The following is a 72,089-nucleotide window of genomic DNA, read 5'->3' on the forward strand; positions in this document are numbered from 1 at the left end:
GGTCATATAACCTCCTTCATGATGTAGAGACCCATAATTGGGAATATACATCATCCAGGGCTTGCCAAGCCCTGTATCTTACTTCAGCGCTGGAGAAAGGCACTGCAGACAGGGACAGAGTGCTGTAGGCAGACGGCTGCGCAGCTAATGTAAAAAGGTTAGTTTCGTTTTTCTCTCCCCAGCAGATGGCCCATTAAGCTGAAGATTACCGCTGTGGGGTCCCATTCAGACGCATGGACCCCCCACAGCATTAATCCTCCTGGGTCGCAAAAACGCAAGTCTCGCCACGTCTTTAAATTAAATGGATTGCATTAAAAAATATATATATTCAAATTCCACGATTTGTTAAATATATCTGGTATCACAACATGGAAAACAAATAGACAACCCTCCCAAATTGGCTTGCAATTTATAAGTGAATTTCTATATTTTGATAATAACTATGCCCAGGACATAAATTGAGAGTTGCCTCTCGTTTTCAAGTATTACTTCCTGGTAAAGCATTTTATAATTAAATAGTAATTTAGTTCTTATCGTTTATTTGTAAAGCGTCAATATATTCTGCAGCGTGGTACAGAGTGACATCTATTGCACCAATTGAATGACATACAAGTAAGGATACAGAAGGTACAGATGGCCCTGCCCCTGAGAGCTCACAATCTAGAGGGAATAAGGGACAATGTTGAAACAAAGGTAAAGTGGCTGCTCATTGTGTGATGGAGTATGTCTCAGGATGGGGTATGATCCAGCTGCACAGCTGGTCCTATAGGGGGTGTGGGTGTTAGATAGTATGGAGTTTGGTCCAGTCGCACTGCTGGTATCAATAAGGTTGGTGGGTTAGGAGTAAGCCAGATTGGCTTCCTTAAAAAGATGAGTTTGAGTGTTTAGAAATGTCTGAAAGCTGGGGGGATGGGAAGAGTCTAATGGTGCGTTGTAGGGAATTAAAGAGAGAGGGGGAAGCACGAGCGAGATGAGGTAATAAGGGAGGAAAGGCGGATGTTGTGGGAAGAATGGAGGGGGGCGTTTAGGGATATATTTGTGGACGAGGGCTGAGATGTAAGAGGAAACAGTGTTGTTGAGAGTTTTGCAAGTCAGAGCTAGGGTTTTAAATTACATATTAGAAGATATGGAAAGCCAATGTAGTGATGTGTAGTAAAGCAGCAGAAGTGGAGCAGTGAGAGGTAGAGGAGTCTGGCAGCAGCGTTTTGGATGGAGTAAAGTTGGGAAAGGCGGACAAGAGGAATGCGAACTGGGAGAAGATTGCTGTAGTCAAGGCGGACAGGATGAGAGTATGACACTATTAGTTCAGTCACGAGTGAGAAAAGGGCGTATCCTAGCAATATTGCGGAGGTGGAGGCGCCAGGATTTAGTGAGGGCTTCAACGCGAGAAATGCAGGATAGGGCAGAGTCAAAGATAACCCCTAGCAGCGGGTTTGGTATGATGAGATTGTGGTATTATTTACAGAGTGAGAGTTTGGCTGTAGGCAGGGCCAGCTGCGAGTATGGCGGGGCCCTTTACCTTATACGGAGCCTGCATCTCCTCCTGCTACGTCCTGCATCCTGCGACGTTACGTCGCCATGTAATAGCAGGAGGAGATACCGGCATTTAGGGGCCCCACGCTCTGCCCTGGTAAGCAGAGTTCAAATGTTGGGGGGGAGGGGAGGTTGAAGAGCACAGGGCCTCCAAGCACGGGCCTAGGTGCTGTCACACCAATGGTACCAAGCCGATCCTGTGGTAGGGGTGAAAATGGAAGGAGGAAAAGATTAAATTCTGTTTGGGGCCTGTCAAGTTTCAGGTAACAGTGGGACATCCAGGAGATTGCGGAGACACAGTTGCATCTTTTGATAAAAAAAAAAAAAAAAAAAAGAGTCAAGATTGCTAGCCCCATCAAGTTAAACTTCATATCAGCAGGTACCTACCCAAAATGTATATTATTTCTTATTGTCCTGTGGACTAAACTTCGCGAAATGTGAATGTGCTTAAAGGGTTAAATATGTTATTGGAGAAATACGACTTACCTCAAGTTTTGCTGTGCTTGTTCAAAATACACAGTCTGGCTAAAAACAAAATGAAAAAACAAGTGTCACTACAGACAAGTAATCCATTAACTATGGTAAGCGTAGGTGTGAAGTGATTTGAGAACTGGGTTTGTTCAATCTTTAAAAGAGAGTTCAGTAACAGGTACTGTGGTGCTTCAGAATCACGTGTGACTGATCATGTGTATTATCAAATCCAATAAGCGTCAGAATGTTGGTACAGTGTCCATATTAGATGAAGCCATAGACTGTAGATTGAAAAATGGGATTTTGTGCCTAGTGGTATCCACGTGATAACCACAGAGTATGGCACACTAATAAACCCAAGTATTCTTGCATATATGCAGCAATATTCAATTGTCACAGGAGCAATAAAATGGCCCTAAGGCACATCACCTGTATCCTTGAAGTAGCATAGACAATGTCCAGACATCCACAGCATGCAATCTGTAAGTGAAGGTAGTCCTATGTAGTAAACAGGAACCAGAGCACAGCCAGTGACTTGATGTAGAAATTACCCCAGGCAGACTACAGCATAAAAAAAATCAACTATTTATTGCAGACACTACATGAATGCACCACCTACGCGTTTCATGCCAGAGCACTTTATCAAAGTGTTGATAAAGTGCTCTGACGTGAAACGCGTAGGTGGTGCGTTCATGTAGTTTCTGCACATGGAAGTCTGCAATAAATAGCTGATTTTTTATGCTGTAGTCTGCCTGGGGTAAATTCTACGTCAGGTCACTGGCTGTGCTCTGGTTCCTGTTTACTACATTGGACTACCTTTAAGAGAGCCTGGTTCAACTCCCAGTGTCCGCTCCTTGTGACCTCGAGCGAGTCCCCATCTCCCTGTGCCTCAGGCACCAAATCAGATTGTAAATTGATCCGAGCAGGGAGTACATCTCTCCGTGCTGCGTACCGTGCACTCAGTGGCCCATTTCCCATCAGGCCCGGGCCCAAGGCGGCAGAATTTGGGGCCAGCAAACATTGATAGTGCATGTGTGGCTGGCAATGTGAAGGCACACGGCATCACGTTGCCATGGTAACGTGACGGCGCAGCGCTGGAGGCATCAGGTGCCTAAGGGCGTTGTATTTTTATTTATTTTTTAAATCCGACACTGCGTGCACTATACTGTAATTGAGAAGCGTGGAGTCCCATTGGAAGAAAAGCGCTATGTGAAACAGCTATTAATGGTACTCCCTACTGGGGCCTAAATATACCAAAAATATTAGGCAAAAAAAAAAAAAGGCAAGAGAAAATTTATTCTGTATGGTCTATCAAGGAAAAAAACAAAACATTTTCTACTTTTTTTCCTTTTAAATTTACAAACTGGAAGGGATCGCACCTTTAATTCACATATCTCCTTACTTGGTTTAAAAAGTTCAAAACCGGTTTCACACGAGTTCCACAGCAAGTGCACTAGGGTACTGTTCATTTGTTTTTTTTAAAACAATTACATTGCACAACATGCATTAGAAAGATGCTGCACACAATTAAATTAGCTTTGGGACTTAACTGGTGAACTCCATTTGTACAGCTTAAGCTTTGTGAGGAATGATATACATAATATTGCTAGCTCCGTACTGTTGCAGTGCTGTGTGTGTGGGGGTCTACATTCTCAGGGGTTACATGGCTGGGATGTCAACAAATGCCAGTCAAAGTCAATGTAGGCAACTGACTTTTGTCATGGCTGTTATAAACAAGCCAACCGTGTCATCCTAATTAATCACAATGGAGTGATTAATTGTCATGATACTGCATAGTTAGAATGAAGTGCTGTATAAAGTAGCATTTTTATAGATCAACGTTTTTAAACAAATGGAAGTCAGCAGTATAAACAAAACAAAAAAACACACGCTGATGCTTAAGGCAGGGTTGGTGTTTCCTTGCAAGACAATAGGTACCCAGGCGTTAGATGGCATAACATGGGACATCAGGTTTTGATAACTCAGTATCTCAGAATAAAAATGCACCACGGGCTTCACAAAGAAACTCAAAGCAATGAACTCCGCAAATCAACACATCGCAGACCCCCTACCATCAAAGGGGCTAATGCAGGCAAACAAAGACCTGATACAGGGTGGTGGTAAAACGTACTTTATTTGTTTGCAGACCCCGGTACAGTAACTACTTTTTTTATTATTATTAAAAGCTTACATACCCACTTTCTTTGGGAGCCAACATATTTTATAACTAAACAATGACCTTTCCCTAACGGGTAACAGATTTAGAACTTGTATTAACCAGGCCCAGTGCCACCAATTCTAAGCTATTTAGACCGATGGGAGAGGGATGCGTTTGTGAGATCAATGTGTTCCCGGACACGCTGCGCACCAACAAACTGCGTCATAAAGGGCCCTGCAGTGCCAGCAGCGTGAAGCCGCCACGTGATAGAACGGGGCAGCCCCGCTCTCACTGTCACTTAGAACGCGGGCGGCTGGAACATTCGGAGTTGGAACACGGAGGATCACAAAGTTCTACTTAAAAACAACAGCAGATCACTGCGGCCTGGAGCGCACAGCTGCCCGGAGCGGCCCCCAATCTGTCCCCCACACCCGGACACTCACCCGAGAGAGAGCGCCTTCTACAGAGAGATTTTAGACTGCTAGATCCGCCTCACTTCTCAGCTACGATCTAAAACTTTCTCACCAGTCCCACCATTGAAGTTTACACACGTGTCCACGCCCCCCGTTTTAGCCAGACGCTCTGGACGGAAGCTCGCAGGAGACAAACTAGTGAGAGAAGGCGTAGCTTCTTTGCAGCCTGTGTGTTGGTTCAGATTTAAACGATAGACAGAGAGAGGCGCTGTGGTCTATTTACAAGGGACAACCAGACCTGCCAAGCAGTCTCACATATTCGATGTCCTACTTTTATATGTGCTCACATAGACTTTGATATAGTCTCATTCTTTGAAATAATTTGATTGAAATGTCATTGTAATCCTTTATAAGATGTGACAAATATGCCCATCATCTGAATCACTAGTGAACTGAACCAGTTCCCCCCTCATCAATCCTGCACTGTATGCAGCTAGGAAAAGAATTAGCTCACCTCCCAAATTGCATGCAATTTATTAGTGAGATTCAGGGCCGCCAACAGGGGGGGACAGCCGGTGTTGGCATCCCGGACCCGGTGACTCAGGGGGCCCTGCTGCCTGTGACCTCCGCCGGGCCCGTGTCAAAAAAAAAAAAGTGTGAAGAAAAATAGCCGTCATTTTTGCTCCCCCCTGCAGTAGGGGCCCGAGCAGCCAGGCCATAACCCGCACTCTCCCCAAGTCCCCAGCCACACTCCTCAGCCCATCCCACCATCATTTCCTCGGCTCCCCCTGCAGTAGGGGCCCGAGCCTTAACCTGCACTCTCCCCAGCCATGCTCCTCAGCCCCTCCCCACTGTCCCCAGGCACCTACCGGCATCCCCTCGTCTCCCCCATCCAGGCCCTACCGCCCAGCATCCTTCCCCACCCCTCAGTCCCAGGCCCTACTAGGATCCTTCCCCCCAGCGCCCTCCCCAGCCAGGCGGCCCCTCAGATCCCCCACCGGCCGCGGAGGAGGGGAGTGTGGGGGAGTCGGATGGGGGGAGTGTGGGGGAGTCGGAGGGGGGTAGTGTGGGGGAGTCAGAGGGGAGAGTGTGTGTGAGAGGAAGTGAGTGTGTGTGTGTGTGTGTGTGTATAGAAGAGAGTGGGGGAGAGTGAGTGTGAGGGGGGAGTGAGGAGGCGAGAGACAGGTGCGAGGGTTGGGGTTCCCCAGAATTTCACAATTGAATTCTGTTGTTCCCTAACCAAAAAAAGGTTGAAAACTACTGAACTAGAAGTTTACAAGTAGAACATGATGGGCATTATTGACGCACTTCCTACTTTTTTTTTTAGCACATACCATTAATAACTGTCCGCCAAGCACTGTCGAATTCTTTGCGCCCCCCCAAAAAGAAAAAGTTATTCTTGATGCTTCCGGCACATACTGAGAATTTGCAGGCTCTTTCATAAGTGCACACTAACAATTAAACTTTCCATGCGCCACTTTTTCACCAAAAAACGCCATTCGCAACGCTTAGTATATAGGCCCCTAGATGTTGAAACCAAATGTGGGAAGAAGTTTAAATAGCACAAGGCTATTACTTCTCCATGGCTGAAGATAATAGCCAGGTTTGATATTAGGCAGAGGATTTATGTTAATTAAGGAGGGTTGGCACTGGTTTAATGAAGGATTGAGGACAGACCTATTGATTAAACATTTTGGGTCAGAGAAAGAACTAAGTTCATAGAAGGTTGAGGTAAAAGTGGAGATCAATGAGTCTCAATGTAAAATACAGAGAATATAGATGAACAAACTATCGGAAAGTCATCAAAACCTAATTTTGGAATAACCTATCTTTGGACAAAAAATAACTGTTGATTTTCTTGGAAAGACACGGGTATTTATTTCGGACTTGACCTCCTAATTCCTAACAGAAATTGAAGCATACTAGAAATTCAAGAATATAGCTCATACTCGCGCGGCTGCAACATCCTTGCTTATTGTGTTACTATTCGTGGACCCCTACAATTGTGGCCCTCCGTGTGGGCCCTTCATGCCCAATACATATATATTAATATATAGGCATATATTATGTTCGTGGTCTAAAATTTCAGAGTTATGGTCACAAAGTATGTTGTTTTTCTAGCAAGTTTATTACAAAAGATTAATTAAATCTGTAAATTCCATTCTGTAATTTTGTGGTTTTCAACTTTTGCTCCTCAGAAGGCTATCAGGGGTAATGTAAGAAAAAATTGTAGTGAGTAACATTTTACTGTTCAAGACCCAATAATTTTATTATGCAATATTTTTACTAGAATAATTAATAATGTGTAATGCACAATTTAATATATACACTGTAATATAGAAAGTTGTTAGTTTATTATTTTTTAAAATATATATATATTTATATGCCCTATGACAGCAACAGCAAAAGTTACACAATTTACATAACTTCCATCTGGGAACAAGGACTCTAACTTCTTACTGAGTCCCTCCTGACAATTATAGTATATAGAGTTAATGTAGCGTTACGGTTGTGCTAGAGTTGTGGCTATGCTAGCATTAAACCTAACCCTAGCCCAACTGTGATACTACATTAATAGTATACTGTAAAATGTTGTTTTAAATGTAACATAATACATAACATAAACGGATGGAGTGAATGTGATCTCCTCCTAGAAAATTACCATTATTTGCATGACATACCCAGAACGTCTACAGGGCCCCTGGTATGCCAGGCCTCATTATGCAACGGGCATGAAGACATAAAAATAAAAAAATTAAAAGTTTATCTAACGTCTCAGATGGATAGGTTGCATAATTTAGACGGCAATAAAATGGTAAATTACTACACCTGTTGGAATGATTACCTTCATTTTTTTGTCTTAACATATACAAATAATTTTACATGTATATGCTTTTATCCCCCCCCCCCCTAAGTGAGATGGGGGGGGGAGGGGTACTGTCCTTCTCTGGTTACTTCAGGTGTAATGGTGCTGCAACCTGCTGGTAACAGGAGGGCTTAGGGCTCTGTGGTGGTGTGGGAAGAACAAGGACAGGAACAGGGGGACAGATTACCATGATCTCTGATTCTTCTCAGGGTGCAGTGCCTCCAGCCAGTGAGGATGCTCTGGGGTCTTCAGAGGAAGGACCCCCACTGACACTCCTTCATTCCCAGAGACATAAAGCCACACAGCAATGTCTTTCTGTAGTTTATTGCAGCATATAATTCCAGCACATAGAACAGTATGTCATGATCATTCCTTTCTCTTTCTCTAGCTCAGAGCCCTGACTAGCAGCATGATCTTCTGTGCCCCCCTCCCTCCAACCCAGGCATGGGTGGAGGGAGAGAGAGTTCCTGGAACCACTCACTCTCCAACTCAGTAATCACAGACTAACTGACTGAACTAACTGAATAACTGACAACCTAATTTAGGAGGTATGTCCCAATTTGAACATCTCAGGGGAGTGTCTCTAACTTTGACTCATTACAAGCCAAAGCCGGATACAGATTGGCCCACACACAGCAGGGGGCGTTCCAACCAATATCCACCCCTTTGATTGACAACCTCAGAGTTGCAAGGCCCGCCCTTGAATATTGCTACAACATTCAAGGCTGAAATACACATACAGACCTCTTGAAGGAATTAACCTTTCCACTGCCTGCTCGAACAGTACTGACAGAGGAAAAGCCCAGAAACAGAAGTAACTGCCGGGAGGCTATGTTGCATGTATATATAATAACTTAATTGGGCAATGTATATTTATTTTTTGTTTGTTCCCCAAAACAGTTTTTATTTTTTGTTCAGTTTTTTTTGTTATGTTTTATTTGTACTTGTGTATGTATTAACTTGCTCTTTTCGTGTAAAAGTTAATAATATGTTGTCACGGTAGAACAGGACTTTTAACACCATTTATATTTAAGAGATCAGTCACAGGGCAAAACACACTAATGAAATAAAATGAGGTTTATTTTGGATAAATCCTTGGAAACACACAAATACAAATACAAAAATATACACACTTACAGGGGTCTGGGAGATGAAATCTACCTTTCCTAGGTGCAAGGACCCATTTCAAATGAGTTTCCCCTGTCCGCTTCTCTGCTCCAGGATATTATTGTGCTGCACACAACAGCCTCTCTGATCTGTATCTCCACACTCCTTCCCAGAGATGGACTTCAGCAAACTTCACACTCCTTCCCAGAGGTGGACTTCTGAGGGAATCTTCACACTCCCTCCCAGAGTGTCTCTCCCTCTGAGATTAACTCATGCTCTGTCCAGCAGCACCCCTTATATAACCCTTGGTGGCTATATTTTAACAGTGAGCAAAGCAGCCAACTAAGAGAAACAGTGCCTGGGGCTCATACCTGGTAACTGATTCATTTAACTAACCCCCTACCTTTGTTCTCAGCTACTTCTATGGAGAGCTTCTACTGAGTGGATTTACAGAAACTCCCTCCATACAAATGACAGGCACATAACTTAATTTATATTTGCAGTGTTAACATGTTAATTCCATCACCATACAATACTAACCTACTGTATCTAGCTGGGGGGTGGGTGGGCGAGGGCAATTGCTAACACAGGCATAAATACAGACATAAGGTAATTATGTAAAAGACAGGACATATAATTACACACAGCTAGCCCAAATCACATCACAGAACAATGTTGATTGGGGAAAGGATTGTCACAGGGAAGACAGAATACATGCTTTGAAATGCATTCTTACAGACATGGTGCATTATACATTCCCTGTTCTTCCCTAGATATTAAAGACATTTGGCTGGAGGAAATATTACTAGGACAGCCAAGTTTCACGGTTTTATAGGGGTAAATAGCTGGGATTTCTCCCCACTAGGTCAGCCAGCTACCCCCCTACCGTCACATATGTTAACTCTGAAAGAATATAAAATAGAAAGCCGCTACAATCAGATGCAGAAGGACTCAGACTTACAAGACACGGCATGTGCATGAAAGAGCCTAATGTAGAGATGAGTCAGACTGAGATAGTCGTTACACTCGAAGCTACGTGGTGAACAGGTTGGATGCATTGACTTGGAGAGGAAAGTATTAGGCAGGATTAAGTACAAGTAGAGGTGGAAGGGCAGGGAAGAGTCAAGATTTTAGAGGATATAAACCACCACAAAAGAAAAATGAGTAAATGAGTAAATATGATGCACATTTGTAGCTGGTTTGGGGTAATATGCCAGTTTGCGACACTTGATACATATCTCCCTAAATCTCTACTGTTTATATTGACGGGTGTGCACCCTGGTTCCAGCAAATATATTCTGGCGTGCAGAAGTCATTTCAGTGGTAGCGATGCAAAGTGAGATATTGGGGAAATGCATAGGGAGAGTTTGCAAAGAACAATTGTCTGTATCATGTATTATTAGGGAGATGAGGTTATCTTTATGTGCAATGAAGGTATCACAACACAACTAGGTAAGACCACTATCTACATTCTATTTATCAGGGAGATTCCCTAGATTTGTAGATGATCATTTTTTCTACTTTCTTCTTCCTGATAAAAGTTTCCATAATCCAATACATTCTGATAGAAGACAAAGAGATCTCCCTCGTTCCCCCTCATATCTCTATTTAAGAGCTGTCACATTTTGGCCACTTTCCTTTAGAAACATTCAATATTAACTATATCTGCAAAAACAATACCCCAGCGAGCTCTTTTTGGGAACCCCTGAGCGCTCACAAAATATATGTATGTATTTAAGTGTCAAAATGGAGTGCTATTGAGCGTGTTATATGTATACAACAGACGACAGAGAAGCCCAATGCTACATCCAACATGACAGAAATACACAGTAAAATACTTATATATTCTCTTGAAAAAGGGTCATTTAGTTTAACCCTTTGGCCAAAGCGTTGTAAGCTTGCGAGCCACGAAAGGGCAGACACCCGTTCGCAAGTCCTAACACTACCAGATAAAATACTAATATACCTCTATTAGGATTAAAATTCTCATTTACCTCTATTTGGAGGGAGAAAGACCACATTGGGTCTATATCCAGTAGAATGAAAGGACCCACTAACTTGGGAAGTGGGGAGGGGTGAGCTTAAAACCTGGGAAGGAGGAGCCACTAACCCCCAACAGCTGAAACAGCTGAGAATAGGTTAACAAAACACAAAACCCCAGCGAGCTCTTTTTGGAAACCCCTGAGCCCCCTCAAAATATATGTATGTATTTAAGTGTCAAAATGGAGTGCTATTGAGCGTGGCATATGTATTTTACTGTGTATTTCTGTCATGTTGGATGTAACATTGGGCTTCTCTGTCTTCTGTTGTATTAACTATATCTGCAACAGATTGCAGAACAAGGCCTCGCGTGGTGCGATTTACTAGAAATACCCAATGCAAACTAAAGGCAAATACGGCAATTATGTTTTTGACACATTAAAGCAGAAAATGCAGAGGTGCTACATGCAGCATATTTCACGTACTAATGAATCAGAAGTATCATTACCACAACCTCTCATGGGGTTGTTTGCTTTTGCAGTTTGATGGCTTCCTCTGTCTGCCAATCATTTTTGATATTTTCACAAAAGACTACAAAGCTGAGTAATTTCTGTAAAACATATTTGTTAGCACTTCGGGACCTGCTGGCCTCAGAACCCCGAGTGGTGGAAATGAAATCATAAGAACAAAGAAAACCAAACCAAACAGATATATGTCACATGTACTGTAATATCATTCAAGGTTTCAACAGGAGATGAATGTGACACGTAAACATAAAGCTAAATGATTTCAAGTATAAATACAATATTTTTTGAAGGTTAGTCAACAACACCATTATTTTTATAAAGCTTTTGTACAATAGATTCAAGGTCACCTTGATATAGTGGTAGCTGACAAACAAGTGCATTCTCCCATGTTTTTCTTTCCCAGAAATGAAATGTGTGAAGCTGTGTTTGAATGTTTACAGAAGCAGCAAAAAATAGATGGACAAACATCAAGAAATGAGTTCAAAAGATTTGATAATGACACTGACTCTTCTGGAACCAGGGTCACATGTGGGATGTAAGTGAGTCCAGTGGTTTAACTCATCCCCTTTTGAGAGCACACAGAGTCCTTTTATTTTCTTCAACTTTAATGGGGGAGTCAAAAACAAATATAAAGGGTACTTGCAGATGGTAATGTGTGGTGAGAGAGTGCTTCTCTATGTGAAGGTGCTCTGTTATGGAGGGATGGTAAAAAAGGATGGCCTTGCAGGGGTGAAATGGAGGAAGCATGTACTCACTAAGCCAGCTAGTTAGATCTCAAAGCACATGTTCCTGTGGCTGGCAGGAATGGGCAGGGGAACAACATGGCTAAACCTCTCTCATGGCAATGAGAAATGGGAGGTTGCCAGGGCAACCAGCTAGTGGCTGTGTAAAGAGGGAATGTGTCAATAATGTATCAGTTTACACAGCCCTGGCTGCATCAGACAGGAAAAAAACATGAAACTTCCCTGGAGAGAGCTGGCAGTGTGAGAACAGAGAAAATATATAATCCTGTTCCAGGACACTGACTTTATGCCGCAGTTGGAGGGATGAGAAATTAAAAAATAAATGATGAGAAGTATACCTAACCAAAAAAAAAGAGGAAGAAAGGTGTGTTAGAGAACTGGAAATAGACATGTTTGTGTAGGTTATTCTAAGGTGTCTTTAAGATGTCTCTCCAGGGCTGGGCACCGCCAATTAGATGAACTTACTCCAGAACACCTGGGCATGGCTGAATTGTGCTATCAATAGGAAGATCATTAGTAATCAGTACAAGACTAATTAAGGTGAGAGGTAACAGGGTCAGTAGGAGAGAGAAGGCTAAGGCGTGGGACATAGTGCTTTGATCCGGGCTGAGGCGCGCTGAGGCTCAGGGAAAGCGGATGCTTTCCCTGGCCTTACACAGCGCGCCGTCTGGGGGCGGGCCAGTGACATCACAGAGCTGGTTCGCCCTCATTGGGCGAACCGCTTACGTGACCGGCCCTGCGCTCCGGCGAGCGCCAAATTTCAAACCTCCGTCAGACACACGCTTCCCCAAGCGTGCGGCCGCGTGCGCGAGCCCCTGCTAAAGCCGCTCTCATTGTGGCTGCAGGGGCTCAGTGCCGAGCAGCAGCGCGCCTCAGCACGGGTCAGCGCATAAGCACTGACCATGCCCGAGGCCTAAAGCCTATTATGGTACAGGATGAGTCTGCCATGTTTTTACATGCTGGGACTTTCTGGGGGTGGGCTAGAATATTTTACATAAATTGCTCCAAAATAAATCCAACACGGGCTCAATGGAGGCCAAAAAGTATATCTGGGTACCTCTCATGTCCATAGATAATTACTGTAGTAGTTGCCAGTGCCAGGCTTTTGCCTTGGGAAACTATATGGCTGTTCAAATCCTTTGGGATCTGTGGGCCAACAGGAAGCCACAACGTCATCAGTTACGACTTCCTATTGGTCAACATCGGGGGCGATGTTGGATTCTCCAGTGTGTGCACCAACAACTACCATGGTTGTTCTCAGTAACCAAGATCCCGGTGCTGAAAATGAGCTTGGTCAAACATCAGAGGACCATCTTGTTCCAATTACGTAGAAAAAAAAGTTCTGGGATTGCTGCTTTATTTTTCCAAAGGTACTGTACAGCTTTTGTAGTTGTCGCAGACAATATAAATGTCCTTTCTCAAGTTGTGAGTTCTGCACAATAGAGAGGACGATACAGATCAATTCACAAGGCAACTCTTGTTAAAGGGCAATACTTGAAAAAAGTATATTTTAAAATGTAGTGGCTGCTGCTTTATAATACACTATCATATTAGAGTATACTTTTACTAACATAAAACACTGGCATTGAACCAAAGAAAATTGAAAGGTATACTTAATAACCTAATAAGCAACATAGCAAATGATGATATATGTCTATCTCTAGGCATGTGTGTGTCTGTCAGCTGGTACAGTATGTGTATTAGTAACTCTGTGAGCAGATGTTTGTCTTACAGTGGCTATGCATGTTTGCCCATATGTATCAGGTATGTAATTTACTATCTGTGTGCTTTTGAGATATATTACATTTTTCTTTTCCTTTAGTAGTAAAATAATGACAGCTATTGCCTTCAATATGTTATATTTGTCTAGTGACAAATGAGTATAATGCTGCATCTGTGCCTTTCAGTCACAGTTTGTTTAAAATAATAATAATAATAAAATAATACAGGTATATATATATATATATATATAATTAAGGTTATGGTGGGTAAAAAAAACCAACACAGTAAAGCATATAGCAAATGGAAATATTACTGTATGCTCATTTGCATGTCTTAGACAGGTCTGCTACCCTGCCTTTCACCATTATCACCCAGCACACAGCACTTCCACTGCAGCAAGGGATTCTGGGAAATGACATGAGCTTGCCGGGCCTGCATCTCATCTCGCTGGGCCTATCGCTCAGCTTGCTGGGCCTGCTAGCGTAGAAACTGAGAAAACATTTCCTCCATTTTTTTTTTTTTGTGTGTATGTGGCCCTTTGGATACCGGGGCTGTCCGATCCCACTTCTGACACCACCAGTGGCAGGACGGCCTGTAGCCGAGGTCAGGCAACAGTCCACACGTGTATATCTCATCATGCCGGTTGTCTGGTGTCTACTTACTTTCTGATTGCCCAGCTTTTTCTCCTGGGTTAACCTTCTGAGTGCTAGATGCAGGACTCGGATATATGTTTGCCAGGCATAATAATCAGTACCTGACTTCACCCTGTGACAACCCCCTTTAGGCATCCCGACTACCCGCCTCAGGTCTACTTAGAACAGCAATAGCCGTCTTGTCTGCAGACCATTCACCCGATAGGGCAGTCTAGGTTGTTCTTTGCGAGGTCTCTATCCCCCTGACTACACCTAACCTCCCTCCTTCTTTAGCACTTGCTCTGGAAGCGTACCTTGTTACTTCAAGCTTTGTTTCGCTGAAAGCCTGTCCTGTTACAAATCTCAGCAGTACATCCAAATGTAACAGTGTTTCCCCCACCCAATCGCAGATAGGGGCCCATTACAGGGTGTATGGTGCATATACCTGCTGGCAACAGGAGGGCTGAGTCGTCCGCCGATGGCAGTGGGGACACAGAAACAGGCTTCTGGGTTTCATAACCTACATATCTCTTTATCAGTGCAGCGCCTCCATCTGCCATAGGCTCCAGGAACTGAAGGTGATCTCCCACGGTAGAACTTATTACCTCTCCCCCCAGTAATGTTACGCACCAGGCAGGAGGTATATTGCAAACAAGAACGGGTTTATTACTACACTATGCAGTAACAGTTACACGGCAGTCTTCTGCCGGATACAGTGTGTCAGTATTCACTGGATGATGGTCCCTGGACCATCACTACAGGCCAAGGGCACCCGCAGCCGTCCTTGCTCTTCCCCACCTCCCTAGTAGAGGCAGAGGTATGGACCACCCTCACTCTCCCCCGGAGGAAGAGCACATGGGAATGCCCCAATCTCAGGCTTCCAATGTGTGACCTGCCTTTCTCAGAGGGAAGGAACAATGACTAACTTTAGGGCGGTCCTGTCCTTAAGTACAGCCAGGAGGCGGGCACCCTGTTGTCCCAGCTACAACAGCATGTACCACCCTCTGCTGTCACTCTAGTGCAGTACCAAAGGTGAGGGGGAAAACCCCATACGAACTACTGGCAACCTGATAATACCAGGGTTTACTGCTAGTCCAAGGGCAGAATAGTAGTCAGGGGAAACCCTGCTACATATATATTTGTTTGTTTCCTTTTTTTTGGCTCATGTATCACATTGATGGCAACAAGTGTCCCTTCTGCCTGTGCATCATATATAATGTATGTATGTGTGTGTTTATGTGTGAGTAATATGTGTCCGCACATGTGGCTCTCATAGTATATAATGTTGCCAATCACTGATGTATCACAATACATCTTTTTACTGATATGCACAATATACAGAGAACATATCTAATATCAAGTGCAATACATCTATATCTGTTCTGACAGCCGACTGTAATTATTCCAATTAATATGAATCTTTCAAACAAAATTGTGAAATCCGGATTAGATAATCATTTGAGAAGCAGTGAACCTAGTTTTTTTAATAATAATATCACAAAATGCAATAAGCAAACATTTTTAAAACAGACATCACAGTGATATACTAGCAGTAGCATACAAATTCATTTTATTTTGCTTACATCTTGCGCCTTTTGTCCAAAGGGGGTGTACAAATTAAACCAATCATATAAACCGTTTAACAAACAGGCTAAACTGAAAAACACAAAGTGACTGCATATAAAATGTTAAAAATGAAAAATAAATTGGATGTTAGCTTCTCAATTATGTTGAGGATGAAAAAGTAGTATATAACAAAAATGTAAGTGTAGCAGGGTCCCTTCCCCTGCTTCCCCTGCTTACCTCCGCTGCAGCAGGCGGTGTGTGCGTGCGTCAGAGGGGTGCGAGATAGAGCTGTGGCAGGGCGACTGGATCGCCGGAGACTCCGGCAGCTCCCTTTGCAGGGCGCCGCCATCTTGTGCACGATCGCACATGCGCAAGACCCGGAACATGCAAAGAGGCCTCTAAGCCCAGTGGCCAATAGCGGAACAGATCTGCAGGGGACTACACTAGATAATATATGCAAATGAGCACTGAAATTGCACATTTTGCATGCAGGGCACTCTTGAGTGTCACGATAGATACTTGAAGACAAGACGTGGCACGGAGTGATCCAGTATATACTGCGGGTGCCTGGAATCAGCAATAAAGATACCAATCAGTGTCTATTCCCTACAGTCTTGCTGTAAGTAGCTAGTGGCTGGGGAGAGGTGTATTCGTCACTCTCAAGATACTGCGCAATGGTTTTTGTTTTTGTGCTTTTTCCTTGCAGAACACAGTGACAAAAGAATAGGAACAAGACAATATTCCACATAAAGAAAAGAACGGTGGAAACAGGACTGTCCTTGACTCCATTCTTCTACTCTCCCCATTTCTTTGGAAGGACTGGTATTCTCCATGATATTTGCGCCAGGACTTTATTTTATTTTTTCGTATATTTTATTTAGTACTTGAAGAGAGTGATGTATTACTTTCCCCATATCAATCACTGGCAAAATTATCTTTTTTTCAATGTTAATACAATTCTTACTTTTTGTAGCTTTTTTGCATCAAACGTATTACCTGTGAATTGAATTCCCCGTCCTAGCTAACCTTATTAATATACTGCAAAGCTGTCACAATCAATTTCTGAAGACATTTGCCCAGACTTTCCAATTCTAGGGAATATAGAAACTATTTTACTGGTAACATCTTTCATAAAAATGTGTTTTGTGAATATGAGTTAAAAATGTTGCTTATACTACTTGTCTATTAAGAAAGCATTAAGCATCATCAATTCACTTGATTGTATTTGCTGGTTTGACTGAGCTGTTTGCTAGAACATTACTACTAATGATACATTGCTGTGGGATTCTTTTTAGGAGCGTGCTTTATACACTTGGGAAAATGCTCAGCAAGTGTGATATTCTGCTGGGATTTCACATGAAATATGACACTGATTACAGAACTGAAATAGAATAATTGAAGTATATTGATATATACTGTATACATAACACACAGGGAGTCATAAGATCGTACACCAAGGGGTGCCTGAACATTTGAACCATTTTTGATTGATTTATACAATTCTTGCATAACCTTGTCAATGGATTATCTTAGTGATTCCAAACTACATGTGTGGGTGGTATTTTAAATTAATTTTTTATTTATAAAATGTTTTACCAGGAAGTAATACATTGAGAGTTACCTCTCGTATTCTAGTATGCATTGTTTAATCATTTTCAGTGCTGATAATGCGTACGAGTCCCAACCTCCAGTGTTGAATGGATGCTGGCATGTTTCTCCTGAATGTTAAATAAAGTCAGGTGAATATGAATAGATCATTTTTTTTCCTGTGGGGATAACTACTGTATGTAACTGTAGTACTTCTTTTGGTTTGTTATGAATATAAGTTATAGCCCCGGTAAGAAATGGGGGCTATATGTCTTTCTCCTACTGGTGTAAGTCCTGCTAAGGGCAGGCCACCAGTAGTTATCATGGGTTTCCCCCGCTTCAAGCCCTGCCTTGATTGGTGGAGGTAGGCCCCCTGACTCTGTGTGGAAGGCAAGAGACATGGGAGGGGCCTGCTGACATCATGAGGGGTGAGGCTGTCTAAATTTAGTTGCCTGATCCTGTCAGTGGCAGTAGTTGTTAGAGTGAGACCTGTTTTGGGAGTGAGAGGAGCGAGACCTGTCCTGGGATCAGAGACAGGAGAATGCAGTCTTAGAGTAGGAGGAGAAGCTCAGGCCAGACTGAGTAGAGTTGATAGAACTATAGTGTGGTGGACCAATGCCCCTCACCCTGCTCAGAGTCAGGAGAGAGGGGGGGGGAGCAGGACCCTGAGTATAACACACATACACACTGACTGACACACACACTGACTCACACGCTGACTGACACATACACACACATACACATACACACACTGATACACACACACCCTGGCTAATACTATACGCATGATACATAAAGCTTGGCCCTCTGCAAACACACTTACCAGAATGCCCTCCCTGTATGTTCTTCCCACCTACCAATTAGATTGTAAGCTCCTCAGACCAGGGACTCCTCTTCCTAAATGTTACTTTTATGTCTGAGGAAATTCCTGGCAGGTACTTCCTTGAACCAGCAGCACCGGTAAACTGTATGTATTTATTCATATATTGTGGTGTGCAGCCTTAAACCCCTCTACATTGGTACTTTTATGTCTGAAGCACTTATTCCCATGACCTGTTATTTATATTATTTGTTATGTATATGATAGTCGCGTATTACATTAATGGCACTTTATAAATAAATACAATACACAAACACACACACACACTGACTGACACACACACACACACACGGAATTCAGTTATTATAAATATAGAAGTGCAAATAGCTAAAACACGTGTTTTAAGTCAAAGTTCATTACGTTTTGGCACTGATATTGTGTTTTGATTTTTAATTAAAAACATCACCATTACAATTTCTGTGACAAAACAGTGACAAAAGACAAAGAAGTTTCACTTAAAATTCACTTTTAGTTCACTTTTCACTTAAAATGTGCGTGCTCGGCACACACACTTTTTTTTATATTTTAATTGTAGTGGGCACTGTACATTTTTATATTTTTATACTACAGTATGGGTGTTTTCCAGAAATTAAAACATTGTAACCGCAAAACATTGCAAATGCAAAGTGACTAATTTCTTCTGCAATATGTACAGGTACAGTATTTAGTGTTCACAATAGTGCTGTGGGATTTGGCCACACTATAAACTGGATGGATGCACGGAAATGACAAAACAGCCCCCCTCCCCCACTTCAATTCTACCATCCGGAACACTCCCCCCCCTCCTCCCCCTGCCGCACGGTTCCTGTCGGGAACACCTTCAGGATGGAGGCGCTTCACCGAAGAAGCACCGTTACGTCCCGTTGCTATTCCCACTAACACCGCAGAGACTCAGGCTTCCTGGCCTACAGCAGGTGAACAACACACACCAGAGTACACGTAACATGGTAGATCTCCCGTAAGGTGGGGGGTGGGGGGAAGAGGGAGAGAGATATCTACTTACAATATCAAATTGTATCAATGGATGCTGCCACAATGTATAAGTTAAACACAATAACCAAGAGTTATATAAGAAAAAAGAAACAAAAGGCGCAAACCAAAAATAGGTAGATGAAAAATAGTTAAAAACTACCTACAGGGACATAGATACAATGAAAGTCCATAGATAATTCCAGGATGAGACAAGACCTAAAAAAATGAGAGAGATGCCAAATATAGTGAAGTAAAATATTAGGATTACAGCTCAAGTACAGAAGCTACTTATAATGTAGCAGTAGGATTCAAGTGTTTCGGGATAAAATCCTATCTTTGCTGCAACGGTGAGCTGGGTATCTTTGGGATCAGGTCTCCACGAGGAACACCGTTCGCACGCTGTCGCTGGTCCTGATCCAAAAGATACCCAGCTCACCGTTGCAGCAAAGATAGGATTTTATCCTGAAACGCTTTAAACCTACTGCTACATTGTAAGTTCTAATTTATCTACAATCAACATATTATCCCTCTCCTAACAGGATTTTTTTTTCTAAAAGGACTTTATTTTCTTATTGCGCAAATGCGTTGCATATCATAGATATCTAGGTTTTTGTGTTAAATCCAGCATATTGTGTGTGTGTGACATGTGGCACAGTGACAAGGAACAGCATGGAGAGGGAAGGGGATGCTGTGTTGCAATGTGTGGATAAGAAGAGAGGAAGGCAGGATAATTATAAACAATTGTGATAGTGTGTGAGAAACCCCATATCCGCATGAAGTCCTCTTGTTTTGGTGCCAAAGAGTTATATAATTTTGAGTTAAAATGTTTTCCATGACATCACGGCGTCACGTAGCCTCCCATTGCCATGGCAAAGCGGCACCATTTGACGTCGCGCGGCCTTTTTTTCAGGACCTCCAGGGGAAACATTACAATTTGCACGGGAGAAGACGGAGATGGATGCACCACGCCGCAGGTAACCACTCGACAGTGCCCAATGTGCACTCAAGGTGTGTGTGTGTGTGTGTGTGTGTGTGTGTGTGTATATATATTGAATAAACTCAAACCCTTAGTGTAATAAGGAATGATATAAGTTTCCTTTGGGAAACACAGCAAGGTCTGCTGCTATGGTTGGTTGAATGACAGAGTATCCAAATCTAAAGAGAAACAAGCGCAGACCTCTCGTGGTGTAGCATGTAAAAGTAAAATGTATATGTAAAGGTAAAAGATGCACGTACACATACTGTACAGCAACGCAAAATCTTTTAGGCACTGGTTAAAAAACATAATATCAATTTAGAAGGATGTTTTGGCAGGTTTGAGATGGGTCTTCTTAAAAGTGCAACGCAGAGGTCTGGAGAGAGAGACCTAAGATCTCGTTAATAGGAGAGTACAGTTATTTCCAAAAAATGATCTCTCATGGGGAATTGCCACCCAGTCTGTAACATGGAGCCAGTATGTCCAGAATCTCTAGAGCAGGGATGGCAAGATGTTAGAGTACATGCTGTGTAATCGATCGAGGGGCAAGTACAACCACCACATATACAATTTATAGCGCAGCTTTATTGAATCTTTTGAAATTGCCTCCCAAATGTGATTTCCGTCTTGCGTTTTACCTGGATCTGATTCCCATTGACGTATAGGATTATCTGAACTTCTACGGTGTTGAGATAATATAGAGCTCAGCGATTCACTTAGGATGACGGCAAAAGTACATATACATTAAAAATAGGTGTTAAATACTTCACTGAGGATGTATGAGCAGTTGAAATATTAAATACCCGGGAGGAGGGGGAATTGAGCCCTCTGCCAAGCCAGTGCAATGTAAAGGTTTCATGTAACCTCTGATGCTGGATATTAAGAAAATAATGATTTTTAAACACTAATAAAACATTTTAAAAATACCAGTAAATTCTCATGGGGCAAGATACTAGGATTTAGACTCGTGGAGGGGGATTGATGATTTAAGGCAGGCCGTGCGGCCCGCGACGGACCCCCTTCACCCCCCTTCCTCTTCACCCCCCTTCCCTGGTAGGGAAAGGAGCACGCTCCAGCATTAAGTAGGAGCGCGCTCCAGCAGTGTCTGTGTGACTGCACGCTCTACCCTAAGGCTGAGTCCCCAGTCTTCACTGTGACACGTGCGCCCGGCGGGGGGCGGCGCGTGCACAGCGCTACACCGCGATCTGCAGTCTGGGGGGAGAGGGAAGGTTTACGACGGGAGGGGGCATGGCTATTGGTTTGCGGGGGCGTGTCCATGACGTCCCGCGGCTGGTTCGCCCTTATTGGCTGAACCGCCGGCGGGGGCGTGGCCACGCCCCGTCACAGATGTCAAGTTCAAATTCCCCTGCCTGCCTGAAAACCTGTCGCGCACCGCTGGGGAAAGGTGCGCAACAAGGTAGGGACTGGGACCGGCCGGACTGGGGGGGCGGGGCTTGATAGCACAGCGCACGCCGAGCCGTGCGCTGTGGCGGTGACTGGGACCGCAGCCTAACCCCCCTCAGCCTGCTCCAGCAGGGGGACGCGCTCTAGCAGTGTAGCGTGACCCAGAACTGCTGCTAGAGCGCGCTTCCCTCGCGCTTCCCCCTGCCGCCATCCACCACCTCCTCCTCCTCTGTTGCCGCCGCCGCCACCAATATCATCAGGTAAGCATGGGGGGAGGGGGGTAGTTCATTCATGCGGGGGGAGAATGGAATGGGGGGGGGGGCAGCTGATAAGGGGGGGCTGCTGAAATGGAAGGGGCTGTGGGGGCTGCTGAAATGGCCAGTGGGGGGCTGCTGAAATGGCCAGTGGGGGGGGCTGCTGAAATGGCCAGTGGGGGGGCTGCTGAAATGGCCAGTGGGGGGCTGCTGAAATGGGCTGTGGGGGCTGTTTTACCCGTGCGGCCCGACTCTCTTTTCCTTGTGAGGTGCAGGAGGGGGAGAGTGGTGTGAGGTGCAGGGGGGGGGGGGGGGGAGAGTGATTTGAGGTGCAAGGGGGGAGAGTGATGGGAGGTGCAGGGGGGGAGAAGGATGTGAGGTGCAGGGGGGGTATTGTATGTTTGATGTGGGGGGGGGGAGTATTATGGGTGAGGGGGAGAGATGGGGAGTATCGCAAAGGTTGATAGTGAGGGGTTCTGGTGGAGATATGAGGATGATGAAGGGTGCTGGGGGAGATATGAGGATGTTGATGAGAGGTGCTGGAGGAGAGATGATGATGATGATTTTACCCGTGCGGCCCAAATTTTTTTTCCTTGAAGCAGTTCAGCCCTTCTCACTTTACGAGTTGTGCAGGCCTGCACTAAGGTAACGGTTTTAGGTAAAAATACTGCAATGATCTGGGCTGAATTATATAGCAAGGAATTAAGATCAACATTGCTCTTAAATTAAGAGATTAAAAAGGAAGAAATATTTTTGAACGAAGTTGGACTGGGCTTTAATAAGCAAGACAGAAACATCTTAGCAGTAGTCCACAACTAGTGAAGTGAACAGTCCATAAAAGGAACTTATTTCATCAGTGCATCTCCCGCATAAGGCTGCGGCCAGGCAGGGAACGAGCGTGTGGGCGCTCGTGCAGTGTGACATCATGCGCTCTGCTGGGCTGGGTAATTTATGGCCAGCTAGTTGCACGTGCAGGGGGCATGACGTCATGGACCTGGTTCGCCCTCATTGGACGAACCACTCACGTGACTCGAGCATAATCAAAATTTGCTTGCTTCTGCAAGCAGCTAAGAGCCACGCATGCGCAGGCACTTGCTCACGCTGGCCACACACATTGCAGCAATGTGTTTCACTGCGGCCAGCGTGAGCGCCCACTCAGCGTCACCCTGGACGAGGCCCAATAGATACCGGATGTGTCCGTGCTGAAGCGAGCGCACAAATGCTCGCTGGTTGTGGAACATCTCTTGACTTGTTGTGTCACACGCGTACGCTGCTCTGATTTCACCATTTGCACCAAAAGCTCAGAAATGTAAATGTTGCCCCTTTTTGGGCAGCGGTCTCTCTAGGTCACCGAGCAGCTACAAATTCCCTCACCCGTAGGTCCCTCTTAAATACGCGGGGAACCCACTTCTCCACGCTGGAGAACAGTTCCGGTCCATTCAAAGGAGTGGGTCTAAAATCTCCAGCATAGGACGAGACTATTTTACAGTATACTTAAGAGTGACAAAGGGAGACTGCAATAGTCAACCAACAAGGGTTTATTTTTTCCTGTGTAAGTCTGCACGATTAGTTTTTTATTTTCCCGCAGGAAGGTTATGGTTGACATAAAGATCAACAATTCATATATCACTCCAAAAGACTGTTCATGGTCCCAAGGCTCAACAAAGTATCCGGACGTTCCTCCTTCTCCTACCGTGCACCCCAAAACTGGAACAACCTACCAGAGACTCTCACATCCACCACCAGTTTAAGTTCTTTCAAATCTAAGGCTGTCTCACATTTTAATCTGGTCTGTAACTGTTTCATACACCGATAATATATATTTTCTTTAACTGTGCATGCAATGTCTTGTATATAATGTATACCCTGTCCATTTAAGTAACTGTATTTGTAACCATGTATTATTTGTTTTACTCTGTGCCCAGGACATACTTGAAAACGAGAGGTAACTCTCAATGTATTACTTCCTGGTAAAGTATTTTATAAATAAATTCACGGGTCCACTGACTGATAGCAAGAGAAACAGGCAGCATTCCTACCAAACCCACTCATTGCTGCATTTACAAGGATTCAGCAGAGTAACCATGAAGCAAAGGGGTTACAGAGAAAGGGAGGTGGCAGTATGTACAGGTTGTCCCCAAAGCTAGAGTTGCTGAAGAAAGAATACAGTTGAACTTCCAAAGCTACAGTGAGACTGCAGTAGCAACAATGATTGCATTAGCAGAGAAGCTAGTTGTATGTACTTTTAGAGCTGGCAATAATGGAGCATCACAAAACATTCTCCATATTAAAATCGAGGAGAGAAAATCCCATCCCCACAGTTATGTGATCAATAGAGAAGCAATGACACAGCCCTAATGCAAAGTAGCACTTAATGTTTAGCAATGTTAGTCGGTTTAGGGACCGTAGGTGAGAAGTTGTGCCCTGAGTACATCTCCCCACTAATGAAATGGACCAAATTCTGTCCCTGCTTTTCAGTGCTTGTACTCCCTTCACCCAAACAGGATTCCAGTACATAAATGCTGAATATAACATATTTGTAAGATGTGGTGAAATCTTCTCCGAGGTTCCAGATTTAACTGGCACCCCACAGCATAGAGAAATAAATGGACAACGATGTATTTATTTTTGCTTTATTACAATTGGCATTCACAAGTGTGTGTGTGTGTGTGTGTGTGTGTGTGTGTGTGTGTGTGTGTGTGTGTGTCATGGCCAATGCTCTGAACATGCCTTAAAAACAACACTCGCAGGGTGATGATTTTCACAGGTGACAGTACTCACTTTTGTAAGTATTTTGTTATCAGACCCTCCAACAGTTTGCTCATAAAACTAGGCAGCACTGTAGTTCTTCTACTTGTTCTGCATGGAGATACTTGAAAGCAATTCTTCAACCCATACAGCCTACCACAGCACACAACCCCCACAAAAGCTTTCTGTTTAATAGATACAATGGTCTTACAAGACCCATAGACATGCACTGTACCTGCCAAATAGGTACAGTTGGAGGGTATAAGTCTTAACCCTTTACTGTCAGAAGACAGCAACACATGTCAAAGCAATACACTGTTATTGCCTCTTGCCGTCAAAGGCTTTTTCTAGAGCATTGATACACCATACGTTGTTGGAATCGAATTAAAAGCGCTTCCTTCTCATTTAACATGCTTAAGATTAAAATAAGTGAATGGGTAACCAATTCAGCGATGCTAAAACTAGAAATTTTATATATATATATATATATATATATATATATATATATATATATATATATATATATATATATATATATAATCAAAAAATAAATAAACGATACCGTTCTGTGGCTAACGAAATGCTTTTATTTGTGCGAGCTTTCGAGATACACTGAACACTGATCTCTTCCGGCGATGTTACAATGAATGAAGCAAGCAAAGGGTATACTTAAAAACAGTGTCTCTTGGAATGTTATCTGTGCTCGTCCCTCTCTGTGTGTGGATGTGATTTAAGGCTAGAGGTGTTAAATGGTTCGAGAGAGAGAGAGAGAGAGAGAGAGAGAGAGAGAGAGAGAGAGAGAGAGAGAGAGAGAGAGAGAGAGAGAGAGAGAGAGAGAGAGAGAGAGAGAGAGAGAGAGAGAGAGAGAGAGAGAGAGAGAGAGAGTGAGAGTGAGAGTGAGAGAGAGAGTGAGAGAGAGAGAGTATATCTGTGTGAATATAAATGAATGGATGAATATAAATGAATGTGAAAGCTCGCACAAATAAAAGCATTTCGTTAGCCACAGAACGGTATCGTTTATTTATTTTTTGATTATTGAAGCTCGGCTAACACGGTACTGATACATACATACAGTATATACAGATATATGTATGTATGTATGTATGGTGTATCTGTAATGTGCACACCCTGTCGCCATTTGCTATTCATCATCTTTTGAAAATAAGTGAAGAATCAGTATACAGAGGGAAGGGTTAGCGAGCTCTTCTGGCGATAGGAACCGGTCCTCTCTTAGTGACAGACAGTGGGAATACAACAGAACCACAGTGAGTTGGTAGGACGTGCAGCCCATAGGACTGATTAAGTTGCTCTGTATCGTTGACGGATTTTCACCAGCTGTGTGCCAATCTGGTAAATGGGGGTTATTCATTAAAGTGCGATGGTGCTGATGATAAGCCACAGCCTATTTGCCCTTCTTCATTTTTGCCGTTTTCTCCTTTCTTTTTTTCATATGCTTGGGGGTCTTATTTTTCCTCTTCTCCCTCTGTGTTTCTTTAGTCACCTTTTTTCTTTCCTATTAAGGAGGTGAAAGGAGTGGATTAAAAGAGTGACCCACAGGACATCCAAGACAGCAGGAAGTGATGCTGGAATTCATACAAACAATGTCCAGCCCAAAGACAGGGGAAGTCAAACACAATGCTGCTTTTGTTAGGAGCTCATACCTGTACCTACTTAACAGAGGAAAGAATGAATCAGTGATTAGGGCTGAGCTACACATCAGTTCTTAGACAGGTGTAATGTATTAAAGTACCTGTAAAAAACATGTGCATCTCAATGTATCCTTGTCAAATATATGTTTTTATGTAAACATTAAAAAATAAATGAAGCCGGAAATCTGTTTTTGTACGAACCTTTTTATCTACTTCTGGCTGAGGCGTCTGATCTTTGGGGTGAATTTCCTCCTCTTCAGAGCCTGAAGCAGAACCATCGGTGCTGTCAACATCTGAGTTTGGGCTCATCTGCAGCTCGTGATCATCACTGTTCTGGAGCAGAGATGGTACCTGCACACACACACTATCAATGCAACAACTGCATATTGAATATACATCTCATATCAATCCTGTCTGTTTAACCTTGTCACGGCCACAGGTACCCGTCACGCAGGCCCTCTGCCAGGAACAGGGTTTATAGTCTCAGGAGGTGAGCAATACATTTCTCTGGAGAATTAAGAATGAAACGTTGCATGTTTGATGGGAAAAGGTGGGGGAGGAATTTATAATACCACACAACAAACCAGATATAATTTCACATCTTCACTTTTAATTACTTCGAATAGGAATTAAATAAAATTGTCCAAAATCTTCTAAGTATCCTGCAGCAAGATCCGTTTATTTTATACATTGCTCGTCCCCACACTGCCTCCTAACTCAGTAGGAGTAATACCAACAGTGATAGCCACTCTGGAGTGCTGCCAAACAGTACACATGTATGAGAATAGTTAAATGGCAGACAGTGAGGGGCAGTTGTTGCCATTTCTGGAAAGCCTATTAAGTCTCTAATTAGTCCGACCTGTTGAAGTGTATTATTATACTTGCTCTGTAATGCAGCAGGCTGCAAGGAAGGAGATCCTAAATGTTGAATTTATTTAAACGGAAACTTAACCAAAAAAACAGAACACACCATTTACTAAATAAAGAGTGAATAGCTTGGTGCCAAGCAGTGAAACATGGTCGCACCCCACTGTCTTTGTGTTGGACAAGCCACTTTGGCACATACTATATTTACCTAGTAGCCTTCTGCCATAAGACACCGTCCAGTGCAGGAAGAGCCCTTCTAGCTCACCGACTTGAATAGGCTGCAACGTGTCTTGTACAGTAGCAGAAGACCACTTAATTAATATAGCCCTTTATTTCCCTGCAGCTCAGGTAGCAACCCCCCCCCCCCCCGCCAACCTCGCAGTGTATCTGCGATCCTGGCAGACACACACCTCTAGCTGTACGAGCATAGTCCGAGTGCTTTGCCTCGCTCCTCCCTCCTCCCTCGCCAGAGTAAGCATCCGCACTGGCAGAGCCCTACGGAGCACGCTGTTGACAGTTGTGGCGATGACCGATAGCTCAGTCGTCACTGCCAGCAGCATGGGCGCCAGGACTGAAAACGTAGGCATCTGCTCAACCAGGCACCAGGATTTTTCCATCCCTGCTTAACTAATCAGTAGTGTCCAACCTTCAGCCTGCACAACGTATTTTATTATGACTCAATGCTGTGTTACTTTGTGTCATGTTCATGTTATTATATTGATATGTTACAAAAAGTCAAATAAACACAGGCTTCAAGAGTACAATGAAGACCCACAGCAGAGGCCTTCTGACTAGGACACACACACACACACACACACACACACACACACACACACACACACACACACACACTCTTACCGTTTCGACACCAGACAAGTCTTTCTTCAATCCAGTCACAGTCTGATACAGAATCTACAGGAATAGAAAACACAGATAGAATGTTGTTGGTCTCATCAATCAATCCTCCTTTGTTAAGAGGGACCTGCACTTCGTTATCTTATTGCTTTTGCAAGTCTTTTTAACAGCAGATCAGCTAGAGAGTTCCTGTTGTTAACTTCACTGAACACTGTACAACAGCACACAATATAACCCGTGTGTTATTCTAAACACCAACAACTTGATGAAGATTTCTGGAGGATACTGCAATATCCTCTTTCTCTTCTAATTTTATTTCTGACTGCATTGCTGATATATTTCACTATATTGAGCCTTTGTAAGAGCTGGTTGGGTGCAAAATATGTCCAAAAAGTATGCCGTAAAAAAAGGTGCATGTTTTCTACCGTAACATTTAAGGAAAGTAATGTGGTGTCTCAGGCGGTAAACTAAATCATCTCAAGGTTGAGCAGACCAAAAGAGGTAACAGAAAGTGTGAGAACTGATCATGCACCAACTTATTGCCCTAAAGCAAAAATGAGAAATCAAGGTGACACGTGGATGAGATCTAAATAGTTCCAGATACAGATGTAGCCAGACTTGCGGTCTTCAGTGACACCGAGAACAATAAGTCTTGCTACATCTGTATCAATGTGTTTACAGCATGTCACATAATATTTTTTCATACCATCATACCTGGCTCCCTTGGCTGTGCGCTGCCGATATCTTTTTTTTACCTGCTTTAATTTATAGAGGCCACTGAACAAGCCAGACAGACAAATATCGTACCTCCAATATTAGATTTTAGAATTAGATTGTTTATGGGGGTGTAGATAAAACGTAATTTATGTATAGATTGTTACAATTTAGTCTTGGTCTATCAAGTCTACAAAACTGCAAACAAGACAAATAACTAATTTGCATCTATTTATGGCCTACCAATACAATACCTCTGTGTGAACGCAAGCATGTATACATTGTTCTACACCAGTGGTTCCCAACAGGGGGTTCACACCCAAACATATGTAATGGGTGGATCTCAGGCAGTATAGTGGGTGCCTGTGACGTTGCAGGGTCTGGGCACATAGAAAAACCCCAAACTGCACCTTAGTATGGGTGGTATAGCCAACAATTACTGCAGGAGCTACCAAAGTTGCTCCCCACAATGCTTTGGATTCAGTGTGGCATTGTGGGGCGTGACTTTGGAAGATCCCGCAGTGATGGCTATACCACCCATGCCGTCTGCACAGTCACCGAGGTGCAGTTTGGGGCCTTATTAAGAGTGTGTTCCCCCAAGAGCTCGGGAAACTGTACTGCTCAGGATCATTCAGTTCTGTTAGAACTAGTCTGGTGGGTACGCAATAAGATGTATTAGAGGCTCGCACAATGTAAAAACGGGTTGAGAACCCCCGTTCTATACTAATGCAGGCACCACAGAAAGCAGTTTACTCACATTATCCTGTTGTGTATTAAGGGACATGTCTTCTTCCTTCAACTTGTGCATCATGTCAACGTCCCTTTCATAGTTTGTCACCTCTGTCAGAGTCCTAGGAATGTATGCTTTCTTAAACACCTAGAAAGACAAATCGAGATCAGCCATCAGTGATAGGACAAGTTAAATCTACGAAGCGCCATTAAAAATCAGACGTTCATCCTTGAACATCACTCAGAGTGGCAATAGAGGTTTCATTTTTTTTATTTTAATAGATGTAGCAGTTGCTTAGCTTTAAGGAAATGTAATTACCTAAGCTGCCGACCGGCAAAGATCCTGCTGCCCAGGGTTCACAATATGGTTGCCTGTTTCTAAAGAGGAAGTGATGTGCCTTTGGAAATGGTTGCTACAGCAACCCAAGCAAGCTTAACACATTACGACTCATTAAAAAGGGCGTAATGTGTGGGCAATAAAAATAAAAAAAAACTATAAGTATCAATTAATACTACAAGTGTAATTTAATAAAATTAAAAAATATGCTTTTTAACATATGCTTTATGTTCTTTGATATGGCGATGATCAGAAGCGCAGTAAGAGGCATTCAGGAAGTGTAGTACTGCCAGCTGAACCTACAAGAATGTAGTCGATATCAAATCTCAATTTTTAAACAGACTGCGTTTTAGAAATGCGGAGAATAAGGCCTCGTCCGGGGTGGACAAGCTGGTTCGCCCTCAATTTTGCTTGCTCGGCAAGCGGCTGAGCGCGCCCGCTCACGCAGGCCACGTGCGCTGTCGCAACGTGTCCAGCGTGAAAGCGCGCGCCCGCTCAGCACCACCCTGGACGAGGCCTAAAAGGTGGAAGGAGCTATGATTGTGACCATCAAAGATGCCTTCAGCTGGCCCATCACTGACTAAATGTGTGAGCCACAGCAAAGAGCCACGGGGTGGCGCTATCAGGAAGCAGCATCCTAATACACGGGCTCGGGAACGAGGATTAATCAGCACAAATCAGCCATTTTACAACCTACACGTATTACTGAAAGCAGGAACGAATTATATATAAATAAAATAACTATCAACAGCAATACAGGCTTAGGAGAAAAACCACCATGCTCTAGTCAGGATGCTCAGGAATTAAAAACCTAGGTGTGAATGGAAGGACTGGCTGTGTTTGGGGCCACTTCAAAAACAGAGCTTTGGAGATAAACGGACAACATGATTTGGGTCCAAACTGGTGCTTTAACGTGCCAAGGCTCATTGATGCTGCCACCATAAAGTACTAAGAAGCCTATTATATATAGCATTATTTAATTTAAATACAGGCCCAGTTTGCTACTCACCTCTTCGTCCACTTTATCTTGACTGGATTTCTCTTCCTCGGTCCTTTGAATTGCTATCTCCATTGACTGTGGAATAAAACAAAATGTAGTTTAAACTTGAAAATAGAGATAACCCGCTGCACACCAACTCCACAGCACTACTTTGCAATGCATCACCAGGCCCATTATTAGCGAGCGGGTTAAAGCAGCAGTCCAGGGGATCCCTGTGGAACTGATCCTCGACCATCCAACCTCCAGGGACCCCAATGTGTGCAATGCTGGTCAGTACCCTCTCTTTACCTCCCCCCCCCCCCCACCCCAAAGAAAAATATACGTATGGCTGTAGTGTCACTAATAGAAAGTTGTGACATCTCCCGATGACACTGCAGCTTTCCACTGGGCAACAGAGCCAGGCTGACCCAGGGCGGTTATATTGTGTCCACCAGGCAAGTATACGGCCGACAATGCGGAATGACTGTAAGGGACGCCGGCAGCACATACTGCTGCTTTCAAAGCAACATTTAATAAGAAGTCGATCACACACAGGTAGTTCCTTCACTAGTGCCGTTCTGAAATGCTTTAATACAACCAGTGACAGCAGGAAAAAGACAGATTTCAAGAAGATTAAAATCTACCTTTCCCCTACGTAACTTTCTAAAACTCCCTTTACGAGAACTAACCAATCTTAACACAGGCGTACACATGATTTGAGCCTAAAAACAAACAGTTTATTGGATTTTCAGATGTACCAGTTGACGATGCAATTGAAGGAACATGTTTTTTTTAAAGTATTTGCCTCATATACATGGCCACATTATGCATGGCTAAAAACGATGTATTTGCCCCCCTTTTCCATGCAGTTGAAACAACCCCATTACCTTGTCCAGATAAGCATCCATGTTGTCCTCAGTAATCGATGGGTCTGTGATGAACTCAAACAGCTCTCGCACAGTCATCACAGCCACGCTGTGCTTCCCAAAGAAATCTGCCGGGCAGGGAAGGCTTCTGATGAGCAGTTTTCATGACACCAGAATATAACTACTTAGTAGCAGTTCTTGGCACATACTCAGGCCTGACTAATTATTATTATGGTGTTAAAAAAAAATTTAATCTAATTTTTTTAATGTTTTTTTTCCTTCATGTTTCTTAGATGTAACAGGTGTTGGGAAGTACTCTGAAAATTGGTGTGTGGAACTGCGAGATGCACCAGGACTAAAGGTCTCAGAGAAGGTTGTGAGGGTCCTTCATATGTTCTTGCTTTGGCTCCTCGGTTTCCTAGCAAGCTCGGTCACTAGCAACACAAGGGTCACCGGTGTCATTACTCAGACCCAGAAGGAAATACAATGCACAGCGGTGAGTGCAAAATCTTGCTGTGCAATATTGTGCAACATGCTTAGACTAGACTATCAGCAATGAGATGCTAAATGTACGTAGTCAATTAGAGGGCCACACAAAACATAAGAGACATAGGCTTCCAATATTAGAGATGTCCAAAACATGGTTTTAAATTTGTGAACCATACTATTTTGAACCAGAAAACTGCAATTTAGAAAGAATAAAAGTTCCAACTATTTGCAGATACGTTTTTTTTTTTTTCCAACTGTGGGTTATCGCCAGATATCCCTTTCGTTTAATTTTTGTTACAACATTTAAGACTGGCTAGATCTATACTTTTCAGCATAGGTGATGGTCACAGGTGGAATTCAATGACATTTGTGACTTCAAGGACAATTTCTTCTGAATCTTGCCCGTCAAATTCATTTCACACGTACATATATTACAAAGATTAGTTGTCGGTCAGGAAATAGGATGCGTGCTGTAAGCGGACAGGCCAAAGTTGAAAGAAACTGACACGATGTAGAGGTTTTGAGGGGCGAGTCTTCAAAGATGGGTTGGAAAAGGTTTTTGCAAACTTTACTTCAATAAGCAAAACGTTGCTATTTTTACCCGAATTTGGAGCAAACGCCCCTACATAAAGGGTCACCTGACCTTGCACTTAATCACGTGACCAGTGGCATAGTTTTGTATGCAAAGTATGCCAATGTTTTCCAACACTTTCTTGGAAAAACAAAACAAAAGCACATTGATCCTGGTTTGCCAACCTCAACACAAAATGTTGCATTGCTCTACTAACAAATGGTGATATACATCCCAACTATTACATTTATACTGTAAAGTATCATCAAGTGATTTGTAGAAGAGCTGTTATTCTGCAGTAATGTGTCACTTCTGCAACACCAAAAATGAAATGTACTGCAGGATGGTGGATGGTGGATGGTCTGCAGCAGCGAGGGGGCTGACAGTAAAAGGGACCAAATGAGAAGAGGGCTTTGTCGCACACTTACCATTTATGTTTGCACAGTCCTTCCGCAGGAACTCCAAGGCATGTGGGTGATCGTGCTCCACTGACTGAGATACATCGATTATATACACACTTCCATTGTGATACCTTGCAGAAGTTGCATTAAACAAAAAAAACAAACAAAAAAAATGAAACAAAGAATTAGTTCAGCTGTGAATGTCAAAAAATAAAAATAGAAGTACCAATTTAGTTGTGCTCTTACAATAGGGATATAAGGCCCCAAGAAGCTAATCTTCAAAAAGCTGCACTGGTAATGTGCTTAAATCTATACATAAAAATGTGCAAACAAGTCCCTATTCTGTAGTGCTTTAGCATCCAAGTTTGTTGCATGATGCACAAGGGGAGTTTTAAAGTGACTTGCCCAAGTTCACAAGGATCCGACACAAAGCCATACCACTGTGCTCCGCCTTTCATTAATTACACAATCCACTGTAAAGTTCTTCGATGATGTCTCTTGGCACCAGCGAGAGTTTATTAATGGCTTTGTAGCTCGTAGCTGATTGCAGCCAACTTGGAATTGCTGCTTCACTCTTTTCCAAGTTGGGTATAAATTCCTACCCAGCCCTTTAGGAACTCAGTATTTACATAGTGATCTTCCTTATGGTGCAGCCTAACTTTGCAAAACCAATAAGTATCCCTGAAAGTATATAAAGACAGGGCTGCCTGCAGGGGTGGGGAAGAGCAGTAGACAGGTGTCCCTGTCCCGGTGACTGCGGGGGGCCCAGCGGCCGGTCCTCTAGTTGTATGCCTGGCCTGGCTCTCCCCAGCTGCGGGTCTCTCTCACTGACTGTCCCACGCCGAGCTTCAGACGTCAGAGTGCGCTGCAAGCAAGATGGGCGCACACCCGCATGAGAGGGAGGCCCGGCACGCACCAGCATCAGAAGCTCGGTGTAGGACAGCGTCAGTGAGCGAGGTCTGCAGCTGGGGGGGAGCCAGCCATGTGTATTTGGAGGGTGTTTCTTTTTTAAATATGTATTTGGGGGTGGTGGGGTTTATTATGTATTTGGGGTGTGTGGGGGGATGTATGTATTTGGGGTGTGTGGGGGGTGTATGTATTTGGGGTGTGTGGGGGGTTGTATGTATTTGGGGTGTGTGGGGGGTTGTATGTATTTGGGGTGTGTGGGGGGTTGTATGTATTTGGGGTGTGTGGGGGGTTGTATGTATTTGGGGTGTGTGGGGGGTTGTATGTATTTGGGGTGTGTGGGGGGTTGTATGTATTTGGGGTGTGTGGGGGGTTGTATGTATTTGGGGTGTGTGGGGGGTTGTATTTGGGGTGTGTGGGGGGTTGTATGTATTTGGGGTGTGTGGGGGGTTGTATGTATTTGGGGTGTGTGGGGGGTTGTATGTATTTGGGGTGTGTGGGGGGTTGTATGTATTTGGGGTGTGGGGGGTTGTATGTATTTGGGGTGTGGGGGGTTGTATGTATTTGGGGTGTGTGGGGGGTGTATGTATTTGGGGTGTGTGGGGGGTTGTATGTATTTGGGGTGTGTGGGGGGTTGTATGTATTTGGGGTGTGTGGGGGGGTTGTATGTATTTGGGGTGTGTGGGGGGTTGTATGTATTTGGGGTGTGTGGGGGTTGTATGTATTTGGGGTGTGTGGGGGTTGTATGTATTTGGGGTGTGTGGGGGGTTGTATGTATTTGGTTGTGTGGGGGGTTGTATGTATTTGGTTGTGTGGGGGGTTGTATGTATTTGGGGTGTGTGGGGGGTTGTATGTATGTGGGTGTGTGGGGGGTTGTATGTATTTGGGGTGTGTGGGGGGTTGTATGTATTTGGGTGTGTGGGGGGTTGTATGTATTTGGGGTGTGTGGGGGGTTGTATGTATTTGGGGTGTGTGGGGGGTTGTATGTATTTGGGGTGTGTGGGGGGTTGTATGTATTTGGGGTGTGTGGGGGGTTGTATGTATTTGGGGTGTGTGGGGGGTTGTATGTATTTGGGGTGTGTGGGGGGTTGTATGTATTTGGGGTGTGTGGGGGGGTTGTATGTATTTGGGGTGTGTGGGGGGGTTGTATGTATTTGGGGTGTGTGGGGGGTTGTATGTATTTGGGGTGTGTGGGGGGTTGTATGTATTTGGGGTGTGTGGGGGGTTGTATGTATTTGGGGTGTGTGAGGGGTTGTATGTATTTGGAGTATGTTTTTTTGTATGTATGGGGGGGGGGGGATTGTGTGAGGGGGGAGGGAATGAGTGAGGAGGGGTAATTGACGGAGGGGGAGAGAGTGAGAGGAGAGAGGTGGTGTAAGAGAGGGGTGAGTGAGGATAAGGCTGCGGCCCCGCTGCGCTGAGCTCGCTCATGCTTGAAGAGCGGTGACGTCTCCAAGCATGAGAGATCGCTGTCCTGCAACATTTTTAGAGCAGGAGTGGGGGGGCGTTGCTATTACGGGAGGGTGTGTGTCATTGGCTGTATAGGGTCTCGGTCTCCCTCCTTCTCATCTCTCTCCCCCCCCCCCTCAATGAGAGCAATGGCTCTCTCTCTCTCTCTCTCCCCCCCCCCCCCATTGCGCTCTCTCTCCCGGGCCCCCCTCTCTCTTTCGGCCATCCCCCTTCTCTCCCCCCTGCACTCTCTCCTGGCCCCCTCTCTCTCCCGGCCATCCCCCCTTGCTTCCTCTCCCCCCCCTCTTTCTCTCCCCTCTCTTCTCCCCCACAGCAGCACTCCGTTTGCCCCCCCTTCAGTCCGTTTGCCCCCCCCCCTCAGTCCGTTTGCCCCCCCCTCAGTCCGTTTGCCCCCCCCCCTCAGTTCGTTTGCCCCCCCCCTCAGTCCGTTTGCCCCCCTCCCTCAGTCCGTTTGCCCCCCCCCCCCTCAGTCCGATTGCCCCCCCCCCTAAGTCCCTTTGCCCCCCCCCAGTCCCTTTGCCCCCCCCTCAGTCCGTTTGCCCCCCCCTCAGTCCGTTTTCCCCCCCCCCCAGTCCAGTCCGTTTGCCCCCCCCCTCTCAGTCCGTTTGCCCCCCCCCTCAGTCCGTTTGCTCCCCCCCTTTCCACTTCTCTCTGCTGAATTCAGTGTCAGTGTGTGTGTGACAGCAGGACAGTAGAACACGCCCTCTCACTTCCCATTTGTCAGAGCAGGGTCTTGTGACCCTGCTCGCAGCAGGAAAGTATCTCTCCCTCGTCTTCCCAAGCAGAACGCTTGGGAGAGCGTGTGCATGCGCATGAGCGCGCGAGCACAGCGGGAGAGGGGATGTGCCGATCCACATACAAGGTAAGCGCGCCAAGCACCAAGCGAGCTCAGCGCCAGTGGGGACTCAGCCTAAGAGGGAGTAAGAGTGAGACGCAGGGGAGAGAAATACATGCAAGGCCGGGAGGGATTGAGCGAGAGTGGGGTAATTGCTGGAGGTGAGAGGGAGTGAGACGGAGGAGAGAGACCTACATGGGAAGCGGGGGATGGGGGGGAAATAAGAGGTGGTTCGCGAGGTGTGAATTGGGGGCCTTGAAAGACCGCCAACATGGAGGGGGGTGGGGGGCCCGGTCTTAATTCTAGTCCTGGGCCCCGGGAAATCTGTCTCAGCCCTGTTTAAAGATATTAAAAAAGTAGTGTAATTTAAAGAAGGCATACGTTTCCTGGTATTCATATATTAAACATAATGGCACAAGCCAAGTCGGCCTATGTATTAAAGGTTCTTAAATATATGACCGTGTGCCAACACGCCTGCTCCTAGAGAAGGGCTAGTATTTAAGATCAGTAGTTATTGCCAACGCAAGTTATAGTACCTGCAGAGATGCAATTATCAAAAAAAAAGCCTCCAGCTCTGCTCCCCACCCCAAGAAAAGCCATTATGTTCTCATGTAGTTGATCTGCTCTGTTACCTCTGCACAGTAATATGAATGAACAAAAGCACAAAGGGCCGCCTTACTTGATCAAAGTATTCCTGGCCAAACAATTTCCCAGCAATTGGTTAGTCTTGAGGATTACATGAGGATTATTCCAGGTAGTTCGGTAACGTTACCCTTACATATAAAAAGACATGGAGGAAACATACACACACAGAATAAACCATAAATGGCTGCACTGCTAGCAGCATAAAGCCAATATACCCGTGACCCTAATATTATTTTTTTTTTTAAAGAACTCCATCCCATAAAAATAAACAAATAAAAGCAGTAAGAAGGATGTGTTTCCCAGCACCAAGTGCTTAACTTACAGCAAATTGAATTCACTGAGATCCGCATGCACTAGCCGGGCGTCCTGGTACATTCGTCTCATGTACTGTATCACGTCCAGGTATAACTCTCGTGCTTTGGAGTCTGATAACTGTGCATTCTTCAACAGAGGAGCAGGACTTGGGGAGAGAAACAGGTGATATTTTCATATAAACAGCAAGAGGTCACCGGAACACAGCCGCCTGCAGATTAACTGGTGTGCGGGTTAAATCCAAGACGAAAAAGAAAGTGTGTGTGTAGAAACGTGTACTCACTTGTCTTTTCTCCCAATAAACCCCATAACAAGCACATGGCTTCTTAGCATGATCGGTTCTGGGCAAGGTATCGCTGCTGTGTTCAACCTGTCATAAATAAGGAGACAACAGAGGGCATCATAACAAATCCACTGTGACTCGGAAGGTATGACATTTAAAAAACAGATTCATCCACATGCACTATTGCACGTCTACACTCATTTAACATTAGGCATCAGGAAAATAGCCCAGGTTTAAAAAGAAATCATTCCTCCACAACACAACACGTGGGGGTATATCGTGAAAGCCAATTAAAATATCCAATTGCATTAACTGCTACATTTCAAGAGGAATACATCTATTAACCCTGCACCTCTTAATAAGATGAACTACATGAATGTCACACGCCATCACATAGCCTCAAAATGGCAGGAAGGTGGCAAGATGATGTATAGTGGCACTTGTGCTGGAAGGTTTAACCATGCTATGAAAGCCAATATACCCAGCTAAAGTGGGAAATGTACTTAGGCCGGCATGTGAAGTAAGGCCTCAACCCCTAAATACAGAATACACCGAAAAGCATTCTCCAAAGGCTGGATTGTCCCTGAGCTTGATACTGTTCAGGAAGAAGGTGCTAAGAATCCACAGAGGTTAAATAAAAGCAGTCATTTGAACATAAATATGGCTACCTACATACAACTGCCGGACTCTCTCCAGTGAAGAAGCACTACAAGAACTGGAAGACGAACGTGAAAAGGTTAAATGGGATACTGTTGGCCATAAGTGAAGAAGAAAAGATAAAGGACACATTGAGCTCAAAAGCAGACACCTATTCTACTGCAGAGGTACAGAAAATGGAAGCTCAGTGGAATAGGTCTCATCGTTAACAAGCGATGGAGAAACAACACAGTGGAGTATGAAAGCTCATCGGAAAAGAGCAGCCAAGGCATCCTCACTAGTTCTCACTACAACATTTGGAAACTTTAACCCACAACAGTTTCTGGCTGACCTTACCAGCTGCTCTTGGTTCAGAATCGGCTTAATTCCCGACCCCGATTCTGCGCTCGACTATTTCCAATCCGAGTTCTTAAAACTCTGCGAGATCCATGCTCCACTACGCAGAATAAGAGTACGATGGGCCCACCTTCCGTGGGTAACAACCAACCTTATATCTCTCTACCATCTTAGGGATGGGTTGTGGAAAAACTACAAAGTAACTGGCACTACCAAGGATCTTTTTTTTTTGTAAAATCTTTTTATTGGAAATTATGCAGACTTGTACATAGGATACATATCTTACATGGATAACACAGCGGGTGATTATACAGGTATCACTTTCTGTTCTATATCATGTTCGTTAGGCAAAATGTCCTTTTTGTTTTAAATTGTAACACTTTAACTTAACATGTACAATGTCAGCCATTTGTCTCATTTCAACTTCAACTACTTCCCTCTTGATAGTGCGCCCCCGCCCTTGCTTCCTGTGTTTTGGACCTTTGTCGGTGTAACCAAGACATTCATACAAGAGACTCTTCAATTTTGTAATTATATCCTCTTTGCCCTTCCTGTACATCCCCTTCACATTCGTCTGATGCGTTAAACTGTTTATTCCACTAGTCTTATGGTATCGTCAGTAGTCCTGTTAGGTACCTTTCTGCCCCCTAGGTTGTTGAAATAGTGAAGTGTTCAGACTCTTATTGGGGGGTTCCTGGTTAGTGTCCGTGTTTCATACCATGTTGTGTGTTAAAAGTTCTCTTGGATTTTGGCCTTTGTCTCATCTATGTGTCAATGAAGCTTTCCCAGATCGGGAAGCATCGTTTCGCTTTTTTTTTTTTTTTGTCCTTTGTGGCTTTTACCCAGTCAAGTGTAAATATACCAAACAATTCGTAAAGACGATTCGTAAAAAGGTGAAGGGGTAAAAAAATATAACTGCGATATGGTGAAGAAGACAATCAAAGATAACAAAAACTTCAAGACAAAGCAGCGACGTATGGTTGGAAAGCAGCAAAATCATTGCATTTAAACAAGATGATTTAGCAATAACTATTAGACCGTGCAGTTATCATAAAGAAGGTTGTAGACTTCTACATGAAATTATACGAGAACACAGATAGCACCAATGATGAACTATTCGTCCTTCCAGAACAAGTGGCAAAAGCAATACAATCAATGGAGACTGGGAAGGCTCCCGGGGATCATGGAAATACAATTGAAATCTTGGAAGATGCTGGGGGACTAGAAAAAAGGTTTTAAAAAAAAAAAAACCTCCAAAAAAACACTTTACATTCTAATTGACAAACAGGAAAATTTGCAGAATAAAAACAATACCATAGTTATCCACATCAACAAGAAAGGAGACAAAGACCTGAAGAGTTATAGACCAAATCAGTCTACTTCCAATCACTTAGCAGATTTTAATTTTTTTACAAAGGATACTCACTAATCGGCTACAACAGACCCTGGACTTTGTCCAGCCTAGAGAACAAGTGGGATTTTGCAGTGGATACAACCCAATGGACCACATCCAAGTCATACAAGAAATTAATACGACCTACCACTCTGTTTAGGATTGTAGATTACGAATCAAAGCATTTGATTCTGTATACACATCATCGGTTCCAAAAGCATTAAAAAGATCCTACATCCATTTCCCTTTAGACACACTCCTCTTTTGGTCCCATTTACATCCCCCTCCTAGGATACCTTTACTCCTCAGGTTCACTCCCCCTTTTTCCTATATCTATTCTTCTCTATTCATAATTGGTATTTTAGTCTTTTCCAGCCTCATATTCAGCTAGGGCCATCCTGTACCAAGCTTCTCAGTATATACCAGGATGTTTGACCCAACATCCTCATCACTACCTTTATCTCAATAAAGATTTCAATAAAGGGGTAGGAAAGTTTTCGAGCAGTCTATTCTGCCTATGCTCATGTATGAATGATTAACTTAGACCCTAAATGCAAAGATAATTCAGAAGCTTCAGACAACGCAAAGAAGTATGGAGAGATTTATGCCAAGTATTACCCAAAGAGACAGGAAAAAGACAGAATGGGCTCAAAACCAAAACAAGTCTGTGTTATCATATGGATGAAGAAATTAAAATGGCGAGCGAGCAAGAAGTTGGCCAAAGATGATCAACTGGATTCCAAGGGTCATTAAAAGGACCAAGACAATGACCAAAAGTAAGACGGAGAGATGAAATCAGAAAAGGTGTTGAAGCAACATGGAGAAGAGAGGCTTGCAGCCGCAGTATCTGGAAGATCCTTGGGGAGATCTTCATCCAACAGTGGGTCGACAAGGGCTGAAGATGATGATTATAGATAAAACATTTTATTCCCTTATTTTATCACTAATATTCCATTTACAGTGTTAATTCTTGACATTTATTCACCATTTATGAGATTTAATTTTGATCATTACTGTTAAGAAAATATACTAGATTAATGCATTACTCAGTTAGATTTAAAGCGCCCTATATTTCATTATCTCATTTTTATACAAAGGTCTTCAGAGTTTCACACTTGTTTTTTATAGGAAATAAATATACTAGGATTACATATTCAGTGTTTGCATTAAACAGTATAAACTTATAACGCACCTTGCGACATTGCAAATGTGCAGCAATCCCAACCCTCAAGGTAAAGGAGAGACAACATCTGTAATGCGATTGATTAAATGAACAACCTTAAAGCATTTAAATTGGATATTGTGCATGTTGGCCTTTCATTCAACATAAGCGATCAGTATTTTTCATTTTTACTTCAAGAGAGGTGTTCAAAGTCACACTCCCATGGCTGAATAAGCCAACGGTAATCAGAGCAAAGGAGTTGAATGTTTTAGTAGACGTTACCTTATCAAGTTCCTCATTTCTTTTTCTGCCCATGTTTTCACCATTTTCCTTGGGTTTCCTTTGCAGTAACCGTGGCGAAATCTTAATATGCACAAGGAAAGGTGCTGGTTATTAAGGTGCAAATAAGTAGGACAGTATACAGACAGTGTGTCACTCTAGAGGAGCGCTCACCTGAATTCTCCACTGACATATTTATCACGGTCTTTAAACAACAAGATCGAGGTCTTGTAAATCTTTATTGCTCGGCTCTCTCCATTTAAAGTGCTGGCATGATACACGTTCGCCTAAAATACACAGTGAAAAACGGAATAAAGCACATTCAAATTTGTAAACCAAAAAAAAAATACACAATACTGTACCTTTCCAGAAACACAGAAAACATGGTTACAAATTTGCGTTTGGTTTTACAGGCTAGGGAGAAAAACAGGTTTTGCTATGGTTCCCAGAGTTGATCATGAGAGAAAAATAGACACGCACAACCACAAATTAATCAATGATCACTTGCATAGAAAACATTCCAGCAACCAGTAACTCCTGGAACAGCAGTACAGTATCATTAGTATGGTGCAGTAACCATTTGAAGGTAGAGAAGGTTCCTTAGAGTCTGGGCATATCTGGGTGTCGTTCAACAGCAGGCATGCAGGTAGCCCTTTGTATACACATGAACGCATGTAAGGAGCTTCCTGTACCATCAAAACGGGTAGCGGAGACTGCGCCATACCAACGACACTGCGCTATACCAACGACACTGCGCTATACCAACGATACTGAGCTATAACAACGACACTGTGCTATACCAACGATACTGCGCTATACCAACGACACTGCGCTATACCAACGACACTGCGCTATACCAACGACACTGTGCTATACCAACGATACTGCGCTATACCAACGACACTGTGCTATACCAACGATACTGCGCTATACCAACGATACTGCGCTATACCAACGATACTGCGCTATACCAACGACACTGCGCTATACCAACGATACTGCGCTATACCAACGACACTGTGCTATACCAACGATACTGCGCTATACCAACGACACTGTGCTATACCAACGATACTGCGCTATACCAACGATACTGCACCGCTGTTCCAGGAGCTACCGGTTTCTGTAATTTTGTATGAAAGTGATCATTGAGCGCTATTATTTTTAACATTTAAATATATTTTTATATTCATTTGTGCTCATCTATTTTTTTTTCTCTTTTTCTGCATGGATTCACTTGGGGGGAGGGGAATTGGAAGAGGCATGAAACCCCAGCTATTATGCACTGAGCGCACCCACTATACAACATTCATTTTTGTATTCCCATTAGGAGGTCTACGTTGAGCAATTATTTCTTTGTCTAGAAGGGATGTAGCACAGCCATTCGGCAACACTATAGCCCAAGAACCCATACGTTTATATGTAGGTTTTCCACAGGTCAACATGGTCATGTAATCAATGGTTAAACTGCAGATAAGGATTCTGGACAGTGACCCTTTTTTACCCACCATAAACTAAATGGTATCTGGTTTGCAATACAAATAAAATAAAAAACACACTATAAAAATGCTAACATTACATGCGTCTGGTCTTCAAATATGGATTTGTTTTTGCAAGAAGCAGCCTTGATGTGGTCATCGGTCATCAATCGCCTGTGTTTTGTACTTACTTCTTTGCCTGTGCTGATACAGCCATGGATTTCTGATATGACCCCTCTTGTGAGCATCTTAAAGAGAATCATCCGAGTTCTGGGATCCAACACCTGACAAAAGGCAGAAGAGTAAGTCGAGTGCTCATAGGCGACATCTCATATGTGCACAATGCAACTCATCCTATCGGCACGCCATGTCGCCAGCTGGAGCAGACAGGGCAAGGGTGGATCAAAGTACTTTGACAGGTACAGGATGGAAATGCTCCAGTATCGCACCAAAATGGCCTTGAAAAATAGACCCCATCGTTTTTAAACCCTTAAGAACTCACTCCAGGGCTTTCCACTGATTTCTAAGGAAGTGAAGTTAAAGTCAGCACGTGCACTTGTCTCTGCCCCTTTATACATAATGATTTGCAGATCGTGGCTCAGGTAACGCCATAGGCAAATATAAAATAAGAGCAAATATAGTGCAGATGGTTGATAATGGTGATATATCAAATCTGTTAGCTCTAAGTGGTTGCACTCACAAAACGTCTTGAAGTAATAGATATGTCAGAGATTCTTCTCTCTCTGACTGGAGCCCTTGTGATGGATTGAATACAATAGATCTCAGGATACCCCTCAGTAAGTATGGTGGGTCGACATAGAAAGAAAAAATGCCACAATAGTGCATACTATTTGACAGAGTGTAATACAGATGAAAAATAAAACAAGAGTAGTTAAACTCACATTTTCAATAAAACAAACAGGCGTTGGAGAGAACCGCTGAGTCCTTCAGTGCTCCGGTTCTCAAGCAACGCGTTTCGCTGATGCTTCGTCAGGATGACTCCTGACGAAGCATCAGCGAAACGCGTTGAGTTAGCGTTGCTCGAGAACCGGAGCACTGGCAATCGGAGCTGATTTCCAAGGCACAACGCTCTTCCGCCCTCACCTGTGACGCTGCCCGGAAGTGACGCATACGGATGCCAGAGGGTGAGACGCGAGTCAGACGCGCAGAAGCCTGCACCGACGGGGTCCTTCTCCTGTATCAGCGGTTCTCTCCAACGCCTGTTTGTTTTATTGAAAATGTGAGTTTAACTACTCTTGTTTTATTTTTCATCTGTATTACACTCGGTCAAATAGTATGCACTAGTGTGGCATTTTTTCTTTCCATGTCGACCCACCATACTTACTGAGGGGTATCCTGAGATCTATTGTATTCATCCATCACAAGGGCTCCAGTCAGAGAGAGAAGAATCTCTGACATATCAATTACTTCAAGACGTTTTGTGAGTGCAACCACTTAGCGCTAACAGATTGATATATCACCAGTATCATCCATCTGCACTATATTTGCTCTTATTTTATATTTACATATACCACCCAACACACCAGCGCTCCTCCCTCCCCCCACCACCCAGAAGAATTTGTGAACCTTGGGACCCAGAACAGTCCCATCTGAGGATGTTGAGCTCTGCTAACTTCACTTTGTATATTTTACATTATTTTCACTATTGGTTGGTGATAGGTAGCAATTTTTGAAGTTTATTCACATTTTGTATTTATTTCACTTTTTTTATACACTGTTATTTCATTCACTTTTAGAAGCGCCCAGTCCACTCCCCTCCCCCCTTTTCCCCCCCACCTATTCACAATGCCACAGGCAGTATGTTTAATGCCGGCTAAGTACTGTACTCATTGCAGAACTGTAGGATATGGCTTCTATTGCAACACACTGCCACGACCATGCGAATGACTGCAGATCATGCAACAGACAGGCTATGACAGAATCCTCTCCCTGTTACTACCAAATGAATTACTCAAATAAAACAAAAACAGCAACAATATGTTTAATGGTCCGACAGAGTGATTGATGCCTATTGTTTGTAAGATTGTATTTATTCTTAGAATTCTGAAAATGAAACTCTAAATAATGTAAACAGACTTGAGCCCCTATTTAATATGCAGTGACGCCATCTTCCTGCCCTGTATATATTAGTTCTACTCTTGATGAATGAGACTCAAATCTTCTCAAGCAAGACCGTTTCACACAATTTTGTATAGGGGGCTTTCATGTTTATTTAGTTCCCTTATACAACAGACCATTTGTTTCCTGCCTCTTCCCGTCTGTCTTTGTCTTATTGGGTTGTCTAACAGGCAGGAATAGTGGCACACATCTCTTATCACTGTAGTGGAGGATAGAAATAATGCCACAGTCCCCACTGTAAATTAAAACTGTCATTTCATAAAAAAGGATTTAAAAATATGTATCCTGATATTCTGCCTATCACTATTCTCAATGGCCAAGGAGACACTCCTGGTGACACTTCTGTTGTGTTTAAAAAAAAATGCTTTAATAGGTTTATATCAGGGGGTCTTCGGAGCGGAACTGCATTCATTGCGGCTCCGGAGTCTCCCTGCTTCCCGGGATATTTACCTGGGAAAGGGGTGCTGGTAAGCGCAGTCAGGGCCATTTATACGGCGCACTGAAATGTCCTGCGGCCCAATAGGAAGCTGTGATGTCGTTCCTTGCGGCTTCCTATTGGCCGATGTGAAGCGAGGCATTTAAACTGCGCAGAGACTCTGGCAGCACCTACAGAGGTTTGCATCGCAGGAAGTGTATCGCCAGGGCTGCTGCTTTTAAACGAGACTGCACTTTCATTCTTCAATACGTTTTGTGCATGCGTGCATTTTCCCGTTAGTCACTGCGCTAAGAACATGTCGACGTGATCACTTGGAACTGTACACAAGCTATAAACCACTTTACACCATTGCTTGGGAAACACCACCTGACACCCCCGAAGGAGAGGAAAACAGATCTAACCCAGAGCAACACGTGAAAATAACAATATTGGTGTCAATGTGTAGCATGTACAGGGAATTCTACAAAAGGCATCACTGCTTAAACTAGAATTGGGAAGAGCCTTTAAAAGAATGTCAATGAAAGCATATCAAGTATACAACATACCTGCTCCACAGTCGCTCTGTCAGACTTATCTTTAACCCGATACCTGATATGAGCAAGGGAGATATTATTCAGACAATTCATAATTCAGCGACATCTTTCACCATAGTCTTCATAAGATCCTAATAAGTGAAGTGGAAGGGCCTCATAGCAAAATATGAGAGATTTGTTGGGTGAAAATAAAAAAAAAGGCATACAAGGCATACCCCGCATTAACATATGCAATGGGACCGGAGCATGTATGTAAAGCGAAAATGTACTTAAAGTGAAGCACTACCTTTTCCCCACTTATCGATGCATGTTCTGTACTGCAATCGTCCTATACGTGCAGAACTGATGTAAATAACACATGTGTAACAGGCTCTATAGTCTCCCCGCTTGCGCACAGCTTTGGTACAGGTAGGGAGCCGGTATTGCTGTTCAGGACGTGCTGACAGGCGCATGCGCGAGCTGCCGTTTGCCTATTGGGCGATATGTACTTACTCGCGAGTGTACTTAAAGTGAGTGTACTTAAAGCGGGGTATGCCTGTATACCATTTTGGTCAACAATCTTTTGCGAGTATAGAATATATAGGCAAAAATACTGTTCAATCACAAACCGATACTCACCGGAGCGAGCCCGAGGAAAGGGCACGGTGCCTAAAAACGCTAGTGTCGCTTGTTTGGGAAATCAGTGTGGCAAAAGTGTATCTATAAAATATTTCACTTGCCATTTACACGGAGTGAATTAATTTGTGATTGAACAGTATCCTTGAAAAATACATTCTTGTAAAGTTTGATTAAATCTATTTTTGCAAATGACTCGTTGAGTTAGTAAGTATTTATTGTTTGAGTGCCGGTCTAAATTCATTTCTTGTATATATTACTGGAGCAGAGCACCAGATACACATATCTAGAAAGGGCGAGTGCAAGTTCTACTTTTTGCATTTTATAGAATATAAAGGCATACATATTTATATATGTTACAGACGTGTATCAATTGGCAGCACAAGAAAATGGTGGAACTTACAAAACAAAAGTAAGATGGTAGCTCTGCTTACTCACATGTCTGCCTCCTTCTGCCTGGACTTTTCAGTGACTTTATTCATAACAGAGTCACAAAGATTAAGTGTACCTGAAAAACAAAACAAATAATTGGCTTATAAACAACAACCCTATGTTGGTTATTCTAATGCTTACTCTGCAGGTGTTACATTTTTTAAGGAACCAGAGAGATGGCAAGTTGTAAACATTAAGTACTACGTTATATACAGATGTGTTCAAGCGAAACGTTCATTCACGGATGCCATAAAAAAGGTAGTTCTACTGTAAGTAGGTATGTGGATAAAGTATTCATAAATTGTGTGAGCAAACCACATTGAAATAATGTTCACTATTTGCGATCTATCAGGCTGCTTGTGACAGTTATGCATATCTCTAAATAACGTGAGTGAACAAGGGAAAACCTCAGATATTTTTGCAGCCTGCACTAGATTTTAATTTGGCGCATATAAATATGAGGTTTATGAAGTCCGAGAGATTTACCTAATTATGAGAAACTTTAGGAAGTATAAAAGAAGAAGAATTCTCAAGACTCATTCCAACATCTGCATTTTTTTTAAACACAAAATTCTTAGGTTTAATCAAAAACAGCCAAAGCATTTTATTTGTTAATTGTCATCTTTTAGACATGCTCCCTTAGAAAGGGAGCAGAAAGAAAAAGCAACTTGGTATTCATACTCACCTAAATGGATTTTATTTTCATACTTCTGCAAAACTTTATCTGTGACTGTGTATGCTTTAGAAGAATGACTGTGGAGGCCCTGTCTGTTACACTGAAACACAGAGACGGAGGGATTTCCAGTGATATAGGTAGAAGGAAGCATTCAACTGGTACACAAACCATGCACTTCCCTTTATCTTGCCTAACCTCTCCTGATGGGAGATCTGCTACACAGTACATTGTCTGCTTTTTCTGTTGTCAATTTTAAAACAATGCGCACTCAACATCTCAAAACTATTATACTAGACCAGGGGTCCCCAAAACACCCTACAAGCCTTTTGTGGGTGCCCGCGACTGAATTTGTAAGAAGCTATGTCATAGGTATGGCTTTACAAGATAAGCCGAGACTCGTAGATTATCTACATCTGAGATGTAAACATCGGCTTTTTTTCCCCTTTTTGACGGGGGATAAATTAATCTCAATTTAGACACGCTGATTTTTCTCAGAGACCAACATAAACCACTAGAGGGCAGCACGTGACAAAGCGTGAAAAGTCTCTTCCGCTTCGGGCGCGGCACTGGAGCCTCCCCCCAAAGGGAAGTGTATTGTGTGTGTGTTAATTGGTTGGTGCTCGCCACTCTCTCCTGAACGCTCAAGTGTGCCCTTGGGCACAAAAAGGTTGCGCGACCCCTGTACTAGACAAAGAACACCATCTACTTTGGACACATTTTCTGAGCAGGAAAAGAGCAATTTTTAGGGAATCGGTCTAAACTTGTTGCTTTTTAAAAACACCTTTTTGTTCTAAGAACATTTAGTACAATTGTGCACACTTCTTGGCTTATAACCTGAGCTCTTACACAACCCCAAAGTACAAGGTGCTGCTGCATTGATGGATGCGGGTAAACGGAAGCATTCCAAATAGTTTGGAAATTCTAAGTAGAAGAGGTAGGGGGAGGGGTGAGGGGGGTGAGGTAGGGGGAGGGGTGAGGGGTGTAACATACCAACATATATACAAAGTAAGTCTGTTTAAACACATTGCTCCACTTTGTAGTTTCGTAGGAAAGAGTTTGCTACATTGGACACAAATTGTTAAAGCAGACAAGATTACACTACTTCAACCTTCAAGATTAAAAAGTGATGCACATGGTTTGATAGATCTCATTACAATCTGTGCGTCACGTGACTGACACTTCTCAAATCACATGGTGACGCACATGGCATTTGGCGCAAAGACCTTGATACAGTGACACACAGCCTCAAGATTAATGTTTCATACGCCCATAATATATATTTTCTTTAACTGTGCACGCAATGTCTTGTATATAATATATACCCTGTTCATTTATGTAACTGTATTTGTAACCATGTATTATTTTGTTTTACTCTGTGCCCAGGACATACTTGAAAACGAGAGGTAACTCTCAATGTATTACTTCCTGGTAAAATATTTTATAAATAAATAAATAAAATAAATAAATGACGCATGTCAATTCTATTCCAAAATTGCCTTGATACACAAAGTTGCGTAGTATCATCTCGACAAGATGTTCATTTTTGCTGTGGTCAACATCAACCCCTCTGCTTTTAATACCTTAAATGCAGTCCAGGCAAATAAAACAGATTGATTTTTTTTTTTTTTTAAACTGTAGTAGAACAAAACAAAAAGACAAAAAAGATGCTGTTACCTGTGGATTACTTCCTCTTGTAGCAGAATAGCGTTTGGTAAGATTTACGCTGGTACCTTCCCAGTACCATTCATCATCGTCATCATCGTCCTCCTCCTCTTCACTTCCTTCTTCAACGTCACCATCTTGCTGTACTGAACGCAGTGGATTTCCTGAGAAATCATCATCATCGTGACTCTGTTCACTATAAGAAAAAAGTTGAGATGTCAGAAGGGAATGATATGATGAATGCAAATGGAGAAATGTGAAATTTGTGCAAAGGGACCATGTGTTGGTAAGACTAGCATGCATCTTCTCCCATTCTAGTATTCCATGGTTCCAAGTCCTCAAATATCACACAGATGGGATTCATACTAAGCTCTAGTTGAGGGGTGTGTGAAAATGTGTCTTAGTACTTCTCCCCAAAATTTGTATATAACCAGATACATTCACAGTGTGTTTTAAGTCTGCTCCTAACATCTGGTATGTGGGGCATTTGTTATGCTTAGCCGGAGTTCTACTATGGGGGACCTTAAAAACATAAGTAGGCTCTATATTTAAGATTTGAGTTTCCTTCCATGTTTCTGATGTTACCCTTTGTATATTGTACTTACTCCTGTCATCAGTTGATCTGCGCTTCCCAGCTCCGGGATGTCCTTTTCCCGTTCACCTTGTTGCAAAATCTATATGGTCTACTCTGCCTTAATTATAGAGTACAGTTGATGACTATATGGGAGCTTGTGCCTTGCAAGAAGAAGTCAGTAAGTCAGACAGCGACAAGCATTAGTTGATAGACCAGGGCAGGTTTATTCCTTCCACCGTTTTGGCGCTTGAGATCCAGAACCAATTGGATTAAAAAAAAAAAAAAAACCCAGCAAACTAGAAAAACCTAGTTTAAAGTACCGTATGGATTGCAGGGTTTCTTTAAGCTCGTAACACCCCTTCCTTTATTTGGACTTTCATGAAACAGCTCTTTAAGGAGGCAGGAGCGGCAGATCCTGGAGAGACTGGAACATGCAGAGCAGCTGCAGTGAAGTCCAACCTTCACCCCACCCACCTGATCTTTCAACTGATCCCTCCTTAAATAGTACCAGACACATGGTTCATTCCAGGACTGAACCAAATTTAGCCAAATACACAGGGGAAACATTTCAAAACATAAACAAAATAGAAACCATAATAAACTTGGCATTACGTATACAGTACCCTACAGTCAAACATAAGTGAATATTATAAATACCAGCTGAAAGTTATCTTACTCTTGCAAAGTGAGAATTCAGACCATTGAACCTTCCTTACTTTAAACACCTACAATGGTATAATCATGGTATTACCATGTATGTAATTGCAGTAAGGAACCTATCCTTCCTTATAAACAGATACTGCCCAAGAAACAGCAAACACTAAACTACTTTAACAAATCCTGATGTACAGCGGGGCCCCTGGTATACGGCGGTTCCGTTCCCGAGGCCCGCCGTATAGTGAAAATCGCCGGAAAGCGGATCCGGCGATTTTCACTTCTGCGCATGCGCAAACCGGCATTTTTTGCCGTTCTGCGCATGTGCAACCTATGGTATGCGCGCGCAATCTGCGGTCTGCGCATGCGCGCCGGGCGCACCCGCCCGTTCTGCGCATGCGCGACTGGAAATCCAAGATGGCGGCCCCCTTCTCGGTGCCGCCGTATAAGCGGAACGCCGGATAACGGAGCGCCGAGAAGCGGGGCCCTGCTGTATTCCAAGTAAGGATGTGTCTCTCTCTATACCTGGGAATTAACCTCCCTTCATTCCTGCTAGAATTGCATCTAGCACGGGTAAAATATTTTAAGTACTGTGTAACGAGAAAATAAACAATTCCTGCATATATTTCACTACCTTCAGGACACCAAATCAAAGAATAGTTTTGGCAAAAATAGAGAAACGATAGCTGGGCAAAGCAAAAAGGAAATAGAAACCAACAAAAAAAAAAAAGACAGAGACAAGTGGTGCACTGATTGCAAGAAAAAATATGCATTTAACTTTCTTAAACAAACATTTACAAGAAGCCCTGTCACAGACTAGTAATTTTCCCTCTGATCTTTATAATATAGATCGGTCAAGAGGGTTTTGTTGAAAGGATGTACCCTTTATTTTATTGTTGCCATACATTTGTACCCAAGAGAAATAGTATTTATTTCATAAATAGAGTGTACCTCTTCCAAGGTTTTAAGTCTCTGATTCGTCCCCAAGTAGTTGAGAAAGACAATTTAAAAGCTAGAATACAGGATGGCTCGACAACCTCGTACCCACTTAAGATAGCAAAGATGTTCACAACATTCTACAAAAGAGCAGTATAAATGTGGGGAAAGATTACGAGGTGCTCTAATTATTAGAATAAACTAGTGTCCCATCTACAACAGACAGAGCTGCCTAGACTTAGTGTAGCAGAATCCAAGGACCTATCCCAGTCCTTCAGGCCAGAAGAGCTCTCAGATACTATAAAAAGCACTAAAAAAAAACTCCAAGGCTCCTGGTCTCAATGGGTTTTCAAATATTTATTATAATGCCATCCCTGCTATGTTTAAGAAAATACTGGAGAGAGGCCAATTTCCCCAAGCCATGTTAGAAACTAGGATAATTCTAATACACAAGGAAGGAAAATACCCTAATAACGGCAAGAGCTGAACCCACTGATCAATGCAGATATAACAATCTTTGAAAAACCCCTAGCTACCAGACTGAACAGATGTCTACCTAGAATGATAAACCCTGATTAAGTCAGCTTTGAGCCAGGGAGACAGGCAGCAGACAACACGGGGAGGGCAAAACATTTAATAGAAATAGCAAGGAGGACAAGGGCCCAAGCAATAGCTCTGGTGCTGAACGCACAAAACGCGCTCGACCCAGTGGACGGAGCATATGTGTTCGAATCATTAAAATCGTTTGGCATCAGAGACAAATTTCTTAAAGCTATTAGAACTCTGTACTAAATACCCTTTGGCCCAGAGTTGGCTACATGAACATGCCCACAGGGACAACATACATTAAAAGTGTCAGCAGCAAGTTGCTATATCCACCCAAAAGTGGACACAACTCATACTATGAGGCGGCCAACCTGAGCCAACTGACATATTGGCACACCACAGAAAACACAAAAGTGAGGCTGATCATTTAATCACTACCTGCATATCCAGGTAACCTATACACATTACTATGGTTAACTAAAAACAAGAAACCAGTGCATAGAATCCCATTTCTAGCCATGAAATCACTCTGAAATGATGAGGCAAAAAATAAAAATAAAACCCACACAACCTTACGATGGATGCATCGGGTATGACACCATTATGGGACAACCTACACTACATCCCAGACCTTTTAAGCATTGGAAGGAAGCTTGGGTATCGAGGGTACTATACCTACGGCCTGACAATAGGGTGATGAACTGTAGACAAAATAGCAATGGTGCTCAAGCATCCGGATCGTACACAAATAGTATTGCACATATGTTATGAACAGAGCTCCACGGCGAGGTGGTTCAGCCCAGAAGAACATTTGTATAAATTCATAAACACAGTTCTGAACTGAAGGTGGCAAGTCTGAGTAATGGGATAATAGGACAAATATCCCCAGGATGCCCAAGATGGGTGAGGTAATCCACACTCTAAAACCGCATCGGGGTGTCTGCAAATGAATCTTCAACAAGACTTGATTACTCACGATTCTTTTGTATAAAATTGCTCTCATTCACCTCAGGAAGCTCTCTCTCTAGTGGCATGCCAGCCGCTAGTAGAAACACAGACAGGAACACGAGAAAACAAGAACAGCGCACAGCCAAAGGAGTAGGGTTCAAAAATTATTTCATTTTATTACACAAAAGGCTAAAAAAGGAGGTACGGGGATCTCCTCTGCGTTTCGTACACAAAAAGTACTTTATCAAACAGTAATTCACTGCTTGATAACGTACTTTTTGTGTACGAAACGCAGAGGAGACCCCCCCCCGTACCTCCTTTTTTAGCCACTTTTGTAATAAAATAATTTTGTTTTTGGACCCTACTCTCTTGGCTGTGCGCTGTTCCTGACGACATGGTGAAACTATTTGACTTATCGTATGTATACATGTGTATATAGAGCCATGTGTGTACATAGCGCTTTGCAGCAGTAAGACACGTGACGTAATAACATAACACAATGGGAATAAGCACTTGAGACATGAAAGTAACAATAGGAAAATGGAGTCCCTGCCAGAAAGAGGTTACAATCATTGGGCCGAGAGCTGGGGGCCACCTTGGTTGAGCTTTATAGGCATTATCAAATTAGCGGTTTTGTGTACTACCCCCACGTCCTACGAAAATCTATGTCTAACTAAAGAGATTAAAAAAAAAAAAAAAGAAGTCTAACCTCAGCACTATATAAAATGATACTAGAGATGGACTCCACATTGATATCCCAATTTATGACAAAACGGAAGTAACCTTGGGACAATACTAGACAGAGAAGATTGGGAGGATATTACTGAAGGAGTAATGAAAAATTCAATGTATGAGATGAAGAAAAAAAAAAAAAAAAAAAACCATTAATGATGCTACCATATGCTATCAAAACATACTATCAATTATGTACATGGGGCTGTGGCCAAGTAGGAACCTTCCTGCACATGTGCTAGAGCTGCGCAACAATTGCAGTGTGTTGGAAAGCACTTCACAAATTGACTCAGGACATCTTAGAGGCCGACTTTCCTGTACACCCCTGGTCAGCACTCCTGAGCAAAACGCCTTGAGGCTCTTGATAGAGAAAACAAAATTGGTAGCTCATATATACATGGCGGTCCGTTACGAGATAGCCCTAGCATGCAAAATAACCGACCTTCCAAAAGACCAGGTCATAGAAAGAATGTGGAGGGTATTTCTAATGGAAAAATGAATGGAGCATATAAGAGCACCTTTTACAAATTCCCTACGGTATGGAAGCTATGGATAGCGGCCCCAGGCCATAATAACTTCCAGAGTCATTAGTAACCAGAAAGAACCAATAGATCCAGGTGCTCCTAGGATTAATAGAGAACGGCGATAAACAGAGTGGTGGAAGATATGGTCGGGTATGGTCTAATAAGCAGACTACCCAGGAACTGAGGGATTGTAAATGTTGTATAATGTGTAAGTACGCAATGGTAAAAATGTACATGCATGTCCCCTTCACACTCCCTCCTATTTTTTCTTCTGTACCCACCCGTGTGTCAAAAAATTAAAATTGAGAGAACAAAAAAAACAAAAACAAAGTTAGGAGGTATACTTTAGCAACCTTTATAAAAATAATAATAAAAAAAAAGGTAAAATGAAATAAACTGATCCTATAGAATAAGAACAAACCTAACACTTGGTGGTTTCTCGTCCTGGATTTTGTTTTCATTTCTGTTCTGCGCTCTGGGCACTATGCTTTGTCTTGCAGACAGGAGATCATGAGGCTTTGGATCTTCTGCCGAGACATGGTCTTCAATGTCATCCAACATAGACTCGCCACCAGCTGGCATTGTCTGTTATCAGATAAAGAAGTGTGTACAAAAGTTTAAAGTAACAAAGTCATTAATAACTTACTAGCATGCAAGTAAAAATTGTTTAGTGCATGTATTTAAATTAACATACAAATGCTAGTAAATGAATTGCAATTAAAAAAAATCACTTAAAACAGACAGACCAATAGCTTTTTAAATATATCTGGTATCACAAGATGTTACAGTACAAATACTACTTACCTCAAGTTGTGAAAAAAGAGAGCTAAAGACCAACACTATAAATAGCGCTCAACTAATAAAACAATATTGTGATTAACCGTGATAACAGTGGTGCCTTACAAACAATGTGATGTGCAACATACTGTAAATGAAATAATCAATAGTTACCAATAATGTATCTCTCTAACTAATAGAGAGAAACAGATGCGGGAAACAGTGTGAAACTTACTTAAGGCCTCGTCCATGGTAAGCGCTTGCTCGCTGAAGCGTGCCGACGCGCGCTCATGCTTGGCACTAAGCCCCATACAGCCGCAATTAGAGCGGCTTTAGTAGGGGCTCGCCTACGCTTCCGCACGCGCGCGGAAGCGTAGGTCTTAGGTAATTTTAAAAATCAAGCGCTTGCCGGAGCGCAGGGCCGGTCACGTGAGCGGTTCGCCCAATGAGGGCGAACCAGCTTGGTCACTGATGAAACCTCCGTTTCTGGTCTCTGCTGATGTACCTCGCAAAGTAATGGTAAAAACACCATGTGCGGTACTAAATACAAATGTATTATAAAAACAACAAATAAAACCCCAACCAATGCACTCACATGATATGGGAAATAAAGAAGTGACGTAGCAGTCACGAAACGCGTAGGGTGGAGCTTAGTGACGTGCAACCAAGTGTCCCTGCGGTCTGACGGAGGTTTGGAAGTAAGGAGATCGGCGCATGAGTGAGGTCATCAGGACGGGACTTTGAACGTGGTAGCGCAACTGCGTAGAGTCCCAGATCCAACACACTCTATTGCACCGAGGGTTGTCCCCCATTCCTTCTCCCCTCTCCTTCATTCAAGCTGCGGACGGCACCTTGTAAGACGCGCCTTTATTCCCCATATCATGTGAGTGCATTGGTTGGGGTTTTATTTGTTGTTTTTATAATAAATTTGCATTTGGTACTGCACATGGTGTTTTTACCATTACTTTGCGAGGTACATCAGCGGAGACCAGAAACGGAGGTTTCATCAGTGACCAAGATATCTCGGGCTGGGAGAAGTACATATGAAAGAAATATCGGCGGTTATCAGAATACCAGTCCCTAAAGATACCAATTGGTGTATGCTGACTGCACAAATATTGTAAGTAGTTAGCAAGGGTGAGGGGGCCTCCCTAATCTCATATGTACTGCGCAATGGTGTTCTTGTTTCTCTTTCTTTCTACAGCATGCATTTTGAGTGAACATCACAGAGTCAGCGTGCTGAAGCGTAACAGGACTGTCTCAACTTTCAAGGACTGTTATTAATACAGAACTGGTATTGTATATCAGGGCCTGCGCCTGCAACTTTTGTTCACACTATCTTTACCTCAAGTTGTGTTTGTTCAAAATAAACTCTGTCAGGCTAAAAACAAAATAAAGCACAAAAACAGAAGTATCAGTAAAGACAAGTAAGTAAATCAATGAAACATGGTAAATGTATGCCTAATGTGATTTGGCAACAGTGTTTGTTCCACAGACTATTCATGAGGTTTTAGCATGTAATCATAACATCTCGTCATCCGTTACCATCTCTGCCCCTTAAAAAATACTCTCCCGTCTAGGACCAAAAATTAGACAAAAGAAGAAAATTATTATTAAGAAACCAGAACAGGCCAATGCCTGCTTCATGGACTATACAACGTCAACAAAAGAAAAAAATGTAAATTGTTATTTTGAAAACGTTTTCTTTGCAAACTAAAAGAGATTGCACCTTTAACTTCATTTCACACACCTCCTTACTCAAGATTAAAACAGTTTTTTTCATGATTTTAAACAATTCTTGGTATACAAATTGTATAGTTAGGCCGCGCGTATAGTGCCCGCGACGCGACGGGTGACGTCACCCGTCACCGCTAGCGAAAGTTATATTTCGCTTTGCGGCGGCGGCGCAGGCTTCCGGGCATTTGATTTGTTCAGGGGCTGTCACAAGGCGACAGCCCTTCAAAAATCAAATATTCCCGGCTTCCAAAGTCCGCTCCGTCGCTCTGCCGCCGTTGCGCTTACTATAAGCGCACGCGGCGGCGGCAATGTATTTGTTTTTGGGCGGCGGCGCGGGCATTATACGCACGGCCTAACAAGAAAAATGCCTCAATCAAATTAAAAAAAAAAAAATTGGGGGCTTAACTAGTGAACTATTCGTACAGCTTAAATTAATTTTGTGAAAAATTATATACATAATATTGCTAGTTCCATACGGTTTCAGTACTGTATGTACGGGCCTACATTTTCAAGGGTTCTATAGTTGACATGTCTATAAATTTCAGTCACCCATGTCAGTTTAGGTGCCCCAGTATGCATGGCTATTGTAACTAGAGACAACTCTACATGTCCATGAATAGCAAAGGAGGGATTAATTGCCATGGTAGTCAGTGTCTATAAAATGCAACTTTATCCAGATCAATTTTTGTGATGGAGGCCGTCAGCTCAAGAGTCTAAATTGCCCCCTTACTTTCCAAAAGTCCCTCAGCATCTCCTCTCTGTTCATTTCTACCCTCCTGGCCGCCGGCCTCTTCACTCCCCTCCACCGCCTGCTCTACTCCGGCGACAGAGAGGACAGCCATGGTAGTAGGGCAAAGTGCAGAATGGGAGGCAGAGACCATGGACCCCCTTCGTTTGGGAGAGGCATCTCTCTGTTGGCAGCCACCGGAAGGAGACCCTTTTTTCCTCTTGAAATGTTGCTTGGGCTGGTGTAGACCCGCGATGCTACACAGGTGGCTTTGATTGGCCATTGAGTAAATCCCACCTGAGTCCCAGATTAGCCCAGAGGATGGGCCTATCATGTCTCACTCGCCAGTGGTCCAAATCACCCACATCTCCTGATTGGCCCAGCTTCAGTATCATAGGGGAAAGTGGATTAAATGTCCCAGCCTGGCAACTTGCCCACAGCCTTGTACAAGGGGAACAATTTGTGAAATTCTCTGCTTGGAGCATCTTGAACCTCTGGAGCATCCCTCAAACTAAGCCCTGCCCCGAGGACCTCTACCCAGAGAACCTAGCTTTGCACCGACAGCCACCCTGCAAGTTGTAGGGGTTTTTATGCACCCTCCCCTTTTATTTGCCATCTGCAGACTACATTTTCCCTTTTTTGTACTGTACCTTTTTATATGAAACCCCTAATCTTAATAGGGCTATTGTGTGACGGAGTGCCAATCCATGTTGTTCAGTACGTTTTCATCTATCTTTTGATAACTCTGTGGTGTTTTAATAATGTGTTTTCTGGGAAGCCTGTGACCCGTGTATTGATTGAGGTCCCCTTGTGCTTTTAAACTATGGGGTCAGACAGAACAGAAGCAAAACCTGAGCGTGGTTCATTCTTGGAACCCTCTTACCCCAGTGTGTGGAGGTCCCTTTACCCCAAGCGAATAGTATCATGGTTATGGTTTCCAGACAACCTGTGGTTATGGGGAAGGATGGGAAGTACCTACGGTGTAAGAGCATAGATTTTAGGTGGTGCCAGTAGGTTGAGACTAGGATTAATTTTTATGCGTTTGGGCACCTGGTTTCCATAGCAGGATTCCCTCGCAGTCAGTCAAACCAAGGTGCTATACTAATTCGAAAAGTTAGCAACACTAATTTTACCAGTGATCTTGATTGTTTTTTTGGTTTTTTTTTGTTGCATTTACGTTGTGTCACAATGTTTTTAAACAAATGGAAGTCAGGAGTATAAAACATGCTGGTGCTTTAAAAGGTAGCGTCAGTGTTTATTTGCAAGACAGACAATTAGGTATCCAAAAGTTAAGATGACAACATATGACATTATGGCTAATAATATGATTGTGTTGTGTTAACCTTGGAATTTCAGAACAAACAAGGTAACACAAGTTTATTACAATGAAACTCACAAAGCGATTAAATCCGAAAATACAGACTGATGTAAAATCATTGTATTAACCCCTTTGGTTCCCAATGTGTCAGCACAATGCAGACCCCTCTAGCATGAAAGGGGCTTAATGCAGTCAAATAATTATACTGGATGGTATAAAGTGATTTACCATCACTTTTTACAATTATTAAAAGCTTACATCAATTTCTTTGTGAATAATACATTTTATTTTAGAAAGTACCAATAATCTTTTCCCCAACGGGAAATGTCGAGTTTGTTTCAGTCAGGCCTAGCGCCGCCAGTTGTTATGAGCTACTTAGATCAATGTGTTCCCACTTCCAGGACATAATAGACACACTGTGTGAAAGGGCCCTGCAGTGCCAGCAGCGTGCGGTCGCCACGTGATAGAACGGGGAAGCCCCGGCTCTCACTGTCATAATTAGAACGCGGGCAGCTGGAACGTTCGGAGCTGGAACACGGAGGATCACAAACTTCTACTTAGAAAGAACAGCAGATCACTGCGGCCTGGAGCGGCCCCCAATCTGTCCCCCACACCCGGACACTCACCCGAGAGAGAGCGCCTTCTACAGAGAGAGAGAGAGTTAACAGTGCTAGATCCGCTTCACTGCTCAGCTACTGTACGAGCTAAAACTGTCCCACCATTGAAGTTTACACACGTGTCCCCCACGCGGCCACGCCCCCCAAGACGCTGTGTACGGAAGCTCGCAGGAGACAAACTAATGAGAAGGCGTAGCTTCTCTGCAGCCTGTGTGTTGGTTCAGATTGAAGCGATGCGATGTGCTGAGAGGCAAATTAGACTACCCCTCACATTTTGCCTAATGGTTAACTCGGCCCTGACACTAGTACAGCACCCGCCACAAACATCTCATGAGCTTAAATGTTTCGCACTTCTCTACCGATGGCCTTTGAAGATTGGTCCATAGGACCCTTGAGAGTTCATACGACCCTTGAGAGTTCATACGACCCTTGAGAGTCCATACGACCCTTGAGAGTCCATACGACCCTTGAGAGTTCACTTCAGACAACTTTCGCTTGATTTTTCCTGACTCTGCTGGCAGGGCTGGGTTATGGGGGTGCAGTTGGTGCCACTGCACCGAGCCCTGCGGTTACAGAGGCCCCACGTTCTCCCTCACGACACATAAACTGATTACCAGGGGTAGAGCGCGGGGCCTTAGGCTGCGATAATACCAAAAAATCTCCTGTAGCGACACCACGCAGCACAAAAACACATTTTGAAAAAGCATCAACTGTCCCCCGCTTTGCAGCAGCAAGCGGGGAGACAGTTGAATTTGGTATAAGCAGTTATCACATTTGTATGACACTTGTTTTTTGTGCCGCGAGGTGTCGCTGCGGGAGACACCACAGGCATTTTTTTGTGTAATCACAGCCTTATCTTCTCCGGCGGCATCACCTACTGCACGGCCCGTCATAATGGCTATGCGATGTCCAGTGGCATCGCGTTGCCATGAGAACGGGACGCGACGTCGCAACGCCACGTTACCATGAGAACGGACCGACCTGTGACGTTGCCATGACAACGTGACGCCACATGGTGCTGCGACGTCACATGACGTCCCTTTGTCATGGCAACGCAACCCCGTTTGTTGTCGCGGAGTCTCGATGACTGGACTATGCAGGGGGAGATGCCAGGAGGAGGAGAAGCCGTCAGATGATGCCGCCGGAGATGGTAAGGCTGCGCTTATACTGCCGGCGACGCGACAGATGACGTCACCCTTCGCCGTCGCCATTGTGATAGTTGTAATTTAAGTTTAGGCAACGTCGCTGGCTACAAGGCCAGTGACGTCAGAAAGGGGGAAGGCAGAGGGGCGTGGAGAAGCTCTCTGATTGGCCACAAGGGGAGACCGTCGCTGAAAAAATCAAATAACAGTGACTACCAGATTTTTGGTAGCGCCGTCGCTTGGTCGTGCCGTCGCGTGCACTATAAGCGCCAACGACGGCAACAATGCATTTGTTTTGACGCGCCTTGCCAGCACTATAAGCGCAGCCTAAGAGCCGAGGCCCACCACATGCCCTTGCACCGAGCCCCGCAAACATCCCAGCCAGCCCTGCTGCTGGGATATAAGAGCAGAAGACTGCTCTTTGCTGTCCAGGCAAAGTCAACTACAGATCCTCATTCATTCTTGACTCTTGTACAATTTGTAAACTACAGCCAAGAATCTTCAGTTGGGCAAATGAGAACACGGTGCAACTTTTCGTTTCCTGCTTAGTTTGAAAAATCGCTAGAAAAATGTGCATTTTTTTTTTATTTTTTTTTGGCGACTATGTGGAAATTGCTATGGGGGCACAAACTGTATATACATTTCAAAACTGGTTTGTGATTTGTTGCAATGATCCTGTCAGATGGACAAAGCAAAAAAACAAGACAAGCCACCAGAGGGAGCTATGTTCTAATCAACAGACTGTATACTGTATATACTATGGGCCACGGTACTGTATTAAAAAAAAAAAAAAAAAGTAATACAAACCTTCATAAAGTTACTCATAATTTGTTGTTTTAAATAATTTTTCATGCATCTCTCATGTTGAATACCTGATTTATACAATTTAAATGTCAGTAGAATTATGTGTATGTTTTTATTTATAACAAGTGTTACTAAATACAGGCAGTCCTCGTTTTACAACGCTTCACTTTACAACGAATGGCTTATCCAACGCTATGCAATACATACCTATATTCATTTTTACAACGCCAAAACGGCTTATCCAACGCTCTTACGATGCTTTGCAAAGTTGTTTATGTGTATATAATATATATAACATATAATATTATATTATACTTTATAATATATTATATTATTAAATTACATGATATATTATGTTATATATATAATACAGTATATACACTATATAATTTATGTGTGTGCTGCATATCTTATTGCCGGAGTAAAATATTTTGTGTATTTTAGCATTAAAAATGCCTTCAGGAACGGAACCTTTCATTTAAACAGTGTTCCTATGGGAAAACGTGTTTCGCTTTAAGACGTTTCGCTATCCAACTCCATTTTGAGTAACGCATTGTGTTGGATAACCGAGGACTGCCTGTATAAATGATTAGTCTAATGTTATTTGTACTAGTCATACTGGAAATGTTAATACATTTTGTTAACTTAAATAATTAAACATGCTCATTCAAATACATTTTTGGGTTTACATAGCAATTCCATTCCGCACTAACACTATTAACAATCGTTTTAGGGTTTACGCAAAGTAAAACTTGGGGGAAGATTTTGATGCACTTTCTACTTTTTTTTGGCCACACAAACATTCTTATTTAGTACATACCATTAACATCTGTACGCCAGTCACATTCAATTTCTATGCAACACAAAAAACAAATAAGAAAAACATCATATTTGATGCAGCCGGAACAGATTGAGACGTTTCAGGTTACTACATACAGTATGCACACGCAAGCACAATTGACGTTTTCCAGGCTATTTCTTCTCCCTGTTTGTGAATAATAGCCAGGTTTGATGTTTGGCAGAGGTTTATGTAACCAAGGAGGGTTGGCACTGGTTTAATGAAGAATCGAGGACAGACCTATTGATTGAACTTTCTGGGTCAGAGAAAAAAACAAGGTGGATAGAGTGGAGGTCATTGAGTACCAACATGAAATACAAAGAAAGAATATACATGTAGATGAAAAAACACCTTAAAAGGCATCAAAACCTAATTTTGGATGAATCCAACTTAGAAAATAAATAACAGTTATTAATTGGTTTTCTTGGAAACAGGTATTTATTTCGTTCACGACCCTCTAATTTTTAACAGAAATGAAAGCATAAAGCAATTTTTTTAGAGGAGATCGCGATCATCACTTTACAGGAGAGTTGAATTCTATCTGAATGTTAGAAGAGGACCTTCTCTTCCATTCACAGCAACACTGTGACGTCATGATCATATAATTGCTGAGGAGGGGGCGTAGCCCCTCGGGTAGTGAAAGGGTTAAAAGACTATGGGGGCTTATTCTAGTAGCTCCAAATTGTGACAACCCGCTAATAAAGTGCCCTTTAGATGTAGATTTGCATGCTTTGCTATTCTGTAAGCCCTTCTCGCATGCACAAACTGTTGTCTAAAAGGCTTAGTTAGAAGCGGTTTCATTCTGGCTCTGTCAATCCGTGCGCAATAACCAAAGTCACATTTTCTTGCAAACTAGGTATATTCTATTAGGAGGAGGGAGGGGACGGGGGATGACTTCCAAGTTATGAAAAAGGAACACATCTCAGGTACCTTGGGAGATATGCTAATTACTATGCAAAGTATATTTAAAATATTTGAAGGGGGTACTGGTGTCAGACCCAACAGGACCACAACACACAACCTCTGTCACTCAGGGCAGCAGCTATAGCATTGAAATTCTAGCAGTGATTTGCCACTTGGATAGGTTGTATCATTTGGACTGCAAAAAAAATGAATAATTCTCATGATGAAATGATTTACCTTTATTTGTCTCAACATAACCATTCTTAATTGAGCACTTTTTGTTGTTTTTTTTCTTCATGAATTTTACCAATTTAGTTTCTAGTTTTTAGTTATCTTGTACAGCTTCTTTTTTTTTTTTTAATTAAGTTTATTAATACTTGTGTGTGTGTACTAACTTGCTCTTTTGGTGTAAAAGTTAATAATATGTTAGCTCTGAAAGAATATAAAATAGGAAGCCGCTATAATCAGATGCAGACGGACTCCAACTTACAAGACACGGCATGTGCATGAAAGAGCCTAATGTAGAGATGAGTCAGACTACGATAGTCGTTACACTCGAAGCTACGTGGTGAACAGGTTGGATGCATTGACTTGGAGAGGAAAGTATTAGGCAGGATTAAGTACAAGTAGAGGCGGAAGGGCAGGGAAGAGTCAAGATTTTAGAGGATATAAACCACCACAAAAGAAAAAATGAGTAAAAATGATACACATTTATAGCTGGTTTGGGGTAATATGCCAGTTTGCGAAACTTGATACATATCCCCCTAAATCTCTACAGTTTATATTGATGGGTGTGCACCCTGGTTCCAGCAAATATATTCTGGTGTGCAGAAGTCATTTCCGTGGTAGCGATGCAAAGTGAGACATTGGGGAAATGCATAGGGAGAGTTTGCAAAGAACAAGTGTCTGTATCATGTATTATTAGGGAGATGAGGTTATCACAACCCACTTGCAACCAGAGGTGTAACTACATGTTTTGGGGTCCCCCGGCAAATATTTTTAAAGCGCCCCCCAAATTTAAAAAAAAAACGCAAAATAAATCTTCAGTTTCCACCAGGGCCCTGGTGTCAGAAGCCTTGCCCACCCCTCCTCACACATTTCCTTGCTCTCTCACACACCCTCTATTTCTCTCCCCCCATCTCGTCCCCTCTCCCTCCATGTATTTTGGTTCCCCCACTCAACCCACATATCTCTCTCGCTCTCTCATTCTTATTCTCCCTTCCTGTCTCTTTTTCCCCCCTCTTCACCCTCTCTTCACCTCAATCCCCCCCCCACACATAAATTCAATACCCCCCACTCTCAAATCCCGCCCTCTCTCAATACACAGACACTCACACTCTGCCTCCCCACTACACACACACACACACACACACACACAATCTCAATCCTCCCGCACACATACACACACATAATTTCTCCCGTCTCCCCGTCTCCCTGTCTCTATGAATTTAATCTTGTGTGTGGGGGGGGGAGTGCTGCGGAGTGACGAGCCCGTCCCCTCATCAAGCAAAGGACACAGTAGCAGCAGCCGACGTGGAAGTTGGGCACGACCTCTGGCCGTGGCTCCCCGCACTTTCAGGCCCCCCCCCGCATTGCAGGATTCATCAGCACAATGGTTACGCTACTGCTTGCAACACAACTAGCTAAGACCACTGTCTACATTCTATTTATCAGGGAGATTCCCAAGATTCGTAGATGATAATTTTTTCTATTTTCTTCCTGATAAAAGTTTCCATAATCCAATACAATTGAAGAGTAGAGCAAAGGAGCACTGCTTTATTTTGCCCCCCCCTTAAATGCATATTACCTATATTACAGCATGGATATATTATAGTGTTCCTATCTCCTATTATTTTTTCAACTCTATGATGGTTTTGTGTACACATTGATATTGAGCGTCATTCTCCACACTATTCTACCATAATCCAATACATTCTGATAGAGGACAAAGAGATCTCCCTCGTTTCCCCTCATATCTCTATTTAGGACATGTCACATTTTGGCCACTTTCCTTTAGAAACATTCAGTATTAACTATATCTGCATCAGATTGCAGAACAAGGCCTCGCATGGTGCGATTTACTAGTGTAACGGTGTTTCCCCCACCCGATCGCAGATAGGGGCCATTACAGGTTGTGTGGTGTATATTCCTGTTGGCAACACGAGGGCTGAGTCATCCGCCGATGGTAGTGGGGACACAGGATCAGGCTTCTGGGGTTCATACCCCACATATCTCCTTAGCAGTGCAGCGCCTCCATCTGCCGTAGACGCCAGGAACTGAAGGTGATCTTCCATGGTAGAACAATTACCCCCCCCCCAGTAAGGTCAAGCACCAGACAGGAGGTATATAACAACAGGAACGGTTTATTCACCCTTTACAGCACAGTTACACGGCAGGCTTCTGCCCGATGCAGTACTCTCAGCTCTCACTGAACGATGGTCCCTGGACCACCACAACAGGCCAAGGGCACCCTTTGCCATCCTAGCTCTTCCCCACCTCCCTAAGAGAGGCAGAGGTATGGTCCACACTCGCTCTCCCTAGGAGGGAAGAGCACATGGGAAGGCCCCAATCTCAGGCTCCCACTTGTGTGACCTGCCTTCCTCAGAGGGGGTTGGAACTACTAAATTTAGAGCGGTCCTGCCCTTAAGTACAGCCAGGAGGCGGACACCATGTTGTTCCAGCTACAACAGGATGTACCACCCCCTGCTGTCACTCAAGTGCAGTACCAAAGGTGAGGGGGAAAACCCCATACCAACTACTGTTAACCTGATTGTACCAGAGTTTACTGCCAGCCCAAGGCAGAATAGTAGCCATCAGGTGACCTGGCTACACAAGAAATACCCAACGCAAATAAGGCAATTATGTTTTTGACACATTAAAGCAGAAAATGCAGAGGTGCTACATGCAGCATATTTCATGTACTAATGAATCAGAAGTATCATTACCACAACCTCTCATGGGGTTTGTTTGCTTTTGCAGTTTGATGGCTTCCTCTGTCTGCCAATCATTTTTGTTATTTTCACAAAAGACTAGAAAGCTGAGTCATTTCTGTAAAACATATTTATCAGCACTTTGGGACCTCAGAAGCCCGAGTGGTGGAAATGAAATCATAAGAACAAAGAAAACCAAACAAATATATATAGCATGTACTATCATTAAAAGTTTTAACAGGAGAAGAATGCAACACGTAAACATAAAGCTAAATTATTTCAAGTATGTAACCGCCCATCTAAAGGGTTACTAGAACTTTGGAGAGTATCGGGATCCATCCTATGTTGCCATGGGATCATGACATCATGGAGGAATAGATCCAACAAAGGGAAGGTTCTAGACGGTTAGGTTGTCAGAGGACAAGAGAAGTGGAGCCTCGGGTAGAGTAGATTAGTATGTTCTTAAATTAATATTACTGACCAGCCCCCCCCCCCCTATTTTATTGTGCTGTAGATAGAGACAGTGTCCCTGTTAGTTAGAATCCCAGCAGAAGGCTAAGGGAGTCTGTAACAGGGACTTATGCCTGTTTAAATAATGCAGCCTCAAAGCTCTGAGAATCCAGCAGAGAGATAGTTAATTGCAGCCACTCAATTAACTAGTCTCCACCTGGCCTAATGAGAGCTCTGTAAAAAGCCTCGTGTGGGACACAAGAGAGAGATTCCTTAGCTCACAATTGGGCTGACAGAAGGAGAGCAAAGAAGCCAGCAAACTGACACTGTCTAGAGAACAAAGGCTGGGCTGAGATCAAGACATCCAGAGACCTACTGTATATTTCCTGGACACAGAGGACCCCCCAGGAACCTGCCAGAGACTAACATGGAGGCCCAGCTGCTTAAGGTACCTCCTGAGACTTTGGGGAGATAGGCTGGTAATGGGAATATCCCTCCAGTCCTGCAGATAGAGTCTGGGGAAGTAATTTAACCCTTACAAAGGGATAAGGGTTTGTTGTTTTTGTATGTTTTGTCTGAATAAAGGAACAGGCTCAATAAAGCCAAGATATAATAGCACCCAAATCGGTCTCCATTATATGTACCTCTGCACACATCTCTTACAGAGTCCAACATAGCTAACAAATAACAAACAGGCATGCCACAGAGGGCTTCAAGTCAAGAGAGCTACCGGGTGTCGACAGATCAGCTCTACCCGCGGATCTGCATTAACATTCCTCTCAGTCTGTAAGGAAGTGACAGTTCCCAAACAAGCTAAATGTCTATTGGTCACTTATAAAAAGACCCACCAGGAATCCTGTATGGGATCAGTGTAAACGGGGTGATGGGAAAGAGTATCCCGAAGCAACAAAAGAAAGAAACTAAGTTAATATACGTCCATTATCAGGGCTCGACAAACCCACTTGCTGGTGGCGAGTTGAAATTTCTAGCTGTTGAGTATGGAGCACCATGGGAGCTTATGTTACACTAATCCCGCCCTCGTTTGCTGGAACCAGCCCATTAGATATGGGCCGGTGAATGTGTGTGTCCTAGCATCGCCTTGGAAATGGCAGGAGGGCGGGGCTTGGAGTGCACACTCTCACTCTGCCTATAAGGAGGAAGTCTGAGGCTGGTGATGGCTCCCCGCTTAGTTTGAACAAGGCTCGGGAAGCTCCGCGTCACGTGGGAGAGCGGAACAACCAATCAGAAGCCTCCCCCTGGTGCGCAAGGAGAAATCAACATCAGGGCGACTGCCTCCACATTAGGGAGACTGGCAGAGAATCAGGGAGACTGGCAGAGAATAAGAGAGACTGGCAGAGAATAAGGGAGACTGGCAGAAAATCAGAGAGACTGTCTGCACATCAGAGAGATTGGCAGAGAATGAGGGAGACTGCCTGCACATCAGGGATGTGATGTGCTGTGGGGTGGGGGGGGGTTGGAAGATGTGATGTGCAGGGGAGAGGAGATGAGATGTGCAGGGGAGAGGAGATGTGATGTGCAGGGGAGAGGAGATGAGATGTGCAGGGGAGAGGAGATGTGATGTGCAGGGGAGAGGAGATGTGATGTGCAGGGGAGAGGAGATGTGATGTGCAGGGGAGAGGAGATGTGATTGCAGGGGAGAGGAGATGTGATGTGCAGGGGAGAGGAGATGAGATGTGCAGGGGAGAGGAGATGTGATTGCAGGGGAGATGAGATGTGATGTGCAGGGGAGAGGAGATGTGATGTGCAGGGGAGAGGAGATGTGATGTGCAGGGGAGAGGAGATGTGATTGCAGGGGAGAGGAGATGTGATGTGCAGGGGAGAGGAGATGTGATGTGCAGGGGAGAGGAGATGTGATGTGCAGGGGAGAGGAGATGTGATGTGCAGGGGAGAGGAGATGTGATGTGCAGGGGAGAGGAGATGTGATGTGCAGGGGAGAGGAGATGTGATGTGCAGGGGAGAGGAGATGTGATGTGCAGGGGAGAGGAGATGTGATGTGCAGGGGAGAGGAGATGTGATGTGCAGGGGAGAGGAGATGTGATGTGCAGGGGAGAGGAGATGTGATGTGCAGGGGAGAGGAGATGTGATGTGCAGGGGAGAGGAGATGTGATGTGCAGGGGAGAGGAGATGTGATGTGCAGGGGAGAGGAGATGTGATGTGCAGGGGAGAGGAGATGTGATGTGCAGGGGAGAGGAGATGTGATGTGCAGGGGAGAGGAGATGTGATGTGCAGGGGAGAGGAGATGTGATTGCAGGGGAGAGGAGATGTGATGTGCAGGGGAGAGGAGATGAGATGTGCAGGGGAGAGGAGATGTGATTGCAGGGGAGATGAGATGTGATGTGCAGGGGAGATGAGATGTGATGTGCAGGGGAGAGGAGATGTGATGTGCAGGGGAGAGGAGATGTGATGTGCAGGGGAGAGGAGATGTGATGTGCAGGGGAGAGGAGATGTAATTGCAGGGGAGAGGAGATGTGATGTGCAGGGGAGAGGAGATGTGATGTGCAGGGGAGAGGAGATGTGATGTGCAGGGGAGAGGAGATGTGATGTGCAGGGGAGAGGAGATGTGATGTGCAGGGGAGAGGAGATGTGATGTGCAGGGGAGAGGAGATGTGATGTGCAGGGGAGAGGAGATGTGATGTGCAGGGGAGAGGAAATGTGATGTGCAGGGGAGAGGAAATGTGATGTGCAGGGGAGAGGAGATGTGATGTGCAGGGGAGAGGAGATGTGATGTGCAGGGGAGAGGAGATGTGATGTGCAGGGCAGGGAGAGAGGTGTAAGGAATCAGGGATCGCATCCCCTGCTGTGCGCTCCTTCCTTACCTGCCTCCTCACGCAGAGCCACGGACCGTATAGAATGCGCATTGCATCGGCAGACGCTGCGGGAACTGGTCCCGCCTCCCGACTGTGCTACGCATCAGCGTCGCGCACACGTGACGTGTGTACAGCACGCTCCAGCTGCTCATCTGCCAACTATCACCGTCACCTGTCTCCTGCACCTTTCCACCTATCACTGCCTCCGTAGGGGCGCACCTCCGCCCCTCTCTCTCTTATCGGTCCATTTCCCTATTTATGCTCAGCTGTGCCACAGGCACTTTGGCTGAGCATAGTTCATGTTACGTTGTGTATCACCCCTCCTGGTGTTCCTAGCCTAGCCTTGCCTCGCCTCACCTTGTTCTACTTCTCAGTGTACCGACCCGGCTTGTCTCTTGGATTCCGTGTCTCTGGCTTACTGTCTCCAGCTTACCTCTGACCCTCCGCATCTCTCCAACCCTGACCACGGCACACGGACCCCGACTATTCTATTATCTCCGATCCAGACCTTGGCAAGTATCAAGACCACCCTGACCTCTCCATTCCCAACCCGGCTATCTATACCATCCACACTCCAGACGTGCCCCTGTGGCTGTGGGTGGCGTTCATACCCATTCCCACCTCAGCACCGGGGTCCCGCCTTGTTTGTGGTGAGCCCAGCATTACAGCAGGGCAGGGAGAGGATATGTGATGTGATGTGCAGGACGGGGAGAGGAGATTTCATGTGCAGGGGGGGAGAGGAGGTGTGATGTGCGGGGGGGATTGATATTATATATAAATATGTAAAATAGTAGCGCCAATAGGGTGATACTAATTGATAATGTGAAAAAACTAGATAATTACTAGTCTGTAGTTTGGGGTATAAATCCCAAAAACAGTGCTCAATCCAGGTCTGAACTTTCAAATAGATACACACATCATGATAGCAGGGAACTGTATCAGCCCAAAGAAAGAGTATTTTGACCCAGTGCTATTTGATTGCAGCAAAGACACTCAATGTAATGGCAACAGTCCATGTGTCATGATAAATAAAGGGTTATAAAGGGTTAACATACCATTGTTGTGCAGGACTCTGCCATGCCCAACCCTTTTGCTGCTGCACTGTTCCAGGTCATCACATCTCCAAATGAGGGAGAGATATACTCACAGCAGGCTGGTTCCTTTGCAGCGTGCAGCACGCTCAATGTTCATATTGCAAGTGAAATCCAAGGATTCCTGCGGTGCACAGCCAAGTAGAGTAGCGGACCAGCAAGGTGTAGGTTAAAACAATATTTTATTAGTACAACATGGTACAGGGGACACACACTCTGACGCGTTTCGGACTGGTATAGTCCTTAGTCATAGAGCTAATTCGCGCCATTCATCCCCACTGATTTAAAGGGGTAAACCCGCCCCTCATGCGTCATTGCGCTCCCCGTTTTGGCGCGAAAATCGCCGACTTCTAATCTGATTGGCTAAGGCTCCCAACGAATGGGAAAGCTAGCTGCCGTGAGTCTGCATCGAGAGGAGGGGAATGACGCGCGTCTAGCTTCCAGCTTCAGCGCGCAGACCCCTCTGCTGATGCACGCAGCGTCGTTGCTAGGTAACGCTTGTAAACAAACTGTTTGAGCCCTCATTACAAATGCACGATACATTACTGTAGAGAGAAGACATTATTTCAGATTCCATGAGTACTGAGGAGCAGTTTTCATTCTTGAGTGGGACCAAACATTCACAATTTAGGAGTAAGTCTATTTTCTGTCCATCATTCTCCAAGGGCCCTCATTTACAGACCTATGAGAGGCTAGTGGAGAAGGATTTACAGGATCTAGCCAAGGGCTACACATTCACTGCTCCATTTTTTGACAACCTATCCAAAGAAGACAGAATTAACTTGAACTCACTAAAAAAGAGGTCTGACATTATCATTAAAAATGCGGACAAAGGGGGAGCAGTGGTTATTATGCACATGGAAGCATACCGTACAGAGGCTTTGAGACAGCTGTCCAACACACAGGCATACTGTAAGTTGGATAAAGATCCTACACAGTCATATCTAGTGGAGATCCGGGAATTGTTTGATCTGGGCAGGGAATTGGGAGTACTTAATAATCGTGAGTCAACTTATCTATATAATCCATTTCCAACTGTACCTATCTTTCACCATCTCCCAAAGATCCACAAAACTCTAGTCTGTCCTCCTGGCAGACCAATTATATAGAGCATTGGATCTTTGGGAGATGGTTTATCTAGGTACGTTGATTATTTTCTACAAAATTTAGTTAAAACACTACCCGCTTATTTGAGGGACTCTGCGGATTTGCTTCAAGATATTCAAGGAATTCAATGGCTTAATGGTTACACCTGGGTTACGCTCGATGTAACCTCTTTATACACTATTATTGATCACACTTTGGGCACGAGAGCAATCAGTCACTTTCTTAATCATTCTAATTTAAGTTTGGCACAAAACACTTTTTTGTTGGATTCAGTTATGTTCCTTTTACAACACAATTATTTTATGTTTGATTCACAATTTTATTTACAGTCACAAGGCACAGCAATGGGCACGTCATTCGCACCGTCATATGCAAACCTTTATATGGGATTTTGGGAGTCCACTTATATTTTTGGTGACACTAACCCTTTTAGAGATAATATTATTTTTTACCGTCGTTTTATTGATGATTTATTATTTATCTGGAATGGGGACGATGACACTCTACACGCTTTCTTTGAATATCTTGAGGCGAATACGTACAATTTAAAATTTACACACTCATACAGTGACTCACAGATTGACTACTTAGACCTACATTTGTACATTGATGTTGGTCAGAAAATACAGACCAACATCTTTAGGAAGATAAACTCCAAAAA

At 43.6% G+C, this 72,089-nt stretch overlaps 2 protein-coding genes across 3 annotated transcripts in view; both read right to left on the reverse strand.

Moving 5' to 3' along the window:
• CDKAL1 (CDKAL1 threonylcarbamoyladenosine tRNA methylthiotransferase) overlaps window positions 1-4,757 on the reverse strand; it is an 869,422-nt gene extending 864,665 nt beyond the window's left edge. The window contains exons 1-2 of one of the 2 annotated variants that reach the window (XM_075585601.1): window positions 4,606-4,757; window positions 2,020-2,058 (exon numbers count right to left, since the gene is read on the reverse strand). The gene's annotated coding sequence lies outside the window, so the exon portion shown is untranslated. The remainder of the gene's footprint in view (window positions 1-2,019; window positions 2,059-4,605) is intronic. The other variant, XM_075585602.1, reaches the window with a different exon arrangement.
• Window positions 4,758-25,363: 20,606 nt separating this feature from the next.
• RIOK1 (RIO kinase 1) lies at window positions 25,364-59,481 on the reverse strand. The gene is made up of 18 exons (XM_075585603.1): window positions 59,345-59,481; window positions 54,581-54,744; window positions 49,258-49,441; window positions 47,593-47,683; window positions 46,914-46,983; window positions 45,873-45,915; window positions 42,944-43,036; window positions 41,449-41,561; window positions 41,278-41,358; window positions 37,448-37,534; window positions 37,175-37,312; window positions 33,024-33,127; window positions 31,557-31,663; window positions 30,700-30,765; window positions 29,382-29,501; window positions 27,914-27,967; window positions 26,390-26,539; window positions 25,364-26,052 (listed from the first exon to the last, which is right to left on the reverse strand). Exons 2-18 carry the CDS (start codon window positions 54,739-54,741, stop codon window positions 25,942-25,944), a joined length of 1,773 nt encoding a protein of 590 aa, XP_075441718.1. The 5' UTR covers window positions 54,742-54,744; window positions 59,345-59,481; the 3' UTR covers window positions 25,364-25,941.
• Window positions 59,482-72,089: the final 12,608 nt, after the last annotated feature.

Source organism: Ascaphus truei, chromosome 2 (genome assembly GCF_040206685.1).
Source record: "Ascaphus truei isolate aAscTru1 chromosome 2, aAscTru1.hap1, whole genome shotgun sequence".
NCBI classification, from domain to species: domain Eukaryota; kingdom Metazoa; phylum Chordata; class Amphibia; order Anura; family Ascaphidae; genus Ascaphus; species Ascaphus truei.

What these genes read in the sequence shown, in the direction of transcription:
- RIOK1 (XM_075585603.1), bottom strand. Translation starts at nt 54,741, where the DNA reads ATGCCAGCTGGTGGCGAGTCTATGTTGGATGACATTGAAGACCATGTC. An exon ending in TTTATTGGGAGAAAAGACAA is followed by an intron (nt 37,313 to 37,447) that starts GTGAGTACACGT and finishes TCTCTCCCCAAG; the next exon opens with TCCTGCTCCTCTGTTGAAGA. An exon ending in AGCCAGAAGTAGATAAAAAG is followed by an intron (nt 26,053 to 26,389) that starts GTTCGTACAAAA and finishes CCTCCTTAATAG; the next exon opens with GAAAGAAAAAAGGTGACTAA.